Source organism: Lycium ferocissimum, chromosome 9 (genome assembly GCF_029784015.1).
Source record: "Lycium ferocissimum isolate CSIRO_LF1 chromosome 9, AGI_CSIRO_Lferr_CH_V1, whole genome shotgun sequence".
NCBI classification, from domain to species: domain Eukaryota; kingdom Viridiplantae; phylum Streptophyta; class Magnoliopsida; order Solanales; family Solanaceae; genus Lycium; species Lycium ferocissimum.
The window spans coordinates 26280758-26352846 of NC_081350.1; the positions used below are offsets into that span (position 1 = coordinate 26280758).

Below are 72089 nucleotides of genomic sequence, written 5' to 3' on the forward strand. Positions count from 1 at the left end.
CCACAGCTTATTCCAATTTAAAATGGACTAATTTATACTTCTATATAAACCAACACAACTTTTGGAAAAAGGAAAAAAAACACACTTTACTTCGAAAACCCGAGATATAATCACATATAAAATGAACCAAAATCAACATATTGTACATTTTAATGGTGGCCACGGGAAAACACACATGAACATGCCCATCTTTAACCAAATCCATCCTAATATTGCAAATTTGCAAATTACTCATGAAATTCGATATCAAAAGAGACATAGATTTTAGGGGCTCTTTACGGTGCTCTAAGTAGAGAAAATGATGATTTGCGAAGAGAATTACGATTTGTAAGGCGAGAGTTATTCCGACACCTTTGGCCAAATTGACGATGGGGCAATTTGGAATGGGTACACATGAAATTAGAACTGATGATGGTAGTTTGGTACTTATGAAGTTAGGATTTTATGTTTTGTGGACATATATATATTTAAATGTATGTTAATGAAGTGTAAGTTTCTTTAGGTTTGTAGAATTTTACTTTAATGGCTTCTAAACAGAAGTATTGCCTTATAAAACATACTTGTTCGAAGTTTATTCGAGGAACTTTGCATGTAACGGCATACTACACTACTTTGTAAATTGTACTTTTGCCTCCTCCGGCATAAGTACTTTTTGTTTTGCTTAACATAATGCAGTAACTGTTTTTGGTTAAATAAAAAAAAATAAAAAATGAAAACCTCCTCTACCTTCATCCAATTTAAATCAAATATACAATGCTTATTCAATTAGAGGATTGATGAATGGACTAATTTATATTCTATATAAACCGAACTTTTGCCTTCTCGTGCATACTTGTTATGAAATTGGTTCGTAACATTCTTGGGTAACGGCATACTATACTCTTTTGTAAATTGAACTTTTGCCTCCTCCGGCATAAGCACTTTTTGTTTTGCTGATGATAATGCAGTAACTGTTTTTGGTTAAAAAAAAATAAAAAAAATGAAAACTTCCTCTACCTTCATCCAATTTAAATCAAATGCCTGTGATTATTCCAATTAGAGGATTGACGCACTTTGGACTAATTTATACTTCTATATAAACGAGAATTTTTGCCTTCTTCGGCATACTTGTTATGAAATTGGTTGAGAACATTCCGTAGCAGCATACTCTACTCTTTTGTAAATTGAACTTTTGCCTCCTCCGGCATAAGCACTTTTTGTTTTGATGATAATGCGAATCGTTTTTGGTTAAAGAAAAAAAAAAAATGAAAACCCTCCTCTACCTTCATCCAATTTAAATCAAATGCACCGCTTGATTATTCCAATTAGAGGGATTGACGCATTCGGACTAATTTATACTTCTATATAAACCGTAACTTTTACCTTCTCCGGCATACTTGTTATGAAATTGGTTGAACATTTCGTAATGGCATACCTACTCTTTTTGTAAATTGAACTTTTGCCTCCTCCGGCATACTTGTTCTAAATTAGTACACGGTTGCCTTAATTCAAGTTTAAATCGATAAACATTGCACGATTTAAATTGAATTTACTATAATTACAATTTCAAGTAAAAAAGCATTGTATACTAATTTAATTAAGGTATAAAGTAATTAAAATCAAAACAAAGCAATAAATCAATCAATTCTATTTCTTGATTAATTTTATCATGCGCGGTGTTCAATACGAAATTCGTATGTCATCGTTTCTTAATAATCGTGTCGTAAAAGATGATTTTTTTCAAATATTAACAATCTAAACTCAATAAAATCGTTAAATTGAGTTGAATTAAGATTTGTACCTTTTCTCGATGTTGTAGCAGCAAAATCAATTGAGAAATCTGGCTTGAAACAACGATTTGAATAATGTGAAAAATTGCGAATGAAGTTGGGCTGGGTTAACGATATGAAAGAAGGGAAGGATTTGAGAATAACGATATTTGTTTTTATATGTAACGGTTAGGGGTAGTAATGTCTTTTTACTATGTTGCTTTTGCTCGGAAGGGCAATAATTAAAGACCACCATTTTGAGGGGCAAAATCTAAAGACCAGCCCAAAAGAGGGGCATTCGCGCCAATTGCCTTTTCCACGAGTCATTCGCACAAACACCTCTATTTCGGGGTGATCTTTAATTTTTTCTTCCTCAAATTTATGGGCTTTAAATTTTGTCCTTAAGCATTTTTGGTGCAATATAATTTAGATTTCACTGACATTTTAATGAGAATGTATCATAATATGCACACAAATTATGCTAAAAAAGGAAAAACTCTCAACACTCAAATAACTTAATTCCTATGAAATTTAAGCTGAGCAAAGCAAAAGTTAGTTTCTAAAAATAAAAATATTACATAAATTATATCGAGGTACGGCCCAACAATTAAATACCATATAATTGAAATTAGGTAAAATTACCACACACACACACACACACACACACACACACACACACACATATATATATATATATATATATATATATATATATATATATATATATATACATGTTAAGGAGAAATATTTACGAAACGTGACGATAGTTTTCTTTATTTACAAAACATAATGATATATTACGAAACATGACGGATTTTCATATATCTTTTTTTTAAAAAATTAAAATTTATTTTTTTATTTTAATTTTTTTAAAATAATTTATATATATTTTTTTTAATTTTTTTTTTTTTTTTTGCTCAAAGGCTTAAAAAATTACCTCAATTTTTTGTGTGTGAAAGCTGTATGAAACATGTATGAAATGTGTATATGTGAGCGAAATTTTTAATATAATTTTCATACACAAAAATTGTGAGCAAAAACTTTAAGCCTTGAACGTTGTATGAAAGTTGTTACAATATTGTTGTAGTTGTATTAATTTTCCAGAAACCTAATATGAACTTTATATATGAAAAATGTGAATGAAATTCTAAGTTTTGAGTGAGATATACACATTTCATACCATTCTCATGCATAAAAATTTGAGCATAGTGTTTAATCCTTGATCGAGATATACACATTTCATACTTTCTTCATACATAAAATTTGAGCGAACTTTTTAAGCCTTGAGCAAGATATACACATTTTATACACAAAAATTTGAGCGATTATTTTAAGTCTTGAATGTTATATCAAAGTTGTATACGATGTTGTTGTAGTTGTATTAATTTTACAGAAGTCTAACATGAACTTTATATATGAAAATATGAGCGAAATTTTAAGCGATATACACATTTCATACATAAATTTTTGAGCCAAAAAAATATCTAATTTTTTTTTATATATTTTTAAAAAAGCATATTTTGTATAAAATTTGTAATATTATATTTTATAAAATATTTCATAAATATATTTCCTTAATATGTATATATACATTTGCCCCTTGGAATTAAAATTAAAGACCAAAAAGGCCTCGAAGGTTGGCTTAAAGCCCATAGCCATTTTTGACTCTGCGACTCTGGATCTGTAACTCCGATCAGTGCACATATATATACGTACGAATTCCTTCATATATCTATAGATTATTAATTATCAGCGGTAGTGAAAAATCAAGGGTGGTGGGCAATGGCATTGGCACCGGGACTATCTCGGAAGCTAAAGAAAGTTCTAGAAACTCGAACAGACAGCCCGGATCTACTAGCGTCGTTGAATACTCTCTCTGAATTCTACACAGAAAACACACCGCATTCTCGCCGCAACCTCCGATCCACTATTGAAAAGCGTTCTCTTTCTATCAATCATGAGTTCCTTCTTTCCTCCACTGCTGCTCAAAAGGTACTGTAATTATTTCAGTTCACGTTTCGCTTCTGGAGATTCAACATACATGAATTGCAAACTTAAATGTATTTTTCGTATAATCTTGAACAGACTTTTAAACTTAAGATTTTAAAATATTGAATTAATCTAATTCAATTTAGTTTTTAAGATTAGTCAAATTGACTCTCGAGAAGCGAAATGTGACAAAGTAAAAGTGAATGGAGGGAGTGATTCTCAGGTCAATTAACTTTCTTTTTTTTTTTTTTTGAATGGATTTTGTTAGTCATTGGATCGAGTTGAAGAAGAAGTCAATGAGATCGTTGAATGCTGTGACAAGTAAGGAATTACTAATCCTCCATTTCAATTTGTTTATCTGGTTTTGACTTGGCACGGAGTTTAAGAAAGTAAAGTAGACTTTTGAATCTTGTGGCCTTAAACTAAAACTAAACATATATGGAATGTATCGAAATGCCCTTTAATCTTGTGGTCTTAAACATGTCATGTGGAAAGTTGGAATTAAAGAGTTGCCAAAAAAGGAAAGAGACATTCTTTTTTAAACGGACTAAAAAGGAAAGTAAGACAAACAAATTGAAACATAAAGAGTACTAAGTATTACTCTAACATCTTTTGGGGTCTTCCGATTAATATATTTGAAATGAAAAGTTTAGTTGTTAAAAGGTCACCGGTGATAAGTGAAACTAGTTACTTGGAAAATAAGGAATGCAGCATGCTACAACTTGTTAAATTACTAGGATAGTTTAAAATGTATTTTCACTATTGGCATATTAGTTAAATCCATTTGGATTTGGCATAACACATAGATAGACACTTTAACTTGGCCTCAACTGGAAACTAAACACTCCAACTTTGAGAATGCACATCTAGACACCTCAACTCGTCCCCACTGTCTTGTGGACACACCGACTCTGACGTGGCACATAAATTTTAGAGGTGTTTAGATGATCATTTTGCAAGTTGGAGTGTTCAACTGACACAGTGGAGACGAGTTCAGGTGTCTAGATGTGCAGTCTCAAAGTTGGAGTGTTCAACTGACAGTTGAGACCAAGGTAAGGTGTATATCTATGTATTATGCCTTGAAATAAAAAGTTTAAACTTTTACACATATGTAAGCTAATTTTTAAACTATCTGGTTACCGATGATAAGTGAAACTAATTACTTGGAAAATAAGGAATGCGACATGCTACAAACGGGTTAAATTAATAGGATAGTGTAAAATGTGTTTGCAGTGTTGCCGGATATAAGTTAAATCCATTTGGATTTTATTGACTTGAGAATGTTACTTACGTGTTAGTAGTCTTGACTTAAAATTTTATTTTCCTTCTCGTTTTTTTTATATGTTGAGAACGAAATGTGGCTTTTTTCTTTTCCCTTGCTGTATATATGATGTACCAGCACTAACGCACCGGATCCCATCAGAACTCCGAAGTTAAGCGTGCTTGGGCGAGAGTAGTACTAGGATGGGTGACCCCCTGGGAAGTCCTCGTGTTGCATCCCTCCTTTCTATTGAGCCGAGGGTCTTTCGGAAACAGCCATCCTACCTTGGTAGGAGTAAGGTCTGCGTACACTCTACCCTCCCCAGACCCCACGTTGTGGGATTTCACTGGGTTGTTGTTGTATATATGATGTACGGAAGAAGTGGAGGGATTGTGATGCTCTTTAAGAGAGGAAAATTTGGTGCCTGATATTTCATGTTCTTTCTCTGTAAAAGATTTGATCATTTAAGCATGTGTTGTGTAAAGGGGTGACATTAGTGAGAGGATAGTAATCCATGTTTATTGTATGTTGAACATTTTATCTGACATATGTCAGATTTGTATGGAAGTGATCCCAAAGAAACTATTCATCACCAAAGTACATGTTATCAAATGGATAGAGAGGAGGGGGATACCTTTAGTTGGTTCGTGCTAATTGCCTAATTGGATAAGTAAAAATTAATGTGATTGAAAAGAATCCTACTAAGTACTAACTGGGTGCTCTGTAGTTAGCAACTTATCCAAAAGAATCCTCCGTTGTTCAACCTTTTCTCTCTTGAGCATTTTTCCTTACAAGCATGTCTTCCTATCTTGCCAGAGGGAAGCTTCCCAAGTACCAATTGTATGATAAATGCAATCAATAATTCATGTATTGAGTTTCCCCTCTTTTCCAGCTAAACAGTTACTTATACCAGTATCTTGGGTTTTGCTCCCACCTGGCTATTATCTCTCATAGTTGGTATTATAAGGACTTAATTCTGTATTACATTCCCTTGCTGTTACATCAATTAAAAAGTAGTAGTTGTACTGACATGTCTTCTTGTAATGCTTGCATTTTGCAGAATTGCACTGGCTTTAAGCAGTTGCAATGCCACGACAGGCGATATTATCAGTACCACAGAACGGCTGAAACAGGAGTTTGAAGTTACTACACAGAGGCAAGAAATTGTGTCATGCTTTCTTCGTGATTATCAGCTATCCCCGGAAGAGGTTTAAGTCATTCCTTTTGAGTTGAAGCCTATATCACTCACATAATAATTGTTTTTGTTGTGTTATTAACATACTGATTTTCAACTTTTATGTTGATGCAGATTAATGCCCTAAGGGAAGAAGACCTGGATGAGAATTTTTTTAAGGCACTTGCTCATGTTCAGGAAATCCATGCCAACTGCAAAGTGCTTCTCAGGACACACCACCAAGTAAACTTCTCTCTTTGTCTCTTTATAGAGTGTGAGATGATCTGATCCAGACTAAATGTAGTTTGATCCAGCTTGTGGTATGGTAAATGAAGGATCCTTATATTGATTGATGAATTAAGAATTGGTTATTTACTCATGGAATAATGGGACTCGATGCAGGACGTATATTGAGATTCATTTTGATTCTCTAATCCCACTAATTATAACAGAGTAACCAATTGCAACAACAACTATGCCTCAGTTAGAAAGAAGTTGGGTTGGCTATATGAATCCTCACTAACCATGTTTCGCCATTTAAATTCATCTCAGGACGGATTAACCAATTACACTGATATATACCAAACAAAGAAACATATTAACCAATTGCTCATGCAATATCTGCTCATCTGTTCTAGAAACTTTTTATTATCTAATGTCATGCTTTTCCTATTACTTAAAAGTTGTATCCATCTAAAGATGTGTTAGTTTATAGAAGTAAGTCCAACTTATATATATGTGATAACTTTTTTGCAAAAAATTAGGTATGACAATTTTGCTGACAAAAAAAAGAGGCACCTTATACAAGAGCTATATAGATCATTGAAATCTTAAAGTTAAATTGTTTTTTAACAAATCACTGCCAATTGTCAATACAAGTTGAACTACATGAGCGATCCAAGGACATATGGAAAACTTCACAATTAACTGAATTGGACACAGAGCATTTTTTCCTTTCAATAGCCCTTACAACAACAACATACCCAGTGTAATCCTACAAGTGGGGTCTGGGGAGGGTAGAGTGTACGCAGAGTCGCAGACCTTACCTCTACCTTGGGAGTTAGAGAGGCTATTTTCGAAAGACCCCCGGCTCAAGAAAAAACATGACAAAAAGGGTCAGATAAGAGTTAACGGAAATAAAGAAGCCATGGCAAAATACCATAGATAAGCATTGTGAAGAAAAGTAACAGTAACTGCAGCAAACTAATACGATAAACGAAGTAAGAGACGGCAGATAGTAACAGATTATCGAAGGACATAAAACTACAAAGATAATACTATGCCTACTAGTATGGAAGGGTACACGAGACAATGCTCTACTTCCTACTAACCTTCTACCCTAATCCGCGTCCTCCACAACCTCCTATCTAAGGTCATGTCCTTGGTAAGCTGCAGCTGCGCCATTTCCTGTCTAATTACCTCTCCCCAATACTTCTTCGGCCTACCTCTACCTCTCCTGTAACCATCCATAGCCAATCTCTCACACCTCCGCACTGGGGCCTCCGTGCGTTTCCTCTGCAAGAGCCCTTACATGATAAGTAAATGAAAAGAGTTCATTCATCTAGTTTCAGTTATATTTTCCTAATGATAGCCTAGCTTTTTTCAAATGTTAGTATCATATCCAAGGCAAGGACAAACATGATTTATTTATTCTTGCTTAATTGACTCGAATACTCTTGGCAGCGTGCTGGTTTGGAGCTCATGGATATGATGGCCATGTATCAAGAAGGAGCATATGAACGCCTTTGCAGGTTACTCTTCTCTGTCTCAGTGGACTCTTGAACTTAGGACATTTCATATCATATTACTGTTATAGTATCCTCTCATTTAAGTGCCTATCAAAAAATGTAACTTCCGTGCTGATCTCTGGAACGTAAAACACTATAGCTGTCTGGTGGAATTCATATTGTGTGGCAGGGTATTCAGATACCCATTTTGAACAATTTGTTACTAGTATGATCTACTTTTTTCAATCTGCTAGTTGTGACTGGAACATCTATCCTTGGCCTCTTGCAACAATACCCATCCATGGTCACAAACAAGTCTACAAATTAGTCCTTTCTTTGTTTATGCGTACCTCTGTTTTGTCATGGTGACTGATGTCTGGGTTATTGTGATTTAGTTCAGATTGGTCCTTCTACTATTAGTACGTCATATGATTTGTCTACTTTGTTATATGGATACTTGAAAGTGCTTAAACAAGTGGTGCAGTAGTCATCTGAGCCTTCCTCTATGTTTGACGTTATGCTGGTTTTTCTTTCTAGGTGGGTTCAGACAGAGTGTAGGAGACTTGGTGACGTTGATAACCCTGAAGTTGGCGAACTTCTGAGAACAGCAGTCAGGTGTCTCAAAGAAAGACCAGTGCTTTTTAAATATTGTGCAGAAGAGGTAACTAACTTAACTAAAGGCTAGAATACAACAACAAGATAAAAGCTAGAATAATAATTAAAAAAACTACGCAATGACATGCATTTCATGTTCATGCAATCTGAAATATTAGGTGGCAAACATGAGGCACAATGCATTGTTTAGAAGATTTATAAGTGCTCTTACACGTGGAGGACCTGGTGGACTTCCCAGGCCGATTGAAGTGCATGCCCACGATCCTTTAAGATACGTTGGTGACATGCTGGGATGGTTGCATCAGGTGATAGATATAACGTAGTGTTTAAGTTATTCGTATTGTGAAGTAAAAAAGGGTCTTTTGCACATTGGCTTGCTGCATCTGATTTTGTACATGTTTTTGTTTTATGACAGGCATTAGCATCTGAAAGAGAGCTTGTCCTTGCATTGCTTGATCCCGATGCATCAGATACTAGACGAACTAGTCATAACCACTCCAAAGGCGTAGATAGCGAGTCTGGGAAGACAGAATCTGACTTGACTTTTGTTCTAGACAGGATTTTTGAAGGAGTTTGCCGCCCTTTTAAAGTTAGAGTGGAACAAGTTTTGCACTCTCAACCTAATCTTATTATTTCTTACAAGCTTAGCAATACACTGGAGTTCTATTTCTATACAGTGAGTTGAAATCTGCTGCTAGTGAACCCAATTTTCTTGCACTCCTCCTTTTTAAGTTGTCCTTGCCCTCAACTGTTTTTCCAATGCAGATATCGGATTTGCTGGGGATAGAAACATCTTTATGTAATACCTTAGTGGTTCTCAAGGAAGCAGCCCAGAAAACATTTTTTGACATACTAAAGAGTCGAGGCGAGAAGCTTTTGAGGTATCCTCCATTGGTAGCTGTTGATCTTTCTCCACCACCAGCTTTAAGGGAAGGAGTTTCAGTGCTGCTTGAAATTATTCAAACACATGATAGCATGATGTTCCCTGCATCAGGACAGAAGCCTGACTTTGATCCAGTTATATCTGCTTTGCTAGACCCTATTATTCAGGTTAGTGTCCATCAAGTTACTTAAAATAAATGATTACTTGAAAAAATAAAAATAAATGAGTACTAGTTTGCTACTTATGTATTAGTTCCTGGTTTCTTGTGTTAACTAAGTGAATACTGCTGTCTTAATTTGGTTGGTCCATTTAATAGGAAAGACACGTGAGGATTCTGCTTCCAAGTTTACACTTTAGCCCTCATGTGGAGTTCCTATGTGCTTTCTTTGAAGTGTTACACGTTATTAGAATTTTTCATACTGTGTGTGCCAGAGTCAACTTTTCTCAGGAAATGCTTGGTCCATTCGAAAAGAAAACAATATATGGTATTGTTAATCTTATATTGATGGTATTATCCTTGAATGAGCATAGATTGTTATATCATCAAATTCTCTGTGCTTAAATACCTAGACATATGATACATCTTTGTTGTTTCCAACATTTTAAGCATTTTTCTAATGGAGACCTTGAGTTATATAGGCCAACTGTTCTGACCTAAGGGGATTTCTGGAGTACTGGAGAATCAGCTTTGCTTGAAGTCGGTAGTATTAGTTTGCGGTTACTCTTGTTTCTGGTATCCGAGTAGATTAGTCAAAACATGGTTGGCAAGTAGTTCTCTCTGACCCAAAAGAAGTCTAGTTTGTTGTGTGAAGTGGCAGAGAATCCGTGAAAAAGATTCATAAATATCGAAGATACGGGAAAACAATTTTTTTTAAAAAAAAAAAAAAAAAGAGAAGGAAATCTTGATACAGGAATTTCACTCTAATAGGTCAGTTGTTGAATAATTAGTACTAATCTTATGTATTCTATTTATCTTTTGAAAAAAAGAAGAAGAAAAAACATCTAGATTCTATTAGTTTAACCCTAACAGTGCAGGACTAGTTTATTGCAAGATGACATTCAGATGTCCTACAATATCCATAGATATCTGTGAAATGTGGAACACCCCTGACAATGTGACTTCTAACAATTGACACCGGCTGTTTATGATTCTCTTTCTTTCTGGGAGGATATTGTTTTTCTAAAAAAAGAAATAAAGAATTGCACTCAAAGGGTGTGGCCTAATGGTCAATGAAGTGGATTTAGAACCATGACGTCTCACGTTAAAATCTCAGTGGAGGAAAAAACACTAGGTGATTTCTCCCCGTTTGTCCAATCCTTGGTGGACAAAGTTACTTGGTGCCTTTGGTGGTGGGAGGTAGCAAGTACCCCGTGGATTTAATTGAGGTACGAGTAAGCTGGCCCGGACACCACAATTATATAAAAAGTTGCTAACAAGAATTTAGAGAAACAGAGGTTACTTATTCACATTTGATGGCCTGCCTTTCATTAAAGTAAGAGTAAATATTAAATCATGTTTAGTACATGTCAACCTCGGTTGATGTTGATCACAAGAATGAATATGTTCTCTGCCGAATTCTTAGCTATTCTTTGTTTATCTGTGCAGCAAAGAGGAATAGGTTGGGGAATGTTAATTAGTTGGTTTATTTGAAAAACTGAAGTGCATTAGCTATATACATCAGAAAAACTAGAGTGCGCTATTGATTTCATTCTCCTGTTTGAGTGACATTTCAGAATTTAAGATTGTTTGATTTGGGGTTCTTGACGTGTGACAGACTGAAAACGCATGATTGCTGATTTACTGCAGTATTGCCACACCAGACTTGTTATGCTTTTTTATGTTTACTATTTATGTCATGCTTTCTCTTGAGCCGAGGGTCTTTCGGAAATAGCCTCTCTACCTCCCAAGGTAGGGGTATGGTCTGCGTACACTCTACCAATCTACCCTCCCCGGATCCCACTTGTGGGATTACACTGGGTATGTTATTGTTGTTGTCATTGTATGTTTACTATTTATCTTCCATGCAGATGTGTGAGCAAGCAGCAGAGGCGCACAAGTCAAAAGGTTCCATACACTCCTCAAGAAGGAATAGAGTTACTTCTGATCCAATTCAACACCGCAGGTCATCTGTGGATGCTCTTTTGGATGGCAACAGTTCAGGACCTTTACCGCAGGTACTTTTGGTCTTGTTTCCCTTCAATGCCAAAGTCGAATGGGCCTCGTGTTGTAATCTTGGCTGATGAATTTCGTTCCCGTTCCCTCTCCTTCACTAAAAGATAAGAACCGAAACAGACAGGAAAAATAAGACACCATGGAGTCATCCCACCATCTGACATAGTCCAAGCTGTGTTTGGGACATTTTATTTAACAATATCATTTTTTCAAGAGTGATTTTCTGGACCACTTTAGATTAGGTGCATATATCACCGTGGATCTATGTGCTAGACTATTGACTGAAATCTTGATTATGCATTTACTCCATGTGCAGGGTCATGAGTATACTGTCAATTGATAATGGTGGTATAACATAGTACTAGGAGACGGTTGCATTATGCCTGCTATCCCTAGCGTTGACCTTGTGTTTTGTTTTATGCAGACCAGTGAAACTCCGGCCAAAATTTTCATAATTAACTGCTTATGCGCAATCCAGCAACCACTTTTAGGACATGAAGTTGCAAGCGGCTATGTGAAGAAGCTAGGTGTGATGATAGACAATCACATAAATGCTCTCGTGGAAAAAGAAGTTGAGGCTATTCTAAGAAGATGTGGTTTATTAAATAAGATGTCACATTTCCGCAAGTCATTAGAAATTAATGAATCTGGCAACTCCATAGCTAGGACACCATTAGCAGAAGAAGAGGATACATCTCCGGTTTTTGTTGCCGAGAGTTTGAAAACTTTATTTGGGCTCATTCTGGGCAGTGAAACTGCCATTCCTGAATTTGAGCAGATGCAAGTTCCAAGATTGCGATCAGAAACTAGTGTTCAGGTAGCTAGGTCGCTTGCCGAAGCTTATGAGCTTATTTACAGGGCTATCATGGACCCTGAGAATGGCTACCCGGATCCAAAGTCATTGGCTAGACATCCACCTGATCAGATAAGAACAATTTTGGGGATTTGATAGCGAGTTATACGTGTAATCTGTAATACATCGTTATTGTGTCAAAAGTATGTCTGATATTTGTTCTCTCTTCTATTTCCTTTTCAAATTTTGGTTCATATTTTCTTTCTTCTTTTGTTGTTAGAAAACAATGTCGGCATTAAACTTTTTATACTTGTATGCGTAAAAAAAACTACAACCATGTGAGTTTGGTGACCTGTAACTGACTCTAAGCCAGATAAACAAGGCTGATGCACACCGTAGAAGATAATCAAACTATTTGAGTCTTCTAAAAATTGATAGAATTATTGATTGCAACTGTAACTGCGGTCTAGTTGATTGATATATGCTGTCATCACTAACGATGCATCAGTAACATAATTGCATTTCTTTGGGGAAAAAAAAAGAGAAACATGACTATCTCCCATCCGACAGACGTGCGTATGATCGCGTCTACTTAGCATTAATGATGAAATTCTGGATCAAGATGCTTTATGGGAGAAACGTTTGGTGATCTGAATTCCCTTTTTTTTCTTTTTTTTTTCCTTCCCAACATACAGTAAGGGAGTTGAGAGAAACTCTCTTATTATACAATGCATACTTTTCATTTCTTGTTTAAAAACTAGGTGTTGTAGTCATAATAATTGACGGTCAAGTTTGACATTTAGAAAATTTTGTTGATGATTAGCCCATTTTGGTCATTGAATTTAAGTGAACGGGGTTCTTCTATCTATTCAAAATGTGGATGAGGTATTGTCTCCCAAACCAAAAACTTAATGAATTATTGGAATTTATTTTTCATTTTATATGATTCTTTTTATTCATTTGGTAGAAGAAAACAATTCCAAAAATGTACTCTCTGTTGTAAATATGATAATGTGGATGTCCACAACTTCTAGGAGTTAATTCACCATTATGTGTAGTTATACCACACCTCCACTACTCCCTCATTCATCTCCCACAACCACATATTCTTCTCACCTTCTCAAGGGGTTAATGCCATATTCAAGACAATCTTGTAACCCCCTCTCTATGGAGTAGTATAAATAGAGGGATGATATGTGATGTACAAGACACTTGAAAAGAAAGAAGAAAGTCATCTTTACATTGTTTTATTCTATATTGTTTCTCTTATTCTAATATTTTATATTGTTACTTTGAGCTAGTTTTACAACACGTTATCAGCACGAGTCTCTAACTCCACTATCGCCGTTCCAAGTTGAGTGTACTCTTTCATCTGGTATGCGTTTTGACCATCCTTCTAATATGTGCTATATATATAAAACAAAAGTCTCGTTTAGCCCGTTTCCAATTTGATGCAAATATTTCCTATTTCTATGCATTATACTAGTTAATCTTTGGGTGATCAAATATGATGTATACCATTATTTTTATTAATGTCCAGCATATTCAAATCAACTAGTTATCCATCATAGTATGACATCTGGAAGACCTCACGGCTGGTGCTCTTCCAAGTCGTCCTTATTTTAATTCTTGCATATAGTATATATGTTAGAATAGGCATAATTATTATGCTACTGTTTTGTTGAAAAAAAATTAATTACTATTGTTGTTTTGTGGAAAATACGTACTCTTTTGTGTGAAAAAAAGGATACTGTTTTGTGAGAGAAAAAAAGTATTCTTCTGTGAAAAAAAAAATACTCCTTTTGTGAAAAATGTACTGTTTTTTTGTTTTGTTTGTGGAAATAAAGATGTTGTTTTGAAATTACGTTATTTTATTATTTCTAACACTAATATTTTTATGATAGTTTTGATCATCATGTCCAATTTGTCGAAGCTTGAGTTTGTGGCACTTGATATCTCCTGAAAGAATTACCTATCATAGATACTTGATGCTGAAATTCACCTAGACGCCAAAGGTCTTGGTGCCACTATTACTCGAGGATAATACAAAGATCGAGTCGGGACAAAGCGAAGGCAATGATTTTCCTTCGTCATCATCCGGATGAAGGATTGAAGGTTGAATACACGATGTGCTGAAAGATCCACTTGAATTGTGGGTGGTTTGAAGGAAAGGTATGACCACATTAAGGTAATAAAGTGTTGCCAGGGCTCGTTATGAGTGGATTCACTTACGGTTACAGGATTTTAAAACTGTATGTGATTATAACTCTGCTGTCTATAGAATTACTTCCCAATGGAAATTATGTGGAGATAAAATAACTGACGAGGATATGTTGGAAAAGACTCTTACGACTTTTCATGCCTCCAATTTGGTATTACAACAACAGTACCGTGAAAGGGGTTTTAAAAGCATGCTGATTTGATATCATGTCTTCTTGTGGTTGAGCAGCATAATACCCTTTTATTGAAAAATCATGAAGCCCGTCCCACTGGAACTGCTTCATTCCCGGAAGCGAATGTGGTACACATGGCCCAGCTGAAAGAAGACAAAATAATCGAGGCCATAATAATGAGCGTGGCCGTGGCAGGGGCAAGGGACGATATAATAATCGTCGTGATTGGTCACCATAAAAGGGAGAACAATATGGGTTATCAAGGCAATCCTTCAAGGAACAACTGTCATCGTTGTGGTTTGAAAGGTCACTGGAAAAATGAATGTCGGGCGCCTGAACATTTTGCCAGGCTTTATCAAAATTCCTTCAAAAGAAAGGCAAATAGAGGTGGTGCCTCTTCTGCTAATGCCCGAGTGGAGTCACACATGACTTTAAAAAATGACGATGAGGCAGGGCCTTCACGAAAATATGATGATAATGTTGAAGCTAATTTGGCTTTGAAAGATGACGATTTTGATGGGCTTGATGATATTACTCATTTGGAAGTTGAAGACTTCTTTGGAGATCAAAATTGAGAGTTGATCGTTTCACTGGGGAATGTGTTATGTTGTTATTTTTATTTATGTGTTTTAAGTTGTCCTTATGTTGTTTTATTTTCGAGAAGTACTTAAGTTCTCTATGTTGTTTTATTTTCAAGGATTAGTACTTAAGTTTTCTATTGTTAGTTTCCGTATTTCTTACAATGTATTTTTATTTTTATGAAGATAAATAAAATTCCCCAGTCTTCAATTGGATCCAAGATGAGTAATGGAGATATATGCCTTTTGGATAGTGCTACAACTCACACTATATTAGGAGAAAAGAAATATTTCTCTCATTTGGTTATGAAAAAGGCCTGTGGTAATACAATATCTGGTAGTGCAAAATTAATTGAGGGCTCTGGAAAAGCGACCTTATTACTACCTAGAGGAACAATATTTGCCATTAATAATGCATCGTATCGACAAGTCTCGAAGAAACTTATTAAGTTTCAAGGTTATTCGCCAGAATGGCTATCATGTTGAGACTGCCAATGAAGGAAAGGTTGAGTACCTTTATATTGTTACAATGAAAGCTGGGGAAAAGTTTGTGCATGAAAAATTACCCGCACTTTCTTCCGGGTTGTACCATACAAGTATTGGTGCGGTTGAAACAAATGTTATAGTAAACAAAAGGTTTAATAGTTCTAATGATTTTATCATTTGGCATGACCGGGCCATCCCGGTTCTAATATGATGCGCAAAATAATTAAGAATTCACATGGGCATACTTTGAAGAACCAAAAGATTCTTCAATTTAAGGAATTCTCTTGTGCTGCTTGTTCTCAAGGAAAATTGATTATTAAACCATCAGCAACTAAGGTTGGGATTGAATCCCCTGCATTTCTGGAACGTATGCAGGGTGATATATGTGGGCCAATTCACCCTCCATGTGGACCATTTAAATATTATATGGTCTTGATTGATGCATCTACAAGATGGTCACATGTGTGCTTATTATCAACTCGCAATATGACTTTTGCGAGATTGTTGGCTCAAATAATAAGGTTAAGAGCACAATTTCCAGATAATGCGATAAAGAAAATTCGTCTTGATAATGCGGTGAGTTTACATCTCAGGCCTTTAATGATTATTGTATGGCCACTGGAATAATAGTTGAACATCCGGTTGCTCATGTTCATACTCAAAATGGTCTAGCAGAATCAATGATTAAACGCCTACAATTGATAGCTAGACCATTGCTAATGAGGACAAAACTTCCTGTTTCGGTATGGGGACATGCTATTTTGCATGCAGCAGCACTTGTGCGCATAAGGCCAACCAGTTATCATGAATTCTCCCCATTACAATTGGCTTTTGGTCAGGAGCCAAATATTTCCCATCTTCGAATTTTTGGATGTGCGTTATTTGTTCCAATTGCTCCACCACAACGCACAAATGGGTCCCCAAAGAAGGTTGGGGATATATGTTGGGTATGAATCTCCTTCAATTTTAAAATATTTAGAACCGATGACTGGAGATTTATTTACAGCAAGATTTGTTGATTGTCATTTTGATGAATCAGTATACCCAACATTAGGGGGAGAACATAAGCAATTGGAAAAGGAGATAGATTGAAATGCATTATCATTATCTCATTTAGATCCTCGAACAAATCAATGTGAGCAAGAGGGTCAAAAGATGATTTATTTGCAAAATGTCACAAATCAACTGCCAGATGCATTTACTAACCTTTCAAGAGTTACTAAATCTCATATTCTAGCTGCAAATACTCCAGTTCGAGTTAATGTCTCGGTAGGACAAACGGTTAATGCAAATGAGTCCAGGCCACGTCTGAAACGTGGTAGACCAATCGGTTCCAAGGATAAAAATCCTCGAAAAAGAAAAGAAATAAATGATCAAGATGATCATCATGTGAGGGAAATTACTCAAGAAAATCCCCGAGACATAATAAATGATAAGCCCATAGAGGAGGTCCAGATACTTCAAAACAATGAGAGTGAAGAGATCTCAATAAGTTATGTCTCGACGGGGAAAAGGTGGAACCGAAATGATATTGTGGTCGACAATATTTTGCATATAATGTTGCTGTTGAAATAATGCAACAAGATGAGGATCTTGAGCCAAAATCTGTCGATGAATGTAGACAGAGAAATGATTGGCCAAAATGGAAGGATGCAATTCAAGCAGAATTGGCTTCAATGTGAAGTTTTCGGACCAGTACTATGAACACCTGAAGATGTCAAGCCAGTAGGGGTACAAATGGGTGTTTGTGCGAAAACGAAATGAAAAAGGTGAAGTCGTAAGATATAAAGCACGGATTTTCGCAAAGGCCTGGCATTGATTATGTGGAGACATATTCTCCTGTGGTGGATGCAATTACCTTCAGGTATCTAATAAATCTGGCAGTTCGTGAAAAGCTTTATATGCGACTGATGGATGCTGTCACAGCCTATTTATATGGCTCATTGGACCACAATATTTTTATGAAAATCCCTGAAGGATTCAAAGTGTTCAAGCATACAAAAGTTCGCGGGAAACTTGTTCAATAAAGCTTCGAAAATCTTTATATGGATTGAAACAATCAGGGCGGATGTGGTACAATCGTCTCAGTGAATATTTGCTAAAGGAAGGATATAAAAATGTTCCTATTTGTCCTTGTGTTTTTATAAGAAGGTCTGGGTCTGAATTTGTCATAATATCTGTGTATGTTGATGATTTGAATATCATTGGCACTCCCAAAGAGCTTTCAAAAGCTATAGAGTGCTTGAAGAAAGAATTTGAAATGAAAGATCTAGGTAAGACAAATTTTGTCTTGGCTTACAAATTGAGCATTTGACAAATGGAATATTTGTCCATCAATCGACATACACTGAAAAGGTTTTAAAGCGTTTTTAAATGGATAAATCACATCCGTTGAGTACCCCGATGGTTGTGAGATCGCTTGACATAAATAAAGATCCATTTCGACCTCAAGAAAATGATGAAGAGCTCATTGGCGATGAAACTCCATATCTCAGTGCAATTGGGGCACTAATGTTGTAACAGCCCAGGCCACCGCATGTAGAAATTGTCCGCTTTGGAGCCTCAGCCCCTCACGATTTTAAAACGCGTCTACAAGGGAGAGGTATCCAAGCACTTATAAAGCACTCTCCGTTCTCCTCCCCAACCGATGTAGGATTCGCCTAAACCGATGTGGGATTTGCCTAAGGCAAGCCTTACACTCCCCCCCCCTCGGGGACTCGGCGTCCGGGCCGAGGTTTGCCCCACCACCGGGTTTGCCCTACCACCGCCCGCACTCGCTTTTCTCGATACTAACCCGTAACGACCCGTGCCACCGCATGTAAAAATTGTCCGCTTTGGGAGCCTCGGCCCCTGCGGCTTTAAAACTAGTCTACAAGGGAGAGGTATCCAAGCACTTACAAAGCACTCTTTGTTCTCCTCCCCAACCGATGTGGGATTCGCCTAAACCGATGTGGGATTTTTCTAAGGCAAGCGTTACACTCTAAAACCGTGAGGGGCTGAGACTCCAAAGCGGACAATTTCTACATGCGGTGGCTTGGGCTGTTACAGATGTATCTAGCCAATAATACCCGACCCGATATATGTTTTGCAGTGAGTTTATTGGCAAGATTCAGCTCCTCCCCAACAAGAAGACATTGGAATGGTGTTAAGCATATATTCAGATATCTTCAGGGAACAATTGACATGGGATTATTTTATGCTTATGAATCCAAGTCAGATATGATCGGTTATGCAGATGCAGGATATTTGTCTGACCCACATAAAACCCGATCTCAAATAGGCTATTTATTTACATATGGAGGTACAGCTATATCATGGCGTTCAATGAAGCAAACAATAGCTGCCATTTCTTCAAATCATGCGGAGATAATAGCCATTCATGAAGCTAGTCGGGAGTGTGTTTGGTTGAGATCAATGACTCAACATGTTCGGTGAAATGTGTGGTTTTCTTTTGAAAAGGGATATTCCAACTATATTATACGAAGATAATACTGCATGTATTGCTCAATTGAAGGGAGGATACATTAAAGGAGACAGAACAAAAGACCTTTCACCAAAGTTCTTTTTTACTCATGATCTTGAAAAGAAAGGTGAGATAGATGTTCAACAAATTCGCTCGATTGATTATTTGGCGGATCTGTTCACTAAAGCATTACCAACCTCGACATTTGAGAAGCTGATATACAAGATTGGAATGCTCGTCTCCGAGAACTAAAGTGATCTTTTCATCAGGGGGAGAAAATACGCGCTGCACTCTTTTTTCCTTGGTCGAGGTTTTGTCCCATTGGGTTTTCCTGACAAGGTTTTTAACGAGGCAACAAATAATACGTAACGAGACACATTATCGGACATCCAAGGGGGAGTGTTGTAAATATGATAATGTGGATATCCATAACTTCTACGAGTTAATTCACCATTATGTGTAGTTATACCACACCTCCACTACTCCCTCATTCATCTCCCACAACCACATATTCTTCCCACCTTCTCAAGGGGTTAATGCCATATTCAAGACAATCTTGTAACCTCCTCTCTATGGAGTAGTATAAATAGAGGGATGATATGTGATGTACAAGACACTTGAAAAGAAAGAAGAAAGTTATCTTTACATTATTTTATTCTATATTGTTTCTCTTGTTCTAATATTTTATATTGTTACTTTGAGCTTGTTTTACAACACTCTCATTTCTTCTTCTTTGTTTTTTCACTTAAAAGTATTGTTCGTTCCTTATAGTCACCTTAATTAAATTTGAATTTCTCACTTTAGTTTGATTTGCTTTAGGCTTAGAAAGAAAGAAAAATAATTAAATCAGTTCCTATCTAATAAGTGTGGGTAGATTTTTTTTTTTTTTTTTTTGTGTGTGATCTTCAATTTGTAACACCATATTGTGTTTTATACTCCATGTATCTAAATTGTGATGGAGAGTTACTTGATACTTGTTATTATTGGCGGGAGATAGCAAATATTTCGTGAAATTGGTCGAAGTGCACACACTGACCAGACAACACACTGACCAGACAACACGATTTTTTTTTTTTTTTTTTTAACTCTTATTCGATATAGACCGAGACACATAATTAGTGTGCCTCACCTAACTAAAGTTTGTCTTATATTAAAATAGTGACTATCAGCACAGGCCCAATAATACCTTGTTAAATGTCATAAAGTTTCATCGGATATACTTTTAGGAGCTGCCATAGAATTTAATTCCCGTACTAAAGGTTCTGCGAATTTCAATAGTCTTCTTTTGCTTCTTCCTCCTTATTTTTTCTGCTTGTTTTGCAAATTTCCCTGTTTTCTTTTTGGGTCTCATTGATCAATCTCAGAATGATTCTTGATTCTTGAAAATTATAGGAAAGAACAAATTAAGGTTCTACAATTTATAGCTTCAAGAAAATACACCGAACAATGATATCTTTTACAATGTATCTTTGTATATAAAATTTTATGTTTATGCTGTTGTGATTTATACTATTAATCATGTGCTAAGATATTGTATTTCTTATAAAAAAAAGATTATACAATTTTAGTAAAAAATTAAATATATTTGTATACCTCTGTGTGTCATTTACTTATATAGTAGATGATGCTTTTCCCTCGTTTAAAAACAAAGCTCATCTAATTTATCATTTAAATATTCTAAATTGAAATTTGTAAAATATTCATTGAAAAGTATTTACTTTTAATATGTAAGCAGTGTAGGTTGAGTGCTTTCAAGCATTTTAGATTGATTTTCTACATAGATGAATTTCCCTTTACCTTTAAAAGATAAACACTGTAACAGTTTTGGCATAAATACTCATAGGCACCACAGTTTGGTAATCTTTTAGATCGTTAAATTTAAGCAGAAGAGTCCCAATTTATCTCAGATCGCCCATACTTGTGAATAACCAAGCAGTTGAGTTTTTCTTCAGTAATAATTTATTACTATTTAAATAAGATTGAGATGTCTACCTTTAAAAGAAGGAAAAACATGTATACATTAGAAGTGGTATGAGTTGAAATTTAAAAGCAAAAGAAGATGGCCCCACCAAAAACAAAGACATGTACAGAGATTAGAGAGAGAAGGTATAAGTATTGACATGGCTAGGGTTGTTCACAGTTTTGGTTAAAATCAAAACCAAACCGAATAAAAAAATTGACATTTGGTTTGGTTTGGTTTTAAATTTGAAAAACCGATAATATTTGGTTTGGTTATGGTTATAGTAAAAAATAACCGAATAAATAACCGAACCAAACCGATAATTATATACATAAAATTTATAATTATTTATATGTATAATATTAACTTTTCATAAATAATTAAAGATATTTTATACCTTTTAATTATTAATTTAATTTTCGTCTACTTATTTTTAAGGCCCATGTCTTAAAAGAATATGTCAAGTCAACAATCCAAGCCCAACTCTAATAAGTCGTAAGATAAGGGTAAAAAGTAAAAATCCTACTATCTCTTTTCATTTTACATTCACGCATGTCTTTCCTCATTATAAAAGAAAGTTCGCACTAGGCCGTAGTGAGGAAAAAAGAGCCTCATAAGAAATTTGAAGAATGTAGAGAGAATATTTGAATTATGTCACGCTAGTCATAAATTGAAAAACCGAACCAAACCGAACCAAACCGACAATAACCAAACCGGTGATTATTATTTTACTTGGTTTGGTTATGGTTTTAGACATTTAAAAACCGACTAAATTGGTTTGGTTATGGTTTTAACCAATAACCGACCCAAACCGAACCATGAACACCCTAGACATGGCTGGGCAAGTGAAGTATACGACTGGCAAACTAATTTACCCTCCTACCAAATTGTGACAAGCCAGCATGCGTGACTGTGGAACGTAGAGGTGAAGCACCCTATTAAATTGTGACAAGCAAGCATGCATGACAATGAGACAGGCAGCTGAAGCTTCTAATATAAAAGAAGAGAAGACATGCGTAAACTCTCTTCCTTTTAATCTTCGCCAAGTGAGGCGGCTTTGATTCTTTAGCACATTTACATGACTCATACTAGACAAGTGAGAGAAAATGATAACAATGAACCCTTATGTTTGACAAATTCAAAGTAGTCCTGTAAATATGTTTTGAGCATTTTGGTCCTTTAAATTGATAAAAAAATAAAAATAAAAAAAAATTAACATTTTTAGTCTTTGTTAAATATTTAATGAACCATGTCTATTAGATTTGACAAAAACAGTGGAAACAAAGATTTAACCAAAAGCACTAGGAAAGTCCAATAAAATTCTAGAAATCACAACACAAAAAAGATAATCAATCACAAAAAATAAATAACAATATAGCAGGAATTGCACCTTAAAAATCTGGATCAAACTTGAAAAATAGACAAAAATAGCAAAAAAAACAAATTCTACACTTCCAAAACGTGCGTTCATGCCAAAAGATTTTATAGTTCCTTTCAAATCTAATATATAAAGTTCTTTAAATATTTGACGCAGATAAAAAATGTCCACTCTTTAAAATCATTAAAAAAAAAAAAAAACTAAAACTACTCGGAGTATATTTAGGGGTCTTTTGGTGCATGGTATAAGCTGATATCCCAGCACTAATTTTTTATATCATGTTTGGTAGAAGCTGGGATAAATTTATACCTTGTACCAAACAAGGTATAAAATACATCCCAACTTAAAAGATTGGATATCCTTTCTTATTCCACTTATCCTGAGATTAATAATCCCAAGAGATGAGATAAATTAGTCCCGAAATTATAATTCTGAGATAATTTTGGCTACCGACCAAACGATCCCTTAAGGAATTACTTTTGAACTTACCCCAACATAAGGACCCTTTTTGTTATTTTTTTCTCATACAACTGACACACGCTGAAGAATTTTCCTCAGCCAACTAATTTTTCCATGTTTGGCCTTTCCAAATACATTTGTGAAAGATTATCCCAAAACTTTTGTCCAAAAGCAAAGCTTCCTCAGTTTTTTGAGATTCAAAAAAAAAAAAAAAACCTCAGTAGAACAACGTGAGATTCCTGCAACAACTCAACCCCTTTTGTCCAATTGTTGTATTCTTTAATTTTTATAATCAAGATTCACCACCTACCCATTATTACCCTTGGTGGACTATATGTATATAGGGTGGGTGGGTGAATGAAATGAACAAAATGGCATCACTAGGAAATGGGGGTGGTGAGGTATGGAGAGCTCATTGTGCAATGGCTTTGGTACAGCTTGTTAATGGTGGTTACCATGTGATTACCAAAGTGGCTCTTAATGTGGGCATGAATGAAATTGTGTTTTGTTTGTATAGAGACCTTCTTGCTATATGCATTCTTGCCCCTGTCGCCTATTTCCGTGAAAAGTTAGTTCTTTTATCTCTTTCCCCTTATCTTTATGTTTCTTGAATCTGCTATCCAAGTCTCTATCTGTGCAGAAAGAAAACACTGATTTAGGGTGTGTTTGGTATGACCGAAAATGTTTTCCAAGAAAATTATTTTCTCGGAAACTAAGTGATTTTCTTACTCATTTTCTTATGTTTGGTAGGCAAGTTCGAAAATGTCATTTTAAGAGTATTTGTATATATTTAAAGCAAAACACTATGAGATATTTGAATTCGGAGTGCAACTTCTGGTGGTGGGGTGTTAGGTAGGGGGTGGGTGGACTAGTGCGGGTTGGGATAGGGATGCGTTGGTGTGTTTCTATTGATCCAGGAAATGTTTTCCCTATAAAATTTTAAGGAAAACATTTTCCAAGATATTTAGTGCAACCATACTAGGGAAAATAGGAAAACATTTTCCGCCATACCAAACACGCCCTTAGCTACATTCAGCCACTTTGTTGAATTGATGTACATATAAAGCATGAATTTTTGTGAGCTGTATGAGATTTACTAGCAGATGGAAAGAATTGCTACCATATTTAGACAGTGAAAACTTAATTGCTTCTCTCTGTGTAGGATTCCTTTTTCCTTTTTTGTGGTCAAATAGCAGGAATATAGTTACAATGTTTAACTATGCAGAAACAGGCACTCTCTAGCATACAGTGTTAGAGAGAATACCAATATTTAACACAAACCCCTAATCTGATGACATTTGAACTTATCTCACAACCACCATCAGAATCACTCTGCCAAGTCTTCTTTATGGAATTCAATGTAGAGGTAGTTTTTGCATAAGTTCGGGCATAAATCACCTACTCTTGCACTGCAAGGTATCAACTCTCTTATGTGGGAGATTTTGAAATGTTTCGTATTACAGTGGACGATGCTAGGGATAGTGAAAGAGGCATTATTCGACTGGTTCTTTATAGGGAGGAGAAGACAGAGGGCGTATGATGTGGCTCCATTAGCACCCATGTGGGTCCTGTGCAAGGAAAGAAATATGAGAGCCTTCGAGGGGATAGGGAATGGCCTTTTATATTAGAAGAATAACCTATTATTCCCTAGTATCTTTTTGGTGCATCCCTGAAACTTCAGTTTATAAAAGACTTAGGAGACATTTTTCTGAACCGGAAAGTCTAAAACATCACGGAACAAAAGAATTGGTGACTTTTATACAAAATCATATTGTTTTGTAGATTCTCTACCTTTCTTTTTGTTGATAAAGTTGTGGATTCTCTACCTTTCGATGTACTGCTTGTAAACTGAAGATTTTAACTTTGATGGAATAGTTTGCAAGTAGTCATCAATAGTTTTTGGCAAAGTAATACTAAGAGAAAGAAAGCTGGGGAGAGAGATGGATCAAAAATATTAAAGGTTGGCCGCAAAAAAAGGAAGCTCGCTGACAAATTTTTCCGACTAACTCTGTTATTGCTGTCCGGTTTTATGATTGAAAGGTGATGCTGTTCTTCTTCAGAAGAGGATTGGGTGTGGGTGCTTATGGCAGTGGGTAATTAAGCATTTGATAATACAAAGAAATTGCCGCCTAATAATGTCCATCGCAAGTATAACAACCAATCAAAACTTCCAAGGAAAAAGACTTCCTTGCGGGACCAGAACTTTTAGTATGAAAGTTGTAATCTTTGGGTAACCAAATCTTGGGTAATTGGAAATAGCTGAAAAGATATATAAGTATACGATTGATTGCTAAAAGAAGTCCTTGGTTGGTTCCCTTTATTACTTTATAAAAGAATGTCCTTGGTGAATATTTGTGTAGAAAATAATGCATACCAAATATATAAAGGCCATAATGGACATGTTCGAGGGAGTGGTCACAAGTGTGAGTAGCAGAAGGCAATAAAATTGAGTTTCCATAAGGCCATAAGTATAACTATTGGTTTACAACAAGGATTTGCCTTGAGAAGCTACTTGCTTACCCTAGTTATGGATTAGTTATCAATAATAGACAAGATGAAAATAATACATACTCTCTGCAGATGATATTTTGTTAATTGACGAAATTCATAAGGCATCAACCCAAGTTATTAAATCAAGGAGAAGCAATCTAGTGAATAAGAGTTTTAGGGATAAGTAATAGTAAGACATAACATGACTACAAATTTAACCCCTTCAGAAGAATGAAGTGAAGTAAGATTCTATGGCATTATGTTGTCTAAATGCATACACTTGACATAAGAAGGTTTAGATTCTCAAGAAAATGACAAGATAAATGAAGATGTAATGCATAAAATTGAAATATGAGAGTGGAAATGGGGGAGTGTTGCAGGAGTGTAATGCGATAGGAAAGGGCCGAACAAAGTAAAAGACAAGTTCTTTAGAAGAATTGTGAGATCAACAATCTTTTATGAGAATGATTGTTGGATCTAAGGCTTTACATATCCATGATGGATGTAGTAGAAATATAGATGTTGAGCTGCATGTGTGATCATATAAATTGACAAAATTAGAAATGACCACATTAGACAAAGTATGCAAGTAGCGCATTTTGAGAGATAGATTTTCTTGACCATAGACCTCGAAATGTACTAGTAGGTGCGACATTCCACTGTAGTAATTGAATGTTTTAAAAGTGGATATTATAGACCTAAAAACAAATGGAGGGAATTTACCTTAAAAACCTTACATTTTCTTGGAAACAATGTGGATTTAACTAAGAATAGAACACGATGAAAGTGTAGAATCCATATAGGCAATACCAACTAGTTGAGATTGAGGTTTATTTATTTTTGTTACATTTATATTAAGTCTAGCGTTTGATAATGAATCTTATAATTTGATTACATATTGTGTGCCACTGTCCGTATATGAATAACTAGGAGATTTAAAAAACCTTTAGCTTTAGAGAATCCAACCTTTAGCTTTAGAGAATCCTTACTTTTTTTAAGAATCAATTTGTTTTCCAGTATTTGAATGGAATGGGCTCGAATAGAGAGAGACGGACAGAGGTTCATGTAGCAGATCCCAATTATTTTATGAGTAGTTGATTGATTGAAATATTTATTTTATTGACTACTTGGTAGTCCAGAATAATCCAAGCAAAGACTATAAATGATTTTTTTGCTATTCTCCAATTGGAGATTTGAGGGTTAAACCTTGATATAGTTGGGCTCTAATTAGATACCATTAGAACCATGTCTATCTTTCTAATGATGATGTGTGATCTGGTTTCGTGATGATGTGTGGGTTGAGTTTGTCAAAAAAAAAAGGGGCAGTAGTATCGACAAGTGGTATAGTAATGCCAACCAAGGGTCTTACAGTATGTTGTATGTTTTCACTCTGTTAGTACATCACTGTATGGCAGTTCGCTTGACAAACACAACAATTTTTTCCCTCATTCGTTCATCATATGATATCATTGGTATACACGCTATGTATATGGTATATATATGCATTTTTTTTTTATAATTTCTTTCAAAAAGTTAGTTACAATATTTGGAATTATATGAGCATCACTCACGAATGTACATTCTATGTTTCTCCGTATATAGGAGGTCGAGGCTTCCTCTGAATAAACGGCTTCTACTGTCATTCTTCATTCTAGGATTAACTGGGTAAGTTTTGATGTCCTAAACATTTATATTTGGATTGTTTTGTTAATTTCCTTATTTTGTTATACTTGATAAAAGTCTATTCCTGAAAATGCTTTTTCCTCTCTCTTGGTACTGAGACAGTATTTTCGGTAACCAACTGCTGTTCCTTGTTGGTCTTGGCTACACAAACCCGACTTATGCTGCTGCTTTGCAACCTGCAATACCAGTCTTTACGTTCATACTTGCTGTACTTATGGGGTCAGTAAATATTCAACAACCTTCATCTCTCGATTTTGTATCTGTCTCCATCATTCCCTTGCATGTCCTGGGTGTTGAGTGAATCTTGTGTTGCTTAACTCTTTGAGCTGTATAAAATCATAGTTCTATCAAGTACCAAATGTTGTATTCTTAATACCAAAATTGTTTTGTGCTTTAAATTGGAGCAATCACAAGTACTTTACTTGTGCATAGAATGAGAATAATTACAATCGATTGTAGAATCTATATCCTCCAAATTCATACAATACAACCCGAGATAAATCTCAGTGACTATCTTGGAGAATTGGACCTTCTTAGAACTAAATTGCAGAAACACTTCTAAAAAGGGGATAAAAAATGACACAATAAAGATGAGACAGATAGAAGAGGGAATTCATTGAATTTCAGGAAAAAAAAAGATGCCAACTGGTGTCGTTTCAGATTGCCCGCCCCTTTTTAGAAAAATGAATTACATTTCAAATCCCCAATGACCTTCCAGCTAGATTAAGGACCAACTAACTACAGAATTCCCAACCCAATCTCCCCCGCCCCCTCAAACAGCACCTAGGGATGTCAATGTGGCAGAGTGGGGGCGGTAGGGCAGGGCAGAGGAACATTTAAGCGGGGCGAGGTAAAACTCAGTGGGGCAGAGCAATTTGGGTACAATAGAATATGATCAAACTGGGGAAAATGTTCGGGGCAGACTTTCAGGGCCATGAAGAAGAGGCTTTGGAATTATTGTTACAAGTTGATAGTGCTAGACAAGCTAGGAAAATGGAGACTGAGATGGGGAGTAAGAGAGCAAAATTCAAAGGTGCACAAGAACTGAAAAATCTTGTGACCTTTGATGTTAAATTCAAGAGCAATGGGAATAGGAGCAAGGGTAGGAACATCTTAACTAGTTCTTGATGCAATTCAAACTTGTGTCATGGAATGTAAGGGGTTTGAACGACAGGGACAAAAGAAGGATGATTAATAGTTTGGTGACAGACTGGAATGCAGATATTATTTGTTTCCAGGAAACAAAGCTGGAGGGGGACATATCAGGGTTGGTAATGCAGATATGGGGAGGTAGATGGGTTAAATATGCTTGTTTGGAGGCTAGTGGAACAAGAGGAGGGATAATGATGATGTGGGATAGTAGAATTTGGAAGGGAGAGATTCTGGAAATGGGTGCTTATACCCTGACCTGCAAGTTTGAGGCACAACTTCAGAATTTTTCTTGTCATATTACAGGGGTTTATGCACCTAATAGCTACATTGAAAGAAGGCTAGTGTGGGAGGAGATTGGCTCAGTCAGGGGATTGATGGATGGACCTTGGACAGTATGTGGAGATTTTAATGTCACTAGGTTCATCTCAGAAAAAAGGAATTGTGCCAGAAGAACAAGGGGCATGAGGGAATTTTCAGACCTTATTGAAGACATGAAGCTAGTTGATCTTCAATTAGAAGATGCTAAGTTCACATGGTTTAAAGGGGACAATCAAGAAATAGCATCTATAATTGACAGAATTTTGCTCTCTGAAGAGTGGGATGACAGTTTCAACAACTTGAAACAAATTCCTCTCCAGAGATTAGTATCAGATCATATTCCATTGGCTTTACAAGGTGGATCTTGGAACAGAAACAAGAATTACTTCAAATTTGAAAATTGGTGGTTAGGTACTGAAGGCTTTTCTGACAGAATCAAGGAATGGTGGAACTCTTTTAATTTCAGAGGAAGACCTGATTTCATATTAGCTTTTAAGCTAAAAGCTCTTAAAATTAAGCTAAAGGGGTGGAGTAGAAGTGAGCAAGGAAACTTGGGTGCACAAAGAAGATCCTTGTTAAGCAAAATAGCAGAACTGGATGCAGTTCTTGAAGAAAGGAGGATGACAGAAGATGAGACAGTTAGAAAGGCAACATTGCTGATGGAGTATGAAGAGCTGATTAAAAATGAAGAGATATCATGGAGACAAAAATCAAGATCTCTATGGTTAAAGGAAGGTGATAGAAATACGAAGTTCTTTCACAAGATGGCAAATGCACATAAAAGATACAACAATATTGATCAACTGCTTGTTCAAGGGGAAATAACACAGGATCCAGCCAGGATTGAAGAAGAAATTGTTGGTTATTATCAAAAGCTATTTTCAGAAACAACACAATGGAGACCTACTTGTCATTTTACTAACTGCCCAGTGTTGTCAGAGGAGGAGAAGGAGTCACTGCAAGGAAACTTTGAGGAAAGTGAAGTGCTGAAATGTTTAAAATTATGTGCAACTGATAAAGCACCTGGTCCAGATGGCTTCACCATGAGATTCTTCATCAAATGCTGGGAGGTGGTGAAGAAAGATATTATGAATACACTGCAAAGTTTTCATGAACAAGGAATGTTTGAAAGAAGTTTCAATGCCACATTCATAGCTCTTATACCAAAGAAGAAAGGGGCTAAAGAAATGAGGGATTTCAGGCCAATTAGCTTGATTGGCAGCATTTACAAGATTCTATCTAAAATTCTCACTGAAAGATTGAAAAGAGTGATGGATAAACTGGTAGACTCCCAACAAGTGGCCTTCATCAAAGGAAGACAAATCATGGATGCTGTTTTAATAGCCAATGAAGTAGTAGATTCCAGAATGAAGCAAAAGAAGCCTGGAATTTTATGCAAACTTGATATTGAGAAAGCATATGACCATGTTAATTGGGGATATCTTCTGAGGTTATTGGAGTGTATGGGTTTTGGGCAAAAGTGGATACATTGGATCAAATACTGTATTTCAACAGTAAGCTTTTCAGTACTGATAAATGGGTCACCAGCAGGTTTTTTCAAAACTCAAAGAGGACTCAGGCAGGGAGATCCACTTTCACTTTTCTGTTTCTGTTAGCTATGGAGGGTCTCAACAAAATGGTTAAAACTGCAAATTTCAATGGATGGATAAGAGGTTTTGATGTTGCAAAAGCTGGTAGGGAGAATATGGAGATTACTCACCTACAATATGCAGATGATACTCTCATATTTTGTGATGCAGAAGAAGAACAACTTAAAATCCTAAGGGTAATTCTGGTTTTATTTGAAGGATTTTACAGTTTACATATCAATTGGAGGAAAAGTTTCTTATACCCGATCAATGAAGTGCCAAATATGGAGTTGTTGAATGCTATCTTAGGTGATGAAATTGGTGATCTACCAACCACTTATCTTGGAATGCCTTTAGGAGCAAAGTCTAAATCCACAAGAATTTGGAACAGTGTGGTTGAGAAATGTGAGAAAAAACTGGCAAGATGGAAGACTCAATATCTATCCTTGGGCGGTAGATTGACACTCATTAACTCTGTTCTTGATGCTCTACCAACATACATGATGTCTTTGTTCCCTATCCTAACAAGGATTATCAAAAGGTTGGATAGCATAAGGAGGAACTTTCTGTGGCAAGGGAACAAAGAAAGGAAAGGATATCATCTGGTGAAGTGGAAAGCTTTGTTAGTAGGGAAGAAATATGGAGGCTTAGGGATCAAGAATCTGAAAGTTCATAGTAAAGCACTTAGAATGAAATGGTTATGGAAGTACAATAATGATAATGAGAATCAACTTCTGTGGGGGCAGGTCATCAGAGCTAAGTATGAAGAGGAGGATAATTGGATGACAAAAGTGGTTACTACACCATATGGAGTAAGTTTATGGAGATCCATCAGAGCATTGTGGGATGAATTCAAGCTGAATACCAAGATAAAAGTGGGTAATGGGGTGAAGACTGATTTCTGGAAGGATGTTTGGCATGAGGCAGGAAAGATGGCATCACTTTTCCCAGACATATATAATCTTGTATTGCACCAGCAAAGGAGTATAGCAGATCATTGGACCCCTCAAGGATGGAGCTTTAATTTCAGGGGGCATTTAAATGACTGGGAAATTCCAAGGGTAGCTGAATTTTTTAGTACAATAGAGCAGTTTAGTGGACTGGAGACAGGGAAAGATGTGTTATGGTGGCAGGACAATAGCAAGGGAATCTTCAAGGTAAAGTTAGCTTACAGATGGATGAATCAGGACAGTCAACAACCCAACAACTGGCCATGGAAACAAATTTGGAAAACAAAATTCCACATAAAGTAGCATGCTTTATATGGTTACTAGCTAAGGAGGCAGTGTTGACACAAGAAAATTTGATGAGAAAAGGGTTGCCACTATGTTCCAGGTGCTTTTTTTGTGGTGATGATGCAGAGACAGTTAACCATCTATTCCTACATTGCAAGGTAACAGGACAACTACGGCGATTATTCTTAAATCTTAAGGGTATATCTTGGACTATGCCTGGAAGGATTACAGAGGCACTTCACAGCTGGGAGGAAGCAGGGTTGCAAGCAAAGAATAGAGGTAGATGGAGAATTGTCTCTGCAAGCATTTGGTGGACAATCTGGAAGGAGAGGAACTCTAGGTGTTTTGAAAATGTAGAAAATAGTATGCAGAAAATCAAGATGAATTGTATTATGTTATTATGTTTTGGGTGTAATCAGGTCTATTCCAATGATACAGTCTCCATCATTGATGTATTAGATTCAATGTAGGAGTAGGATCTCAGAAAGTAGGAATACCTTTGTAAATATGGTTCAGTACAACCTATGTACTGTTTTGATCAGGATGAAATATAGATACAGTTACCAATTTTTTTTTTAAAAAAAGAGCAATATCGAAGAAAAGGTTTCTTTTTTGATAAAAAGTTTGCATTGCGGAGCGGGCTAGTCCATGTTTTATCCCAACTACACTTTTGAGTTCCCAAACTTTCGTCATGTTAACCTTCCTTCTAAATCGTTTTTCTTTTCTTGGTTTCAGTGATATTGAGGTTAATGTGTTAGAATATAAGCAGATGCTTTGTTATTATAAGTTTGAGCTTCATAGGAATCTAGTTCAAAAAAAAAAAAAAAGGTTTCGACATGTGTAGATTAATTGAACTTTTTCGTTTCTCAAAAGCTATAATTATTCCCTGTAACTGGGCAACTCTTAAATGGATCCTGAAAGGTGAAATTGGTTTCTGTGTTGCTATTTTAGATACATTTAAGGGGGGGATGCTGTTTGAAAAAAAAAAAAAAAACGTAGGTGCACTTCTTTCCTTTAATTTTTTTAGCAGTGTATGATTTAAACTGTAATTTTATGATCAATCATAGAGTACATGGTGTTATTCAATTGTCAAGGTTACACTGAAGGTGGATCACAGAGAACATAGTGCTGTTGCAGATTTTAGTGGAAATGAGATGGGCATCTATGATGTGGAGAAACTTTTATGCCTTAATTTAGTTGAAATGTGGGCGAGTGCCCCTTGGTATCAAAAAAATTTAATGGAAATGCAAGGGAGGGGTATTTAAGTCATCAAGGTCTTCATCACAGGAAGAAACATGGGCTAGTCCATTGTGTTTTTCTAGTATTGTCACATAACTTACCCGTTGCAGTTGTTGACATACTCAACATCATTCATATTGTAATGCTTATGTGTTATTTATGCAGTACAGAAACCGCGAAGCTTCTTACTGTGGAAGGTCAGGCAAAGGTTGGAGGTACCATTGTTTGTGTTTCTGGGGCGATTTTGATGGCTGTATTCCGTGGTCCAGCGGTGTTTGGAGAAGGCACATCAGACTTCACAGCACAAATTGAGATAAGTGCTAAGGGTCAACCAGATCCTGCTGGACTGCTAATGTCTAGTCTTCTGGAGTTGGGATTTGATAATTGGCACCTCGGCGTCTTATGCTTAATAGGAAACTGTATGTGCATGGCAGCATACTTAGCTATTCAGGTAACTAGATAATCAGATCTACTTGATTGGAATAAATAGCAGTGTTCTCAATGATTAAACTGAAAGGCTATGCACATATATAAATTATATATGTATCTAGTCATCCCTTAAAAAGCTCGCCTCGTCCTTGTAAGTAGGACCTTTCGCGATGGACCTCCTTCTCTAATAAATGCTCATGAAGGTGATTTTGGCATGCTTTGGTTGAGTGGTCTATGATGCACTAGCATTTGCGGGGGGCCTTTGAAATTGTGAAATTTGGTATTGAGTGAATAGCTACAATTGATTAAAACCTGATAAAAAAAAGTTTAATGTACTAACAATCTTTGAAAAGAAAAATATTGCTATGTAAAATACAGATGTAACTTACCTTATAAATTTATTAAATGTAACTTAATTATGTCTAATACCCCTTCCATTTTCTTTCTTGTCTTGTCTAGCGATTTAATTTTCGCTCCTACTGTGTTCTTAGGAAAGGCTGGTAAAGGTTTGTTGATTCATCTTGATTGTTTATTTGTTTGCTTTTGTACAATCTCAACTATTGTCTAGTGTGTTTCTTTCTTTCTTTTTCTATTTTTTTCTTTTATTGGGGGTGAAGAGGTTGCTTAAATTTGAATTGCCTTTCAGAATCTGTTTGCTTACAGGAACAACTCTTATGTCCTAAATTGAAAAAATGGAATAATAATGCCCTTTACCCTTTCCTTGTTAAATGTGATCACGTTCAGTCCCAATATATTCTCTCATACTTGGTTTCTGCTCTTGCGAAGTTTGATCTATCACTTGCTATTCATCTGAAAGAGATCAATTTGCTCATCTTACAACTATGTTGGACACCTTTTACTTAATCTTAGGCATATTAAGTTTTGATTATGTAACAATAATCCAGATTATATAAATTAGTGATCATTTGATTATTGGTTTAGGATGATGACTTTACTGCACAATGCTAGGTACCAATTCCAGTCAACAGACTGCATATTAAAAGACTGATTTTTTCTTTGTGAAATAATCCATACCCAATAATCCAAATAAAACATATTGATAATTTTTTTTTTCTTTGAAATAATCCATAGAAACAATCTGGTTTTGGTTGGTAGTGTGAGCTCCAGTCAGGATTGGTAAAAACACTTTATTCTGCGATATCTGTGACGTTTTAGATCTTGGGCTAGCTTAAAGCGTAGTCCGGAAAATCCTTGAGTTTGTCAGTGTATGTGTTTGCATTATTATCAAATATATGCAGAGTTGAGTGGATTATGAAATTTTTGCAGGTTCCAGTTTTGGCAAAATACCAGACAAGCTTATCGTTGACTGCATATTCATACCTTTTTGGTGTTCTATTAATGATAGGGACGTCAATCTTTGTGACTAATGGATCAACGGACTGGTTTTTGACACGATCTGAAGTCGTCGCTGTGTGCTATGCTGTAAGATTCTCTTAAGTCCCAATCTTCATTTTCGCTGATGCGTGAAATGAGATTGTATTTATCTTTGATCGAAGTCTCAAAATGATCTGTCTCACATAAGAAAGAAATCTGAGACAATGATATACAAAAAATTCAAGAAATATGATACCAGGTATAATTTGCTTTTGAATCAACTATTGAATTGTGGTTGAAATCAGGATTATGTAAACCGTGCTCTCTCGAACAACTTAATTTTTCACATAAGGTGGTCAAATAATTTAACATGGTATTAAAGCCAGACCTATCCCTATTAACGTCATCCTTTTTTAGAAGGGGAAATGGTCAAATTTGCTTTCGAACTATGTGAAATGATCCAAAATTGCTCCTGAACTTTGAAGAACAGTGTCAATGATTTTCATACTTCCTTCCCCTGTGTTGCTATTTCAATTTGCAAATCATCAATGCGTCATATATTAAAGTTAGGTGCTGAATGTTTCATAGTGGATTCTCATTCATCTATCGGTAACATCTCATCCCATATGGTTAGTATGTAGATGGACAAAGTTTTTAGTTGGGTTGAAATGAAAATAGTTTTTGTCATAATGGTTATTGTCTTTCAGGGAATTGGTGCATCAGCGCTGAACTATGGACTTATGACATGGTGCAATAAGGTTCTTGGCCCTGCTTTAGTTTCTCTATACAATCCGCTTCAACCTGCTGCAGCAGCAATTTTGTCTAGTTTTTTTCTTGGGAGCGCTATTTATATGGGAAGGTTAGTGCTCTAATTTATTTTGAATGTACATCATTGATCATACTCCTAAAATGAAATCTGCATTTATGACATTCTCCTGCTGGAAAATTGCTATGTTTCCTTCGTTGACTTGCTTTCTTTCGGAGATTGGTTCTTGCAAAACTATAAAATTATTCCACTTGCTGAGCTCATATGATCTTTACTTTCCCGTCCATCTTTTAGTTGTTCGTCGTTAGCCTTTATTCTAAGATATATCCGCGCTTGGTGATTGCAGCATTTTGGGAGGACTTCTCATTATAGCTGGGCTTTATGTAGTAACTTGGGCATCTTACAGAGAGAAACAGGCAGTCATGGGAACTGTTCCTCATGCTCCTCGGATTACGGATCCCTTAATCCCATATCAGAAAGGACACATTTTCTCTGTTCCTTCTTCCTCAATGCCAAAGATCATTGACTAGATATTGCTACAGATATCATTTTGCATGTCCTTTTCTTTATTTCCTTCATGTTAATATATTGTGCAATTCACTGCTAAAAAAAGGGCAACCATGTACTGCAGTTATATCAAGGTTTGTTTTTCCAAGAGGAATAAACTTTCTCCTCAAGTCACCAAATTCCACCAAAACAAATTTGATTTTCACATTTTTTTGTGGTGAATCAATGCAATACTCAGGCCATACGAAATATCTTCAATGGGATTAGAAGTATGAAAGTGAACTCCATCTAAGGGTGATTATTGTTGTTTTACTGGAACTTTTCAAACCAGAGCATTATAGTTTGTCGTCATCATTTATAATCCCTCACAGGAGAATCTGAGCTGGATCCTTCCATTGGTACGAAGAGACATCATCATGAAATTAAACCAAACAAACAAGTAAAACATATAGTTGCAAGCTCTGGTAGGCAGTTGCACATTTAAATATACTCATGGTCCTTTCACTATCACTTGATTATAGAGTTGGAGCCCTCTCTCTGAAGCCTCTTGATGCGATGATAACATGGCTAGTATTCAAGGCTAGTCTATCAATTTGAGTCGCATATGATTTATCAGTTGATCAACTGACATCCAAAATATGAATCTCTCTTGCTAAGAGCAATTAAAGACTGCAAGAAGTATAGAGGGTACTGAGAGCATGTTTTCACTCATGGTAGTAGAAAAACCATAGGTTTAAAAAGGGCGGTCCGGTGCACTAAGCTCCCGTGCGACATTTTCTACAAGAGGCTATTCCCACGGCTCGAATTCTGGCAGCAACTTTACCAGTTACACGAAGGCTCTCCTTCTGAAAAAGCCATAGGTTTGTGAAAGAAAAATATATGACTTGAAACAACAGGAAATAAGAGCAGTAATACATTGTGCATATTAAATTAATTGTTTTTTACGGAAAAGGGTAAAAAATTCCTCTAACGTATTGAAAATGACTCACAAATGTCCTTCATTAATCTTTTGGTCCGAAAACACCCTCTACATATTTTTGGGGGCTCAAATGCCCTTCATTATTACGTTGTTATTTTCACTCGCGTAAATAGATATTGAAGTTTTGATTATCATTAATAAAATTAATTTTTCTTAATTTGCCTCTTTTATTTATCATAGAACGTCAATAACTTATATACTCAAATAGTATTCTCACTTTTCCCCTTCTAGAATATAATATTTTTTTTTATAAGTAAATTTATTACATAGATTTAAAAAGTTTCATGATTTTAAAAGACAAAATTGATTATGTAAGAGTAAACTAGGTATCTAGAAAAGTCAACGGACATATGAGGGGAAAAATGTCTATTATACAAAGTGGAGAGGTAAGTTTGATTTTCAGAGCAAAGTTCAGAGGTATAAATGATCTTACTCATTCAAAAATTCGCAAACTCTCTTCCCTTTTCTCTTCACCAAGTGAGGCGACTCTGATTATTTAGCACATTTACTAGACTCATACACAAGTGAGACAAATGACAAAAATAGTCCCTTTTATTTGATTATAGGTTTAAAGTAGTCCTTTAAATGTGTTTTTGGGTAGTTTTTATTATTTTAAATTTGTCAAAATCAACACTTTCGATTTTTATAAAATATTTAATGAATTTTACCTTTTGGATTTAACGAAAATTGTAAAAATGTTTTACTAGAAGCACTAGGAAAACCTCGTCAAATCATAAAAACCCGCAAACACAATATAAAAAATAGACAAAATTGCATATTAAAAAATCGTACCAGACTTTAGAAATAGATAAAAAATATAAGGGAAACTGTACTTTCAAAATGTGAGTTCCCGTCCTTTATTCTTTTTAATAATTTCTGTCAAATCTAATGGACAAGATGCGTTATATATTTAGCGAAGGTGAAAAAGTTTATCTTTAACAAATTTAAAAGACCAAAACTGCTCGAAGTATATTTAGGGATTACTTTTAAACTTATCACCAAAGAATTACTTTTGAAAACTTCACTCTAAACATAAGGGATCATCATTTCTGTTATTTTCTCAGACAAGTCAACACGCTGTAGAATTTTCTTAAGATTCATAAAAAGGCAACTCTATAAAGCTCCATCAACAAATTTGCCTACAGTAAAGAAACAAGTACATTTTTGTATGTGGCAAAGCTTAAAATCACAAATTGGTGAAAGACATTCCAATTTTTGTTGTCCAAAATCTTCCTCAATGTTTTGTGACAAAAAAACCCAAAGACAGAAACTCAGTTAAACAGTGAGGTTCCTACACAACAACTACACCCCTTTTGTCTTGTTGCATTATTTAGTTATTATAATCAAAATTCACCCTTACCCACCACCACCAGCTAATCATTATTATGGTTGGTGACTATATATAAAGGGGTTGGGTGGGTGTGGAGTTGATGAAATGAACAAAATGGCACTAGGAAATGGAGGTGAGGTATGGAAAGCTCATTGTGCTATGGCTTTGGTACAACTTGTATATGGTGGTTACCATGTGATTACCAAAGTGGCACTCAATGTGGGCATGAATGAAATTGTCTTCTGTTTGTATAGAGACCTTCTTGCTATATCCATTCTTGCCCCAATTGCCTATTTCCGTGAAAAGTTAGTTCTTTTATCTCTTTCCTTATATCCCCTTTTAGTTATATTCTGCCACTTCTTAGATAGACAATTGAATTGATATTCTATATAAAGCATGAATTTTTATGAGCTGTGTGCATGTACTGTTTATGTTTTTCTTGAATTTGTCATCCAAGTAGTGTAGTCTCTGTATCTATGCGGAAAGAATACACAGACTTAGAACCCGTTTGGATTAACTGATTGATAAGCAGTTACATGTTTGGATAAAAGTGTTGAAGTTGTTAATAAGCAGTTGATGTGTTTCGTAAGAAAATGTACGATAGACTGTTCTTTTGTTAGAATGACTCAAATGCCCTTAATTTTTTTGCAAAAACTTATAAATTTTAAAGGATCCTTGTGAAGAAAATGCGGAACGACAGATACAAAGTGAAGAGGAAGTTAGGAGTTTTATTGGAAAGATATTTTGAGAAATTGAAAAAATATTAAGGATAAGATAGAAAATACTTGGTCAAATCAAAAGTGCAAAAACTATTAAGGATAAGATAGAAAATACTTGGTCAAACCAAAAGTGATTATAAGCTGAAAAATCATAAGTTGGGGATGACCAGTTTATGGCTTTTAACTGATTTGACTTATAAGCGCTTGGCTTATAAGTACTTTGGTGTTTTACCAAATGTGTAGATGAGCTAAAAAATGCTTATAAGCCAGTTTGACCAACTTATAAGCTTAGCCAAACACACTCTTACTTACACTCACCCACTTTGTAGATAGACAGTTGAATTGATGTACATGTAAATCATGAATTTTTAGGAGTTGTAGGCATGTACCGGCAGATGGAAAATTTTTGTTGCCATATTCAGATAGTGATAACTTAAAAGCCCCTACCTCTACAGTTTTTTTTTTTTTTTTTTTTTTTTTTGTCAAACAGCAGAATTATTTACAATATTTAACTATGCGGAAATAGGCCTCTCTAGCATACTCTGGCACGGAGAATACCAACATTTAACACAAACCCATACTTTCATGACATTGGAACCTGTCTTACCGCCACCATCATAATCACTTTGCCAAGTTTCATAGGCTTCTTTTTGGAAATTCAATGTAGAAGTAGTTAACCTTGGCTTAACATTAGACGCGTCCGATAAACACCAAGCAACATGGAACTCAGTGATTATGAAAAGTAGCAGGTTGGCAGAAGAAATACTTTTCGAAAAGGGGGGTTAAGGATGGAAGGAGATTCAGTTTTTGAGATCATGGGTACAGCAAAAGCCTCGTAAAAGAAGATAGTACAACAAATCTCGAGAGTGCAGTAGAGGGGAATTCGTTGGAACCTAAGGTTTAAAAGAAACCTTTGGAATAGCTCAGGTGATGGTGTTAAGCAAAAGAGATGGTACGCAAAAGAGATGGTACCAGCTTATATCTGGTGGACATTATGGAAAGAAAGGAATGGAAGATGTTTGAAGATAGAAGTAGCTGAGTACAAATGCTTAAAATGAGCTGTGTTTTGTTATTTCATTTTTGGTGTAAAGAAAAGTATGCAAATGAAGCGGAATCAATTATGGATGTCATAAGCTCCTGTGAGATTAACAGTTTTGTTTTCCCCTGTAAATATGGTTTCCAGCATTTCCTTTGTGTTAATTTTACCCTTTTTAGAAAAAAAGTGGGTCACGCTGCTAAGAGTACGTTGTGTGTTTTCAGTCTATCACTGTATCACTGTATGGCAGTGTGATTGACAAACATAACAAATTCTCCCCCTCATTCGTTCATTTTGTGTGTGTGTATATACATATATCCTTATTGTTTTCTATAAGTTCTTTCAAAAAGTTAATTACAATAGTTGGATATTAAATGAGCAACAACAACAACATACCCATTGAAATCCCATAGGTGGGGTCTGGGGAGAGTAGAGTGTACGCAGACCTCACCCCTACCTTGTGGAGGGAGAGAGGCTGTTTCCAAAAGACATTTGGAATTATATGCACATCACTTACATATGTAAATTTTATGTTTCTCTATGTATAGGAGGTCGAGGCTTCCTCTGAATAAACGGCTTCTACTGCCCTTCTTCATTCTAGGATTAACTGGGTAAGTTTTGATGTCCTAAACATTTATATTTGGATTGTTTTGGTAATTTCCTTATTTTGTTATACTTGATAAAAGTCTATTCCTGAAAATGCTTTTTCCTCTCTCTTGGTACTGAGACAGTATTTTCGGTAACCAACTGTTGTTCCTTGTTGGTCTTGGCTACACAAATCCGACTTACGCTGCTGCTTTGCAACCTGCAATACCAGTATTTACGTTCATACTTGCTGTACTTATGGGGTCAGTAAACATTCAACCCCCTTCATCTCTCGATTTTGTATCTGTCTCCATCACTCCCATTTCTTGCATGTCCTGGGTGTCGAGTGAATCTTGTTCTGCTTAACTTTGTGAACTGTGAAAGATCATAGTTTTATCAAGTATCAAATGTTGTATTTTTTTTAATACCAAAATTGTTTTGTGCTTTAAATTGGAGCAATCACAAGTATTTTATTTTTGTGCATAGAATGAGAGTTATTGCGATCAATTTGAGAATGTATATCCTCCAAATTGATACAATACAACCCGAGATTCATAGTAAATCTGAGACAGGGAGAAGCGGAATTCATCGAATTTCAGAAAAAGAATTATCTCTAACGACCTTCTAGCTAGATTAAGGACTGACCAACTAAAGAATTCCCAACCCAATACCCCCCACCCACCCCACCCCAAATACCACCTAGGGATGTCAGTCTGCCAGAGTGGGGGCGGTAGGGCACGGGAGGGGAGGGGAATACTTAAGCAGGGAAGAGCGGGGCGAGGTAGAACTTACGGGGACAGAGCAATATCTAAGAAAAGGTTTCTTTTAGAAATAGTTGCATTTTGAAATGGGCTAGTCCGTGTTTTATCCCAGCTACACTTTGAGTTCCCAAAATTTTGTCATCTTAACCTTCCTTCTAGATCGTTTTTTTGTTTTGTTTTTGTTTCAGAGATGTTGAGGTTGATGTGTTAGAACAAGCAGATGCTTTGCTATTATAAGTTTTGAGCTTCAATGGAATCTAGTCACAAAAAAAGATATTGGTTTCTACATGTCTAGATTAATTGAATTTTTCAGTTTTCAAAAGCTATAATTATTCCCTGTAAGGCTGTAACTGGGCAATGCTTAATGGATCCCAAAAAGGTAAACTTTCGGGAAATTGGGTTTATGTGGTGCTGTTTTAGAAACATTTAAAGGGGTGATTTTGTTTGGCAAGAAAACTTAGGTGCTCTTTTTTCCTTTAATATTTTATAGCAGTCTATGAGTTAAACTGGAATTTTATGATCAATCATTCAGTACATGGTGTTGTTCAATTGTCAAGGTAACACTGAAGTGGATCACATAGAACATGGTGCTCTTGCAGAATATTTTAGTGGAAAGGAGATGGGCATCTATAATGTGAAAAAAAAATTATGCCTTAATTTAGTTGAAATGCGAGACTAGATGGGTAGATCCATTACGCCTCGAGTTTTAAAACCTGGCGTCACTGGCCCTCGGGAATTTCTTTGTATAAAAAAAATATTAATGGAAATGCAAGAGATGGGCTTTTGAAAAGAATATTTGATGTGACATGCTCAACATTATTCGTATGTGTTATATATGCAGTACAGAAACAGTGAAGCTTCTTAATGTGGAAGGTCAGGCAAAGGTTGGAGGTACCATTGTTTGTGTTTCTGGGGCGATTTTAATGGCTGTATTCCGTGGTCCGGTGGTGTTTGGAGACGGCACATCAGACTTCACAGCACAAATTGAGATAAGTGCTAAGGGTCAACCAGAGCCTGCTGGATGGCTAATGTCTAGTTTTCTGGAGTTGGGATTTGATAATTGGCACCTCGGCGTCTTATGCTTAATTGGAAACTGTATGTGCATGGCAGCATACTTCGCTCTTCAGGTGACTAGATAATCATTTCAATTGTTAATTCACATCGACTTGATTGGAATAAATAGCAAACCGTTCTCAATGATTAAACTGAAAGGCTATGCACATGTATAAATTATATAATATGTATCGAGTCATCCCTTAAAAAGTTCACTCCCGATCTTCCTTGTATATAGGACCTTTCACAATGGACCTCGTTCTCTAATAAATGCTCGTGAAGGTGATTTTGGCATGCTTTGGTTGAGTGGTCTGTGATGCACTACTGGGGCTTTGAAATTGTTAAATTGGTATTGGGTGAATTTTATATTTGATTAAAACCTGATAATTTTTTTTAATGTAATAACAATCTTTGAAAAGGAAAATATTTCTATTTAAAATATAATGTAACTTACCTTATAAAAAAAAAAAATTAGTAACTTCATTATGTCCCTTCCATCATTTTCTTTCTTGTCTTCTTCTCTAGCAATTTAATTTTTGCTCCTATTGTGTTCTTAGGAAAGGCTGGTAATTATTTGTTGATTCATCTTGATTTTTGACTGGTTTGCTTTTTTACATTCGCAACTATTGTCTAGTGGATTTCTTTCTTCATTCTATATTTTCTTCTTCTGTTGGGGGTGAAGATGAAGAAGAGGTTGCTTAAATTTGAAATGCCTTTTAGTATCACTGTTTGCTTAGAAGAACAACTCTTATGTCCTAAATTGATAATGAAACCTCTATATCTAGATGGCCTTTCCATAGGAAAGTAAATAGTCATAGCACAATTAAGCATGATTTAGTCTAGACCAACAACAACAACAACAACAACAACAACAAGCCCAGTATAATCCCACCATGTGGGGTCTGGGGAGGGTAGAGTGTACGCAGACCTAACCCCCACCTTGAAAGGTAGGGCGGCTGTTTCCGAAAGACCCTCGCTCAAGAGAGGAAAACAAGAGAAAACAAGACAAAAGGTCAGATAGGGCCAAGCATATCGAAAACAATATGAAAACAAGGAATAACAAAAGCGAGAAAGTCATGGTAGAATAGTCCGGAAAGAAAGGAGCATTAACTACTATAGATAAATAAGATAATCAAAGTACAACGGCCCAACAAATATAAGCAGCAATCAAATGCAGAAATCAAATGGGAATAAACGAATGAGCAAAACTACAACTACTATGGTGAAAGGATAAGCCACCTAGCCTTCTATCATAATTTGAGTCCTCCACAACCTCCTATCTAAGGTCATGTCCTCGGTGAGCTGAAACTGTGCCATATCCTGTCTAATCACCTCTCCTCAATACTTATTCGGCCTCCCTTTACCTCTCCCGAAACCGTCCATAGCCAACCTCTCACACCTCCGCACCGGGAGCATCCGTGTCTCTGCTCTTCACATGCCCAAACTATCTCAGCCTCGCTTCCCACATCTTGTCCTCCACCGATGCCACTCCCACCTTGTCCCGGATATCTTCATTCCTAATTCTATCCCTCCTAGTGTGCCCACACATCCACCGCAGCATTCGCATTTCCGCGACTTTCATCTTCTGAACGTGAAAGTTCTTGACTGGCCAACACTCCGCCCCATACAATAAAGTCGGTCTAACCACCACTTTGTAGAACTTGCCTTTAAGTTTTGGTGGCACTTTCTTATGATTTAGTCTAGACCAAGAGGGGAAAAAACTCGTTAACTTGTTCATACTTTTACATAGTGCATCCATCATGCCACTATGTTGGATACCTTTTACTTAATCTTAGGTATGTTATGGTTTGATCATGTAAAAGTAATCCATGTTATACAAATTAGTGATCGATTGATAATTGATCAAGAAATATGACTTAATGAACAATAACTAGATACCAATTCCAGTTAACAGCATTTATGCATTAAAAGACTGATTATTTTTGTATAGAAACAATCTGGTTTTGGTTGGTAGCGTGGCCTCCAGTCAGGATTGGTACAAACAGTTTATTCTGAGATATCTGTGACGTTTTAGATCTTGGGCTAGCTTGAAGCATTGTCCGGAAAATCCTTGTGTTTGTCATTTTATGTGTTTGTATTATTATGAAATGTATGCAGAGTTGAGTGAATTATGAAATTTTTGCAGGCTTCAGTTTTGAAAAAATACCCGGCAAGCTTATCATTGACAGCATGTTCATACCTTTTTGGTGTTCTATTAATGATAGGGACGTCATTCTTTGTGACTAATGGATCAACGGACTGGTATTTGACACGATCTGAAGTCGTCGCTGTGTGCTATGCTGTAAGTTTCTCTTAAGTCCCTATCTTCATTTTCCCTGATGCATGAAATGAGATTATATTTATCTTGATTGAAGTTTCAACATGATCTGTCTCACATAAAAAAGAAATCTGAGACAATGATACAAAAATTCAAGCAATGTGATACCATGTATAATTTGCTTTTAATTATTAAAATTGTGGTTGATATCATAATTAAGTCAACCATGCTGTCTCGAACAACTTTACTTATTACATGAGGGGGTCAAATAATTTAACACGGTATTAAAGCCTGACCTATCCCTATAACGTGGCCCTTTTTTCAAGGGGAAATGGTCAAATTGTCTGTCGAACTACGCAAAATGATCCAGATTTACCACTGACTCTGAAGAACAGTGTCAATGATCTTCATACTTCCTTCCCCTATGTTGCTATTTCAATTTGGAATCATCAATGCATAATGTATTAAAGTTAGTTTAATGTTTCATAGTGGATCCTCATTCATCTGTCTATAACATTTCATCCATATGGTTAGTATTGTAGTTTAACTAAGTTTTTAGTTGAGTTGAAAAAAAAAACAGTTTTATTCTTAATGTTTAATCTCTTTCAGGGGATTCTTGCATCAGCCCTGAACTATGGACTTATGACATGGTCCAATAAGGTTCTTGGCCCTGCTTTAGTTGCTTTGTATATGCCGCTTCAACCTGCTGCATCAGCAATTTTGTCTAGTGTTTTTCTCGGCAGCGCTATTTATCTGGGAAGGTTAGTGCTCTGATTTATTCTGAATGTACATCATTCTCCTAAGATAAAATCCCCTTTTATATCCGTGTATGTTCTCCATTCTTGGTTTTATACTCATTTTGGCACAATGAGGACCAAAAAGGTGTGAGGGTGATGCGAAGCCCTCCTGCTAGAGATTTTCCATGTTTCCTTTTTGACTTGCTTTCTTTTGGAGATTGGTTCTTGTGAAACTATGAATTATTCTACTGGCTGAGCTCATACGATCTTTTCTTTCCAGTCCATCTTCTAGTTGTTCGTCGTTAGCCTTTATTCTAAGATATCTCCCCGCTTTGTGATTGCAGCATTTTGGGAGGACTTCTCATTATAGCTGGGCTTTATTTAGTAACTTGGGCATCTTACAGTGAGAGGCAGGCTGTCATGGGAACTGTTCCTCATGCTCCTCGGATTACGGATCCCTTAATCCCATGTCAGATAGGACACACATTCTCTGTTCCTTCTTCCTCAATGCCAAAGATCTGTCATTAGATATTGCTACCGATATCATTTGCATGTATGTCCTTTTCTTCATCTTCTTCATGATGGTATGTATAGTTCACTCCTAAAAAGAACGATAAATATGTATTGCAGTTCTATCAAGTTTCTTTTTCTTTCCCAAAAAGGAAACTCTTCCTGCAGAAGTATATTCAGGAACTCAAGGGAAAAATCTCGCTCCAATCTTTTTACAAAGTCACCAACCTTAGGAGCAATTACACATTATTTATTTTGATTCAATCCAAAGAAGCAGAATAATGAACAAATGAGCCTTCCAAATAGACATCAAAAGACTAACATGGGGCTTATTAAGGTAAGCTCAATAAATCCAAAGACCATCTGCAATTATAAGCCCTTCTTTTATGATTTATGTAATATAATGATAGCAAGGATTAGACAGCACATACATTCACATTCCCACAGCTTAACTTATTAAGGGGAACATTTATAAAGACCAGTGGGACTATAATATAAGAGAGCAAGTTAATTCATATAGTGTTGACTGCCTATGGGCTATGAGTACCAGCTTATAAGTCCCAACTTAAAAAAGAAAAGAAAAATGAGAGGTCCTATTCAGGGATCCTTACAACAGTCGTCTATCGCAAAAGGTAAGAGGTCCCAAGCTTTGATATTACTGAGAAACAGCAGGAACTGGAGCGGGGAATAAAGTGCTTCTAGAGTAACCCTAATATCTATCTTCATTGTCTAGTTGTGTGATCGCATTTCAATACAGAAGCTAACAACACAAGCATCCCAACAATAAAGAATAAGCACCCACACAAGCATACTGGCAACTCTTGATACTCATTTCAGGAACCAAAAAGAAGTTTATTTCCTTCGATCACCTTGCAACATAGTAAGCTTCAATGTGTCTCAATCTTTTCTAATACAAAAAAGAATGAGAAATTATACTAATACTGTTTTTACATCTTAACCAAGTTGCACTTCTCGTGGGTCTTGTGTTTGTCCTCTGTGTCGATCTAAACATAAAATATATAGGATAACCATGAACCATACGACCATGTACTTGAATCCAGATAAGAAATACTTCTGAATAAACGATAAATAGTAGCTTGTATGTCAATAAATCTGGGAAAAATGGTTGTTTGCAACATCGTAAGCTGTACTCCATAATATGACTGCAATATTTGGGCAGATGAGTAATGCTAACTTATAAATAGTCATTGAAGTACTCAATTTTTTTCTAAAGTGACAAAGTTTTCAAGAGGCAGTTAGTCAGTTCCCTTTTCTGTCAATTAGACATTGTATCCAATATATTGGATGTACCCGAAGGGGCTATCTATAAGACATCATAACTTTTTCTGTCGATTAGACAGAGCTCTCAACAGAAACTCAAGCACATTTTGTTTCCTGAGATGATACGGATTTCAGAGAAAATTTGATAGGCTATTTCTCATCCCAAACAATAAGAAAATGGCAGTCTATATTCTAAGAGTATCAACCAAATTTAGACATATAAGGCCAAAGGATTTCACTTTTAAAGGTAATCAAACCTACATCACAAACCCAAAGAACTTGAATCACCAAAAAAGTGGTACTTTGCCCCTCCAATTTCTTTTCCGTTTCTAATCCTACACATGCATTTTCTTTCTTAAAGTGTGGCCATTTACATTAGAGCTCACTACTTAGAACCTAGCACACTACTATTATATATGATTCATTAACTATGGCCTTGTTACATGACCTTGCCACTCTAAAGAGTATTAGTGATATTTACATTTTGTCATTTATAGGTATGATATAAATTATGTTATCCTGGGCCAGGATTATGATTAAAAAAAAAAAAATGAAGAAAGGGGCAGAACCTTACAGATGCTTTAAATACAGATCAGTTGCGAACAAACATAAACAAATGCCCGGTAAAAAGATGAACGACATTAAGCCATGCAAAAAGTGGGTAATTACAAGCAACACTATTTATCGATTAATTCACCAGCGGAGTAGAGGTTGGCCATCTTGAACTACGGTTGACTGATTAAGCTGCTGGTAGAAATACAACAATCTTTTACATATCAACCTAGGTAGCGAAGACAGACACGAGCAAACCAAATGTATGGTTACTACATTGAGTGGGAAAGAAGTATTAAAACTTTCTTTGCACAGATCTACTTCAACTGTTACATTTACACATCATTACAGCAAACGATGCTCTGCTTCTCACTTGGGACTGAATGCCTGAAATATAAACAGAAACAACTTCAGTAACTCGAATTGCTGATAGAATTTTCAGTTTCAAGTAAGTGATGCCGTCCACTATCTTTCAGATCTTCACACTTATACAATTATAAATATTATAAATGCACATTTCTTTCGCTTGCATACTAGTAATTAAATGATTATCAAGGATGCATCAAAACAACATACGCATGTCATATTTGGTCCACATTTTTTAAAATAAATGAGCTTTTAGTTTTCGAAAACATGTATATTAAAAATTAAAACAAGAACACAAATACTATCGTCCCAATTCCAAGCAGGTTGTAATCGACTACATGAATCTTCGCTGGCCATGTTGCTACATTTAAGCCCATTTGATTCCAATATTAAAGTAATTAATTTCTCCGTATGTGTCTAAAACAACAACATTTCTATAACAAAATAAACAATCAGAAGGTTGAGCTTTCTTTTAAATTAAACAAATTACTTGGACAATAGCTCACAAATTCTGACCCTAATCATTTTCATAAGTTTTTTTAAATTTTTTTATTTTTTTATTTCCGATTATGCTATTTCTTCAAAATGTAAAACTAGTATTTACTTTATTTGACTTTTTTCTTGTATTTCTATGCAGTTAACTTACTGTAATTGTTCAGAGTTATTGTTAGAAATTTTCATAAAATGGAAACATATTTAATAATGTGTCGTTTTGATGGAAACTTTTAAAGTATAATTAGACAAAACTAAATCAATTCTAGTTTTCTACTTTAGGAGAACATAGTGCTAACATAAAAATGAGTATATATTTTCAAAAGACAAATTATTTTCCAAAAAAAAAAAAAATTAAATAACGAACAGTGTGAATTAGAAATGAGGTTGTACTTACAGCAAAAATAGTGGCGTGACCAGGATCAGCAAGGTGAGCAAAGAGGTTGTCAATTGGGCCAGTTCCAGTGTAAATGTGTTGGAACCATGCACCCATGACAGCCAACATGGCGAGTCTTCCGTTCTTGATCTCCTTTGTCCTCAACTCCTTGATCTTTTCAGGGGAACCAGAACCCCAACCCAAGGGGTCAAACCACAAGCCACCTGGATAACCGACGTCTGTCCCTGTGAGCTTGTTGTTAGGGAAGATGGGGTCTGTGTTTACACATCCAGGCTTGATGATATCTGCCCACCTTCTTCCCTCAGCCCAACCTATAAGTACCAACTCGATGACGAATAGAGTGGTTGTGTCTGTGAAGTATTCTTGTTCCCCAGCGGTGTACCATGAAGGTGTGTTAAGGATTCCGATTTTTGTGAGGAATTCCGGGATGAAAATTCCTGCAGCTCCCAACATTGCCCATCTGCAGTGTACAATTTCTGCCTGCACGTTCCATTTCAAGCTCTCTGGGTCCGATGCTGTGGGATATATCCACAATAATGATAATTAATGATAGATATTCTATATATGTCTTGGACAAGAAACAAATTAATCATAAATTCGCATACATACAGAGGCCAAGAGGATCGAAACCGAAATCTCCAGGAAGGCTGCAAGGTGAAGATTAAAGTAATACTGTATCAGTATATTGAGTACAAGTTAGTTAGATTAAAGTGATAGTAGGTAGATCATGACTGACCTGCCATCAAGCCATTCAGGAGGGGTGCTGCCAGGGAACCAGAGTGGTCTGTCAGGGTCCGCAGCAACACACACTGTCACAGCTCGTGGCGATCCGGCTGGTGCAGCGTATTTGCTCACTCTCAGTCTTCTCCCTCCAAGGAATGAAGCTTTTGTTGCTCCTATAATTGATCCATTTCTCTGGGAACTGCAGCAATCACAATTGAACTTGAACATCCTTTTCATGCTAAAACTATTTACCCTATTAGAATGCTATAGTGCTATTCTTTTTCGTGTTTGGATGCTTGTCACCTATTGTATTGTATAACATAATGCTTGTTTTGATTGTTGCTTAAATTTTATTGTATTGTATCGTTAAATCCATCGTTATGTAACGATGAAAATTCTCATTTTGTTTGATCGCGTCGTTACCTTTTTTTTTCTTCTCTAGTTTTGCCTTCCCTTATTATGAGATAATCCTATTTTATCCTCTACTGTACCTTTTTATAATAGCTCTACCCGGTACCTTACTTTTCTAGTAGGTTATTCTCCAAATTGCTGATGTGTGATATTATGTAACGACGGGCAATGATACAGTCTATCCAAAGTAAAACGATATAATATGATACATTATGAAACGATATGTAACAACTAACAACCATACAAAGAAAGTGGCTTCTTTATTGTGTTGGTCTATTTAAATTATTTTGGTGGGTGGAGGAAGTTGAAGAGAACTTACCTTGGGGAAGAAAAAGCAACAGCAGCGATGGTGGATGAAGCACAGGCAGAGGCCATGTCGGCAAATTCTTCACTCTTTCTTGTCTGCAGTAGTGTGTGATTAAGGGAGATCAGTGAGATTGTGGTATTTTATGATGAGAGGTGAGGGGGCTTATCTTTATGGATAGAAGGGGTCAATCTGTGATTGGTTGCTTGAATTGCCATGTGGCAACCACAATCCAATATCTACCCTCACTACCTTAACTTCTTTCAGCTTACTTGGAATAATCTGGTTCTAGTGGTAGCCTAGGTGGCTGGTCCTTAATGTATGAAAAATTTACTATGTGTGAGATAAGCCACGAAATACTTGTGTGAGAGACTCATTATGTGTCAAGTGGAGTGTGGACCCTTAGGGGTTGTTTGGTTTGGACATGCAGATAAGAATTTGATACACAGCTTACGCATAAATTTATTTCTTTGGATGTTGATTTGTTATATTAAAAGTTAATAAATATTATATATACTTTTTAAAATTAAACTTTTTTTTATAGTTAAAATTGAAACAATTTTTTACGAAATATTAAAATATTATAGTAAAATGTATAAAAATTTTGTTTAGAAAAGGAAAGTATTTAAGTGGGGAGTGATAAGGGTAATATTGTCATTTCAACTTTTTATTCATGTATTAGTTATTCCATCTTCTACCCCCATAAAATAATACATGTATTCTCTGGTATTAGTTGAGTTTCTAAATTAGAAACCAAACGTCGTACTAATTTTTACGAATAACTTACTTCCTAACTAGCTACCGAAAATTTTATCACGTATGCGTTTATAAATATCTACCTTATAAGATTAATTAAAATTTTAACGCTTACTGTTTTGAAAGGTTCCTTTATTGATCAACAAATCAAAAGAAAATAAGTTTGTCGAAAATTTGAAAAAAGTTGACAGAATTTTGGGTCAACTTTATGGGTATATCTCCTAGATATTGAAAAGTGTTTCAAAATAAAATTTTTAGCTAGTTTCCAACGCAACAAACCGCCATTGATATGACAAAATATTGTGTAGTACTTTATCCAACTATAAAGGGGCTAAAACCCCATTTTTTTCACCAAAATCAGATCCAAAGGCTCAACAACATATTGGTCATTTTGGTCATAAAAAGTCGAGGGTATTGAGTGACTTTCATAGGCTCTAGTGGTGCATATGTGACTATAGTGAATTTGGCGTGGATTCAAGGTGAACAGTGGAGACATCATCGTCTTAGTAAGAATAAGGTATGAATCCTTCCTTATTAATGGTTTAGGTTTATTTACGGAAATAAAGCGATTAAGTGATGGTATGCAGATTTCATGGAAATCGGATAAAAATCATATGAGACTTTGTGATATTTTGATATCGATGATGATACGGTCGATGCTATTGTATTGTTGCTGCTGTTGGTATTGTGATTTCGGGCTAGGGATATTTCTAAACCACTTGTGGAAACTATTTGAAGGCTTAAGACAAGCCTCCGTGAAGATCTAATAATAGTATAAATCTTCTTGATTGTGCATCTTACAAGAGTAGAAGTTGTTGACTAATAGATATGCTTTAAGGTATGTAAGGTTTTCCCTTTCTTTCATTTTGGCATGATCCTATGATATGAACGAACAAACGAGGCTAGATTCCAAACTCTTAGAAGTACTAGAGTACTTCGTCTTTGATGTTCCTTCTGTTCACGAGTTTTGAGATTTCATGTTTTAATTATGTTAGCTCAAGTAAATGTTCATCGAGGTAGAATGACATCATATTATTCAGAGTCATATTATTTTATTTTACAGGTAGTGCACTTATTTTCATTTCTCAATATGTGTGTGTGTGTGTGTATATATATATATATATATATATATATATATATATATATATATATATATATATATATATATATACATACATAAATATCACAACATGACTATGTTACGACGTTGATATATCTATAAGACACATCGGACGGGGTGAAGATGTGGACCGTACGTGGCGTTCCTATTAATTTTTATGTATATATATGATATGGTTTTCTAAAGAAAGCATGCATACCGTACGCCCCTCGAGGCATTTCGTATTTACGAAGAGTCATAACGTGTTAATTGATTTTCATGTTCGCATAATTTTCATGATTTTATGTGCATATTTTTATTTTTTGACATTATCCGTACCGACTCCTTATTTCTTGGGGGATCGCGCTCATGCCCGCAGTACGATGATAAAACGTGTCCGCGGCTCGTAGTGGGAACTATGGTTTGGCGAAACACGGACTTCCGGTGCACGCATGTGACCGAGTGAATCACATGGCTTGCCGAATCATCATCGTGCATAACATGAACTTAATACAACGTGAATGCATGATGCCTTTATAAAACGTAGTAAGTCATAATACTTAATAAAAATACTTGTTTAAACATGAGTGTGGAAATAACATGAATGAGCCAAAATGGCTATACGACTCCGAATGTCTCCATAACATAATCGACCCGTCACAGTCTATGAAACCTCTATCATGAGTCTGATCGGAAAACATACTTATCGGGACAAGGCCTCAAAGATACCTTAGATGCATCACTAATTGTAAAAACAAAGAGTTGACTCGCGAATGAGACGGGCTCACCTCTCTCCTATCCCGTAACCGCATCTACATTAAGAAATATAGGGACGCTAAGCACATTGAATGTACTGGTATGTAAGACTCGAATGGAATAAATATGGCACATGAAATAACATTAAGAGTGAAACCGAAACTGAAACCTGGTCATAAACATGAATACATATAGATATAACATGAGTAAAATCATTTTAAGTAGGGAGAGCATTTCATAAACCGACAACATGATATCACCACGTGGATACGTGGAGTCTATATTGAGCCCCCATACCCTTTATGCGGTGGTAACGTGTCGATGGATTGTTGTTGTTGAATTGTTGAGCGATCTTTGTCCCATGGTGGCTACGTTGGATATCCGAGCCTTCTCAACTTGTGCAACTCCCAAAAACACGAACATGATAGTTCTAAGAAGCCCATGATTTTCATGAAATAACTTGTAGATAACTTGTAATCATGATTTCACGAAATAATTTGTAATATGGTTTCATGAAATAACTTGTAGGCATGTTCTGACATGATATAACATAAACATGATTTCTTATCAAATAGCTTGTAAAACATGGGTTTGAACAATATAGTTACATGATATACTTGCATGAAAATGTGTAAATAGAGTGTTTTCTTGAAAATAACATGATAATTTATCTAGGCATGGAATACAAAGTAATGGATTACATACCGATTCTCAATAATCATATGGAGTTATTAAGAACACAATGATAGAATAATAGCAATTCATACATTATAATCACGGACATTGGGGCCCTGGAGCACATTAAGAAACCATATAAAGATTCAAAGGATTAAGAGGCGTGGGAAGAACAATGATGTTTACGTAGATAGCAAACCCGACATTTTTTCAAAACTTGAATTAAAGACTTGAACTTTGAAGATTTCCAAAATCTTGAATCTTTGAGACGGGTTTCTTGAAAACTAGGTTAGGAATGATGATTTCTTGTTTAGATTACAAGGATATATATTAAAATTGACTTGGAATGATTAGAATAGGCTTACCTTTGGTATGTCTTGAAGATTGGGAGAGAAGATTAGGGCTTGAGAGAGACTTCTTTGGTTCTTTCAACTCCTGTAAAATTTTTTAAAACCGGGAATGAATATCGAAGTTGGCTCTTAAAATGTCGTGTTCGGTGCGCGGTCGCGCAGCCGGAGGCCCACTTCACACAAGTGACATCCGGTGCGCGATATGGCATCGCGCAACGTCCAAGAAAATAGTCATAACTTATAATAAAATGTTTAGCTCCATACGTGGTTGGAAAGGTATTTATCTGAGTTTCATGTTTTGAGTTTTCTCAAATTCCTAACACAAATACCGAAACCGGTTAAAATGAAGGACTAGAACTTCACTTTTGGTTTAAACCGTTTATATCCGAGTTCATTCCGAATGGATTCGTATAGCAAATATCACCTTTATACTAGATAAATACAATATACTCGCATTTACGGGATGCCGCCGCGCTCCACTTGATCCCAGTTGTAGTTTATTTTTGGTATGCCATTTTGTGATATTTATGCACGTATGCGGGTCTCCGTCCGTCCTTGGACTGATGCTCCAAGAGAAGCTAGACTTGATATACCAAGATGTAAATGTTGGCTTGCATTGTTATTTTCTGTATATATATATATATATATATGATTGATAGAAAGATATGAGTTAGCATAAATGAGTCTTACGGGCCACCCCTTATCAGAACTAGTAGGGGTGTTGGGTCAAGAAGTGCCGTGCGCGGATGGGTCGTGACACCAACTAGCTACCAAATGTTGTATAAGTACGCAGAAATTAATACATGAATAAGGTGTCTCTTTACTAACTACCAAACGTGGTATAAGTTAATACATGAATAACTTGCCTCTTATCCAACTATCAAACGACCTCTTAATGTTTTGACAATTTCTCCTCCCTTTTATTTTTTTTTAAACAAAAAAGGGAAAGGGCCAAATATATCCCTTAACTATTTAAAATGGGTCAACTTTATACTCTGTTATGTTTATGGGTCACGAGGGTCTATCAGAAACAATCTTTCTTCCTCCCAAGTTAAGATAAGGTATGCATGCACTCTACTCTCCCCCAGACCCACTTATGAAATTATATTGGGTATGTTGTTGTCATTGTTGTTGTTGTTACGTTGATGGCTCAAAAATATCCGTACCGTTACCTTTTTTGCTAAAAATTGCCCCTCTAACTATCCAATTGCTCAAAAATACTCTTTCTAGCTATCAATGGTTACTCCACAACAAGGGAAAATGAGCCAATTTTGTCCTAGAACATACGAAAAATTCAATTATGATAATATTTTTTTATTTCTGTTTTTTAATCTCATTTAGACCATATAAAGAAAGGACACTGATAATTTTTTCAATTCCCCATTTTCTCCGGTAATTTTTACCTTTCATATTTATTTTCAACCTTACATTATATATAAGATCAACAGATATATCTGCAAGCCAACGTAACATTAAAATAGAAAATTAAAATATGACTGAGTGAGGTTACTTAACATGCGCGCGCTTATCTAGCCTCCATGAAGGACTAGAACTTAAATATACAGAAAATTAAATATACAAATAATTGTGACTAGACAAAAGTCCAAACTTGATATATCAGCAACGGAAAAGGGCCTAAAATACCCTTGAACTATTAGATTTGGTGCAAAAATATCTCCCATCCACCTTTGGGGCCTAAAATACCCCTGACGCTAACCTTTGAGGCCTAAAATATCCTAATTTTAACGGACCCATTTCATTTATTACGTGACACCCTTTGATTGGTTAGTCATATAATTAACTAAATCTAATTAATTCCCAACCCATTTAACCGGGTCCACCAACTAAACCTTGACTTGCACCAAATAAATCCCTAACAAACTTCTAGCCACTTCATAGCGACACAATCGTAATAATGGTGGTTTTTTATTCTCTCAGTCCCAATATAAGTGTGTTATTTTTCTTTTAATACCGAATAAATAACGTTTTAGTAAAGTTGACAATTTAAACATTTTCGACAAGATACGTGTTCGAAAAGCTACCAAATAAAACGCTTAAATTGGGATGGAGGGATCAATTTTTAGTTTTCTTTTTGGCAGTGAAAAGGATTTTAGGGGTGCCCTGGTAAGTCTTTGGACTGTATAATTTGGTAGTGTTGCTTTCTTAAAATTAGAAAATTCATAATTATGATGAAATGTAAATAATCTATGAAAAAGAAGATCAAATGGGTGTTGCAAGGAATTTCAAATCTGATTTTTCCTTTTCGTGAAATTTGTGCACTTGAAGTTGAATTAAATTGAGGGAATATTGATTCTACTGAACAACAGAGTTGCATATACTTATAAATCTAAGGTGCTTGATGATATGCAAAAATATCATTAAGAATTATTTTGGTAGGTACGTGAAACTTTTGAGCTCGCTGCATTTAAAATTGTCACCACAGAAGATATACAGTAGGTAAACTTCAAGAAGAACAGATTTTCACTGTTTAAGTTGATGAAATTCGTCTCTAACGATGATTTCACGGTCTATTACACTATTATAATTATAGCAACTATAAAATAAATCATATCTTGTGTTTCGATTAGAAAATTACTACTCCTATACTTTATTTGGTAATAGTGATGTTTTAGACTACTGCTTTCTCGTGGAAAATTGCTTATTCTTTTCTATGTCGCTAGGCGCTAAATTCGAATATATATGCACATCTTCATGTTTAGATAGCTCCTACAGAAGTTGTGAGCGTCATTTTGTGGAAAAGGTCACTGTGAAACTAAGATGTGGTACGCGAGGTTCCATCATTAGTTGATGTTCTCTGATAAATTTAATTTATGAGTATTAATATTGAAATGGCCTTGAGGATGTTATATGCTAGCTACTTTTGCATCTAGAATTTACGTTCTCTAAAACTATAACCTTCTCTTACATACATAGTGTTCATATGAAATTACCCTGAGGACAGATTTTTTTCATATTGATAACCTGATCTGTTTAGTTCTTCTGATTTTATATATATAAACTATGGATTGGGCTCCTCTCCATTTTCTTTCTCTCCATTTTCTCCAAGTTCTACCTTAGAATGAGATTTTATTTAATTAATGACAAGATTTTTGACTAAAAATAAGGTCCTAACCATAGTTTATATAATTAATAACTTATCCATAAAAATATTAAAATATTTTCTCTCTCTTCCTATTTTAATATTCCATCTGTTTTATGACAACTCTTTAATGGTAATATTTTTAATATATAATATGAAATTACCCTGAGGACAGATTTTTTCATATTGATGAAAAAATAAGTGACCTGATCTGTAGAGAGAGTTCTTCTGATTTTATATATATAAACTATACAGTAATAAGTTAAAAACTGGAGGTTTTTCAGTATTTTGTCTGAGTCTCAATTTTTTGCACCATGGAGACCATAACTTTAGGAGATAAAAAGATAGGCGTGAAAACAAGTGTCCTAGAGGAGACGAAGACAACTTGTGTAATGCTTTGCTGCTATGATGATGATTTGAAGGAAGGTTCTACTATGAATCAACCAGGTTGGTATTTTAATTTTTTTCGTATTTCATATTTTCTATTGATTGAAATCTTTTTTCCGATGTTAGACAGTGATGTTAATGCTGGAAACAGGTTGTTCGGACTTGGTTTCACATCTAAAATTGTGTTTTAAAAAAAAAAAGGACAGGAAAGGGCTTTAAGTTTCCGCGACATGAGTCTTTGTACATTCGCTAAGTTTTCTAGGTGTTTCATGAGTATGTAGTGACATGTTCTACTCAATCATAAGCTGGGAGAGAAAGCTACTTCACTCAAATAAAGTAAATCGTCAGAAACAACTCATGCCCACTAATTATGCTTCTAAGTTTTGATTATGTAAAAGTGACCCAGATTATATAAATTAGTGGTCATTTGATAATTGGTTAAGGAGGATGACGTTACCGAACAATAGCTAGATTATACCAATCCAAGTTAACAGCGTTAGTGTATAAAAGTGATTATTTTGCAAATAATCCATACCCAATAGTCCAGAAAATAAACATACTGATTACTTTTGTGAAATAATTCATAGAAATAATCTGGTTTTGGTGGATAGCGCGGCCTCCAGTCAGGATTGGTGCAAACAGTTTCTTCTGAGATATCCGTGACACTTTAGATCTTGGGCTAGCCTGAAGCTTTGTCCGGAAAATCCTTGAGTTTGTCAGTGTATGTGTTTGTATTATTATGGAACTAGTTAATTTCTCTGCGCTTCACGCCGTCATAAAAGTAGAGACATTGTGTTGGGAGATTTGGAGTACTCTGAGGGGCGACGTGATTTTGGGTATTGTAGGAGTATAAAAGTAGAGGAGGTTAAGGGAGCTGTTCGTAGGATGCGTAGAGGAAGAGCGACCGGGCCTGACGAGATTCCTAGGGAGTTTTGGAAGAGTGCAGGCAGGGCAGGTTCGGACTGACTGACTGAGTTGTTTAATGTCATTTTTAAGACGACGAAGATGCTCGAGGAATGGAGGTGGAGTATGATAGTTCCTTTGTACAAGAACAAGGGCGACATTCAAAGTTGCAACAACTATAGAGGTATCAAACTGCTAAGTCACACTATGAAAGTGTGGGAAAGGGTGGTGGAGATGAGGGTGAGGAGAGGCGTGTCCATTTCAGAGAACCAGTTCGGATTCATGCCGGGGCGCTCGACTACAGAACCATTCATCTTGTGAGGAGACTGGTGGAGCAGTATAGGGAGAGGAAGAGAGACTTACACATGGTTTTCATCGACCTAGAAAAGGCTTACGATAAAGTGTCAAGAGAGGTTTTATGGAGATGCTTGGAGGTTAGAGGTGTACCTGTGGCGTACATTAGGACGATCAAGGACATGTATGAGGGAGCCAAGACCAGGGTTAGAACAGTGGGAGGAGACTCGGAACACTTCTCAGTAGAGATGGGGTTGCATCAGGGATCGGCTCTTAGCCCTATTTTATTTGCCTTGGTGATGGATGATTTGACGCGGCAAATTCAAGGTGAGGTGCCATGGTGCATGTTATTCGCGGATGACATAGTCCTGATTGACGAGACCCGCAACGGAGTGAATGCTAAGCTGGAGGTTTGGAGACAAACTCTGGAGTCTAAAGGGTTCAAGTTGAGTAGGACCAAGACAGAGTACATGGAGTGCAAGTTTAGTGACGAGACATATGAGGCTGGCGTGAAAGTGAGGCTGGGTACCCAGGCCATCCAAAAGAAAGGAAGTTTTAAGTATCTTGGGTCTATTGTACAAGGAGATGGGGATATTGACGATGATGTCACGCATCGTATTGGTGCAGGGTGGATGAAATGGAGGCTCGCTCGTAGAGCCTTTGTGTGATAGAAGGTGCCATCAAAGCTTAAAGGCAAGTTCTACAAAGTGGTAGCGAGACCGACTTTGTTGTACGGGCGAGTGTTGGGCGATCCAAGAACTCGCACGTCCAGAAGATGAAAGTTGCGGAAATGAGAATGTTGCGATGGATGTGTGGGCACACCAAGCGAGATAGGATTAGGAATGAAGATATCCGAGATAAGGTGGGAGTGGCATCGCGTGGAGACAAGATGCGAAAAGCGCTTGGCGAGATGGTTTGGGCATGTGAGGAGGAGAGACACATATGCCCCAGTGCGGACGTGTGAAAGGTTGGCTATGGACGGTTTCAGAAGAGGTAGAGGTAGGCCGAAAAAGTACTGGGGAGAGGTGCTTAGACAGGACATGGCGCAGTTCCAGCTTACCGAGGATATGACCTTAGATAGGAGGTTATGGAGGACTCAGATTAGGGTAGAAGGCTAGGAGGTAGTCCCACGTATCCCATCGTACTAGTAGTCACAGTTTTGATCTTCATTTTCTTGTCCTTTGATTCGTGCAACTATATATTGGTCCGTACCACAATTATTGTATTTATCTGTGGTAGCTACTATTTCTGTTTTCTCATCTTGCTTTATCATGGCTTTTTTTCGTTAGTTTCATTTTCGTATTGCTTTGAACTGATGTCGCTTATCCGACCTTTTCTCATCATGTTTTCTCTTGAACCGAGGGTCTTCCGGAAACAGCCTCTCTATCTTCCGAGATGGAGGTAAGGTTTGCGTACATTTTATCCTCCCCAGACCCCACAGTGTGGGATTTCACTGGGTATGTTGTTGTTGTTGTTGCTTCACGCCGTCATAAAAAGAAAATCAATGAATTTATTAAATGATCATTTTATAAATTAGTTGATATAGAGATAGAAGAAACATGACAAATACTTGAACTAATTTTCATTTATAAAAATCATGTCTTAAACTCTATGCTAATCAAATCTCTTTTTAAGTAAACTTAAAAGTAGTGTAACATAATATATAGAGAATACTCCTGAAAAAGCTTTTAAAATTATAGTAAAATACAACAAAATAGAGGGTCCGGAGCCAAAATGACCCCAAAAAAAAATTTTTTTTGAACCAAAATACCCAAAAAAAAAGAAGAAGAAGTTACGGAACTACCTTTAGCGCAGTAATTTACTGCGCTAAAGCACTTAAGGGACTGACTCAGATTAACTTCGCTATAGCGCTTGATAATTTATCGCGCTATAGTGTTCGTCTTCTTTTTTTTTTTTCCGGCCTACTTTGGTTGACTCTTCTTCCATTATACTTTTTAACGTACTTTGACCATAGATTAATCATGCTTCAGGACCCCGAAACTTCAATATTTTATATAAAACCCTACTTATTTTTGTGCGATTTATAAGGTAGGATCAATACATCAAGGATACACAAAAGTTCGGATGGCCGTTTTAGTGGTTGAAAAGTGCTCGAATGCCATTTTCGTTTGAAGGCTCGGTGTCATTAGCTTGAAGTTCTTTACGAATACTTAAACTTATTCATTAATAATTAATCAAAAGTTAGTCAAAATGGCAGCATACATACAAAAAAAAAAAAAAAAAAAAAAAAAAAAAACTTAATTAAATTGCATCATTCATAACCATGAGTAGATGAAAATACTTAAACTTGTTCATTAATAAGAAACCCAAACTTTTTAAAATACAATCATCAAAGTAAGAAAAAAAACTTAAAAGACATTTATCAATTAATGCCCTTGAGTTGATCTTCCGCCACCACCGCGAGATGTGCCACCACCACTAGATCTACCACCACGAGAGGTACTTCCACCGCGAGATGTAGTTTGACCACCATGCCGTAAGGGACACTTGCGCTTATCATGACCAACATAATTGCAAAACGAGCATTTTCGAGTGTATCTCCGGTGGAACATCCATTTCATTATGAATACGCGAGTATGCATTCTTTCTGAATTTACGGATAAATGCTTTATTTGCAACCATTGAAAATGGATCCGGTGGCCAATAACTCTCACTACCAAGTGGGTACAACCTTCCAGCATATGTTCTTGCATAATTTTCAACTGTATATTCGTCAGCCATGTACGGGGAGGCGTTTTTTCCCATTACGATAAAACACTTGAAGGCATGAGAACATGGCATGTGATATGATTGCCACTTGCCGCATGTGCATGTTCTTGGAATCTCACAAATTGTGTGTACGTTACCTCCCTTACCTTGGTGCACAATTGTTGTGAGTTCAAATATGCGCTCTGTAGAGTTGTACTCCATCCCGGTCGTAGCCGAGGCTTATATTTGTGGTACTCGAGCAGTTTTGACGCTTTGGCATCCATCTTAGACACGATCTTGCATGTGCTTTGGCCTCTTTTGATCTATTGACTAACGGCTCCACAACTGCTTAAATGTCATTCTCACCATTGCGGTGACGAGTAGTCCCCGTGCGGATTTCAACAAGCCATTGAATGACTGCATTTGTTTGTTGTCGGCATACCCCATCGCTTTTACCTTCATCGTGGTGTAATGTCCGTTTGTCTTTATCAATTGCATTCAACGGTGGAAGGCTTCCTCATTCGCCCGCCTAATAATGTCCATACGCAGTTAAACTTCTTCTCCGATGCTCTGTTGCAGCCGCCACATCCAATTGCAAAGTCTTGGGGTTCGATATGCCTTTCGGAAGTTTGCCTTCAAATGCCTTAAAAAATAACGATGGTAGGCAAAGGGTGGCTGTCACCCCTGCAAATTGAACATATTGTGCAATATGCCAATATTTCTTTCTGATATCACATATATTCCCATGCGATCCTTAATAAAGTGTTGCCTTAAGTAGTCCAAAAACATACCCCACGTACTAATGCTCTCATTAGCTGTAATTGCAAAAGCTAGAGGGAATATAGCTCCATTTGCATCCATTCCAACTGTTATTAGCAGCTTTATGTCATACTTCCCGTACACATATGTTCCATCTATTGATATTACAAGCCAACAATGAGCAAAACCATCAATGCATGGTTTGAATGCCCAAAACACAAAATCAAAAATATTACCGGGCTCACCAGGCTTCGATTTGAGCTTTCATTCAACAACAGTACCATGATTGAAGTGTTATAGAGCCGCCATGTATCTCGGAAACTTCTTGAAAGTGCCCTCCCAATTGCCGTAGACTATCTTATGTGCACGCCTATGCCCAAGATACGCCTTCCTCCTAGTAACAGTTTTGCTATATACTTTCGGAACAGCTGTAATACAATCTTTAATAGGGAACCAGAAAAAGTTGAAATATCAGCATATAACAACGAGGAACATTATATTAACACAAAAATAAAATAAACTTAGGCGAAGGGGATACCTTGGGTTTTTTTCAATGTCGCCAACTAATACACGCGCAATCAAATTAGTATCTAGATTGCAATGATCATCTAGGAGGTTACCCATATCACAAGTGTGCTTTGTGTAGAACTTTGAAATAGTCCACATCTTTTCAGCAGTTTCCTTACCACGGAGCATCCATTCGCAACCTTGATATTTTCGCTTGCAGACCAATCGCCAAAGTTTTCGTGTGGAATCATCAACTTTAAACTCCCTCATCCCCTGGATGCAATAAATCTTAAATGCCCTTTGCAATGATTTTTTTCGCCGAAAAATCATGCCTTTTTCAATATGAGCCTTTTCTTTTAAAAGATCCACTGGCTCTTTCCATAAACTTCGCCGAATATAATCATCATCCCTAGTAAAGACAAAGGCATCTGAGTGATCTTGAAGATGATCAAAATAGGGATCTGATCGGAATGCCACTGAATCGGGGTCAACTCTTGCTGTTGAAATTGGCTTTGCGGCTGAACCGAAGTCGACTCTTGCTGTTCAAATGGTTGATGTGAATTCAGTTCCTCCTGGTGTGTCGGACTGTTCATTATGTCTTGCACCAGTTCTACTTGATGTTGAGGATTAGTTCCAACCTCAATTTCATCGTCACTTTGCTCATCGTCACTTTCCTCCGCATTAGGTATTTCCTCACTACCGCTGGATGATGTCACTATATAATTCGGATAATCCGGACCATCCATAGTGCCTTTACCTATAATTTGGTGCAACCACCACATTCTCCCTACATAAGAAATTAGGTTATTTTAACTACTACACATCAAATAACACTATTAATGTTAAAAAAATAGACGTCTGGATAGTAATCAAGCGCACCGAAACTTGAGGAAGGACCATCGCTTTGAGTTGTTAGATAGGTGAGGATGTTCCAACTCGATTCATCCATCCCGATTGAGGAGACCGTCCGATATGATCCATATCGGGTGTATAACCCCTAAATAATATAATCGACATCATTAGTAGCATTCAAGTTTTATAATAATAATAATAATAATAATAATAATAATAATAATAATAATAATAATAATAATAATAATAATAATAATAATAATAATAATAATAATAATAATAATAATATTGTAAAAAATGAATATTTACTTTTGCCCATCAAATTGCCGACTTAAACTATCCAGGCATTTGGCTAGTCAAAATGCTTTCATAAGTACTCATGTCGGGGTAATTGTGTTGATAAGTAGGTTAAAACGAGTGACTTCGGCTTTGAATTATAGACGGGGCTTCGACGAGGAGCCACGGCCATGAATTCAAGTCGATTAATGGAGACCTTCTCTATATACATTTCAAGGACGTTTAAAGTTATGCATTGCCTATAATCATAAGGCGCCTTCAAATAATCAGTCAAAGAACCATCGTCTTGAATGTACCACTGTCCATAACTAGTTACACCTTGCGGCGTAAATGACATTGGATATTTTCCAATTATATTTAGATCAAAATCACTTCTACTAACTTGTAGTTTATTATACAAGGCTTGGAATAGTTTTGAGAATTTTAAGTCAAGTGGAAACTTCACATGGTATTTTGGGGGAGAATCATAGCGTAAATTATTTTCCTCAAATATAATTTGTCTGTCCCAGAATAAAGAAACTCTAATTTTTGGGACATCTGCCATATTTTGAATAATTTAGGAGGATATAAAATGCAAAAAGCGATGAAATTTAGAATTTGTGTTAAAAATTGGATGAAACTTAGAATTTTTTCCCTTATACGAACTCGGTATTAATAAGATTTGAAGTTTGAATATAGAACCAACGCATGCATGCAATTAGTGTGTCTTGCAGTGTTACGTCAAATCAAATTAAGTACGGAGTGTTGCATAACGCATGAATTAACTGCGGTATGTCAGGTCTTGGCAGAATAACGCGGTAAAATAATGCGTTATTCTATCACAACGCAGTAATTTACTGCGTTATACGGTCATAACGCAGAATTTTACTGCGCTATACCGCTGTAGTGTATTGTCACCTCAACTGTCAAACCGAAAAACGTCATAATTCGAATCCAACTTTAAGTATTATATAACGTAATTTGACGAATAATTGTTACCAACCACATAAAATTCCACACAAAATTAAGTTACTATGTCATTTTTTGATCAATTTAGAGATATTAGTCGTGTTATATCGTTCATTCCACCAAACATATTTGAAGCAATGGGTAGGACCTGGGAACTAGATGATGATGATTTTCATTACTCAAATAATCCTAACGACAGATTCAATCGAGAATACAATAATAAAATGAGAGAGGAGTGGGATTGACGTGTTAGGGAGCTGCAGCACTGGAGCACAAGTTAGCGTCAGTAGGGCTTAAACGCCCAAAAACGTGCTATGTCAATGCCTCGCGGAACTCCACAAGAGTTTAATTTTGCTCTTAATCGTTTTCGCGAAGAGAACAATCGGATGCAAATACGTTACTATAGGGTAGAATATGGTATACAAGGTAGCACAAGATTTAGATCCAAGTGGGATTGGATCGTGAAATGTCCAGATGAAGATTAATATTTTTCTTATAATAAGGTAAGTAGGTAGGGTCATAAAGACCCTCCACCCCCCCCCCTCCCGAGGGTACTTGGGGGTTGGGACTATATAAGCAGCTCTTTCTTTTGTTATTAGACCGCACCATATTCAATGTCGAGTAGTAGAAACTCGGCTTGGTCTTTACTCCTTCCAAAAGAACCAAATAGCGATGATGATGAGAGTTCAAATCATAGCGAGTTTTTCAAGCGATACCGGTGATTTCAAACTAGATGAGCTAAATCCCCACCTTCTTTATAAAGCGTAATGATGATTTCTGCAAAGTGTGAAATATTCGGATCCGCGGGAATATTATTCTTTGTTCTACGCCGAGAATGGTCACATCGAACTTGTCGAATCGAACGTCTTGTTCGTGACTTGAAAAATCTCAATGCTCCAATCCCGATAAAGTCTTACTCCTTAACCATGCCTCAAGTAGGTCCGGAAACTTGTGAGCTTTCCATGCAAAGGATTAGAAAAGAAAACAACAGAATGCTGGCAAGACGATGTAGATTTTACATGCTAAAGTTGGCCGAAAAACAAGTATCATCAACCGGTAGAGAACTAACTGCTACTCAAAAAAGATGTGTCTTAAGAAACCGCCAATATTTTTCTGAGGACGATATTGAGGACTTGTACTCTGATGATGATTAAGAATGTTGTGATTTTACTTTTAAGTTTAATTTATGATGATCTTGTTATTTTGAAGAATATTAGTATGTTAAGTATTTTCATCTACTCGAGGTTATGAATGATGCAATTTAATTAAGCCTTTTTTTTGTATGAATCTTTTGCCATTTTGACTAACTTTTGATTAATTATTAATGAACAAGTTTAAGTATTCATAAAGAACTTCAAGCTAATGACACCGAGCCTTCAAACAAAAATGGTGTTCGAGCACTTTTCAACCACTAAAACGGCCATCCGAAATTTTGTGTATCCTTGATGTATTGATCCTACCTTATTAATCGCACAAAAATAAGTAGGGTTCTATATAAAATATTGAAGTTTTGGGGTCCCGAAGCATGATTAATCTATGGACAAAGTACGTTAAAAAGTGTAATGGAAGAAGGGTTAACCAAAAGGTCCGAAAAAAAAAAAGACGGACACTATAGCGCAGTAAATTCTTGCGCCATAGTATTCTGAGCCGTCCCGTTAAGTGCTTTAGCGCGATAAATTCTTGTGCTAAAGGTAATTCGGTAACTTTTTTTTTTTTTTTTGTTGGGGTATTTTGGTTCAAAATGTTTTTTTTTTTTTGGGTCATTTTCGTTCCGGACTCCCAAATAGACAATTCTCAAGTTGTTCTTCACTCATCAAAATTTTCTGCAAACATAACCAAAAACATCAACAGTGAAACAAAGGAAATTACAAATTCTTGCCCTTTGCTCAAAATTGAATAGGGTCTTAAGGGGCCTACATGCAAACAACCTCTCCACCATCCAATTGAATTGAGAAGAAGTTAATTAATATAGAACACGTGGAAAAAAATGTTGTACATTAATTTTCGGCTAAACACTATCAAGGTGAAATAGGAAGCTTTTAGCCTTTCCTTGTGCTATTTTAAAGAAAAAACCCAATTAAACCAGAGCCATATTTTTTCAATCATGAATCTCAAAAACAATTTCCTTCTCTGGATATTTTTTTTCCACCATTTACTCTCACAAGTCATATCTCTCTTCCTTATGAATTTTAAGAGTAAACTCAGGAAAAATGATTGTGCTTACACATCCTCGAGGACCGGTGATGATTCCAGAAACAAAAACTATTGAACAAATCAGTAGCAACCGTCGACACAACACCATTTCTGCTTGATTCAAGCGTTAGTTCAATGTGCACCATGGAATGTGTCTTTAGAGCAGATATTCACTTTAAGTTGCACTCAAATAGATTGTAAAATCTCTCAACTGCTCTGTAGAATTTAGAGTGAATTAAAGAGTGAAGATGAATAGCCAAAAGATGAAGATTTTCAAGTGCTGGACTCTTTTCAGTGCTGAAATTTCTTAAATGTTGAAATTTTTATGTGCTGGGCTTCACCTAATCACTCTGAATCCGCTGATAAGAAAGAGAAAGGAAAAGATTTTCTTTAGATAAAGTGGATGCTCGTTCCTGGCCTCTTTGGCAGTAGCTAATCTGAATTTGCTCAAACTCTGTGGAAGGAATAACATTTATAATGAGTTAAAAATGAACAACAACACCTTTTCAAAGAATGGATGCATCCCATGAAAATAGATCACACCTTTTCACATTTAAAGAAAGATTCTTTGTACCAACATAACAAGCCACTTCATTATTATGGGTATTCAACAATATTCAACTGCCGTTGTTTTGACTAGGAAGCATTGTCTCACGTCATCCCACGCTTTACTAATTCTTATGTCATCCATGAGAATTAAGTACCTCTTGCCCTTTAAACATTTCTGCAGCATGTCTGCTAGCTCCGCCTCATATTTCATCCATTTTGATCGTAGAACGTAGAAGGCTTAGCAAGATTTCCTTTACATTGTGTTGTTGAAATACACTAGCCCAGGAACGAAAATCAAAATGAGAATGAATGTGTGCATCATTATTAACTTATTTTGCTAAGGTTGTCTTAGCTCTTACCTATGGCTCCCATCCCGACAATCGAGATGACTTTGGGTTCGCCAGACTAGCCTCTAGTTAGATCTTCTAACAACCTTTCCTGATAGCATCCACGGTAGCGTACATCCATTAAAGTTTGACGGGCTTAAATGTGAAATCAAAAAGATGCTTTATCGTCAAAAGAAGGTTCCCAAGAATAAGCTCAAGAACTATAGCGAGGAGTGATTTAAGATCACACGTATTTCATGATCCAAGTCAAGACGAAACAAAGTGAAGATTTAGGCCCAAGAAGCCCAAAGTTGAGCCCAAAGAGGGGCTGATTTGCACGCCCAAATTTGGTTGAAAGTCACGCCCAAACATGGGCTCTTTGGTTGACTTTTTCCTTTATTTCTTTAGGAACAAGTTTGACAATATTTTATATCTTTCTAGTTTAAGGTTTTCCTAGTTTTAGGATTTCCTAGTTTAATCTAATTAGGTTTTATTATTTAATTATTTCCATAAAAGTATATTCTAATCCCATTATTTGGGATAAGTTTCCTATATATAGGGGTGGATTTTGTTATTTTTATTAGACAAAATATTATTATTATTGAGAGTTTCTCTATTTTACACCTTTTGTGTGTGGCTACTTTGGATTATCTTGCAACCTTATAAGAGCGATTCTTTTAAGAGGTAAGATTAATTCGTACTTGATATCTTTGGTTCTTATTCGTAAATTAAAGAAGGTAATTAGTCTTATACTAATTATTGTCTCTAATTTCTTCGAAATAGGGGTCTAGATCACCTTTTGATATAAGTTCTTGAATTGACTCTATTAGTATCTTAATTAGTCTTAATCCACTAATTTTGAATACTAAGACCAATTAGAGATTCTTATCACTTAATCTTGAAATTTAGGGATTTTATTCTTGAATTTCGCCTATCTTTACATTCTTGTCTTTAATCTTCGTATTTTCGCTTCCGCATTATAATTTTGTTTTTGTTCAAGTAACCCGATTCTTATCATTTCCCTTTGTGCATCACGTCCAACCATATCGTTCTTAACATTCAGAACATCTTTGCTGAACTTGAAGAATCTTTAACCAAAGATCCCGTTGATGCTTGTTTACCTTTATCTTGAATCTTTCCAGACACGATCAATGTCCTCTGCTACTTGTTGCAGGCTGCGACGAAACCTCCAATGTGCCTTTTTTTTTTTCTGGCTTTTAGTTGTTGCCATTACAGTTTCTGTTAATCTCAGTTGAATTGTGTATTCTACAGCATTTGCAACTAATTTTACCTGTACTTCCAAATCTGTCATTTCCCTAGAAACATTACTTTTCTCAAGGCTCAATAGGTCAATGGTATTACAGATAACGTGATACACAGGTTTGCAAAAAAGGCAGGCATAAACTAAATAAGACAGGTAATTTATTAGTCCTCGCTATTCACCAGTTCTTAATAGCATTTGTGCTTTGATCTAGTAATTTATTAGTCTTCTCTTTGAAACTTAAATTGGTACCCTTGTTTATTCATTGAGTTTATTTCATGTTCAGGTCAGTTATGTTACTACACATGATTTTACACTTCGGGAGTATAATCTTTTAATCTATTACTCTTTGAATTTGGTTAAGATTAGGGAATACTCCTATTTAACAGCGCCTAGGAGGTAGACCTACCGGTTACTATAAAAAAACTATGTGTGAAAATCTCTTCAAACTTTTCACGCCCCGAACTATGGCCTGGCCGTAACACGACACTTGGTGTCTGACTGCATGTGACCAAGCAAACCACATGGCTTGCTGAATTAACATGGGACATATACATGAGCGGAATATAACATGAAACATGATGAGCCTTAACAAAAGATGAGAAGTCATAATATATTTAATAAAATACTTGTATAAAAAAAATGAATGCGGAAATATCATGAACTAAGCCAAGATGGCTACACAACTCTAAGTAATGACATAACTGACTGACTAGTCTATGAAACCTCTATCATGAATCTGAACTGTAAAACATACTTGCTGGGACAAGGCTCCCAGCATACTTTAACTTGCTAAACATGACATGAAAATAAATAAGGATAACACCCCAAATAAGATGGGGGCTCACGAACAAGCTGATACGAGCAAATCCTACTGAGCAGATGCGGCATCCTGTAAATCCTTACCTATATCGTGAAATGCAAGCCCCCGGACAATAGAAAAGGGATGTCAACACATTGAATGTACTAGTATGTAAAGCAACTGAATGAAATAAGCATGGTACATGAAATAACATGATAAGAGCTGAAACTGAAACTTAAATCTGGTCATGAGTATGAACATGAATACATATATATATAACATGAGTAAAAGTATCTGTGGGAGAGCATTAGTATAACCGACACGTAATCACCACGTTAACATGTGGCGTACCGATCTCTCGCTTGATCGGCTAAGCCATCTTGTACCTTCCTAGGTACAAGACATGAACATGACGACATGAATGGATCCATATCCCTCAATGTGGGAATATGAAGGAATCGTCCCATCAAGTGTAGCGATCCTTATCCTACGTTGGCATACGTAGTTTCTGTATATAACTTTCTCGTATCTGCGTGCAACTCCCCCGAAAACATGAACATGATACAGTTGACTGAGAAGCCCATGAATTTCGTAAAAAATATGACTTGTAGTATAACATGGACATCTTGTTTCACAATCATGGATAAAGGTTATATAAACGTGTAGACATGTAGGATATTCATAAAAGTAAGCATAATATTAAATGACTTGCATGTAGGAACCCATGGAATGCAATATATGGGTTTTCATGGATTATGGACGGATTCCCAATAGCCAAATGGAAGATTAGGAATACAACAACGGATATGTACATTTCAAACATGGTAAATCATGGTGCATGGACTTGGGGTTATCATGAACTTGGCTAAAAACCATAGTTTAGTGAACTCTTGCATAATCATGGCAGAACGTGGTGTGCTTGAGAACAAAGATGTTCCCACACGTAGATAGAACCCTACATACCTGGTAATGCTCCAAAACTTGTATCAATAATCTGAACTTGAAGGAGAATCCCTAGAGCTTTAGTCTTGAACCCTTTAAATGGGTTTTCTTGAAAACCCTAGGTTAGGAATGATGAACTCTCATTATATCACATGACTACATGTTAGAATTGACTTGAATGATTGGAATAGGCTTACCTTGATGTTTTGGATTGATGGGAGAAGAAAACCTTTATTCTAGGGCCTGGAGAATGTGAAAAGTGGGAAAAGAACTGAACATGACATATTTATACTTAATCGGAGTTTAAATTATACGGTCAACTTATACAATCCGTATAAAGTTATACGGCCCGTATAAACCGACCGTATTTAACAATAAATAAAATTCTTAAGCCTTGGGACTTCCCAAACGAGTTTCACTTTCGAAAATATGGTCGTATAACATTATACGGTCCGTATCGAAGCATTTCAAAAACTTGGCAGAGAACCGGGATTTTTCCACCTACTAAACACGGTCTGAAAGTACGGATCATATAATAATATACGATCCGTATAGATGGTCGTGAAAATGAGATTTATTTGAACGGCAACAACTTAAATTCCAACACTTCCCGTCTGATATTCTAAGTCTCAAATCATGAATCATAGCCTAGTTTAAAGGTACGAGGGTATTTACACTACTATCTATCCCATGCCATTTCATTTGATATAATTTTCCTTCACCCACAAAATTTTCGATACTTCTGTACTGCTCGAATGCAAATGGATGCTGTGATTCTACAACTATTGGATACGAAGTTCGCTTTGTTCGACTGAATCAATCAATCAACTATACATGAGCAACATTATAATATGCACAGTAAATTACCTTTTAAAGTCTCTTTTTCATGTTTGAGGCTCTCATCTGATAAATCACCTACAGATAATTCATTAGTGCATGGTGCCAAATTATACTTTGATAAGCCACTACAAGTGTTGTTTTGCTATAAGTTTAATCAAATGACAAAAGTAATTAAGGGCAACTAACCTTTCAATGTCTGATCATCAGCAATACAGCTGCAAAATCACTGCAAGACATATTTGAGAAAGGACAGAAATAAAATTTCAGTGGCTGAAATGAAATTTGCAGAAATTATCTTGAGAAAACAACCTGAATAGTCCCTTATTTTAATGGTAGGCTCATTTAGGTCCTCTATTTTATAATGCTGGACATAAATGGTCCTTTATCCTTGCAACAAGGGCACACTTTTGGTCCTGTTCAAAGAGAAAACACTTTTAACTAAAAGGA

General features: G+C 36.1%; 3 protein-coding genes, 2 long non-coding RNA genes and 1 pseudogene across 9 annotated transcripts in view; 3 read left to right on the forward strand and 3 right to left on the reverse strand.

Annotated features, from left to right (window-relative positions):
- The first annotated feature begins 3381 nt into the window (after positions 1 to 3381).
- Positions 3382 to 12708, forward strand: LOC132030039 (conserved oligomeric Golgi complex subunit 6). The gene is made up of 11 exons (XM_059419504.1): positions 3382 to 3740; positions 4006 to 4058; positions 6059 to 6206; positions 6308 to 6415; positions 7856 to 7923; positions 8437 to 8560; positions 8673 to 8819; positions 8930 to 9190; positions 9280 to 9564; positions 11426 to 11572; positions 11995 to 12708. Exons 1-11 carry the CDS (start codon positions 3531 to 3533, stop codon positions 12517 to 12519), a joined length of 2076 nt encoding a protein of 691 aa, XP_059275487.1. The 5' UTR covers positions 3382 to 3530; the 3' UTR covers positions 12520 to 12708.
- LOC132032200 (5S ribosomal RNA) lies at positions 5126 to 5238 on the forward strand (annotated as a pseudogene).
- A 10721-nt stretch (positions 12709 to 23429) lies between the features above and the next one.
- LOC132030040 (WAT1-related protein At4g19185-like) lies at positions 23430 to 48031 on the forward strand. Of its 5 annotated transcripts, none has more exons than XM_059419506.1 (7): positions 23430 to 23648; positions 27173 to 27235; positions 27356 to 27472; positions 32952 to 33237; positions 34503 to 34658; positions 35258 to 35409; positions 45646 to 48031. In XM_059419506.1, exons 1-7 carry the CDS (start codon positions 23443 to 23445, stop codon positions 45827 to 45829), a joined length of 1164 nt encoding a protein of 387 aa, XP_059275489.1. In that variant the 5' UTR covers positions 23430 to 23442; the 3' UTR covers positions 45830 to 48031. The 5 variants fall into 5 exon arrangements, with proteins under 5 accessions (XP_059275489.1, XP_059275488.1, XP_059275490.1 ...); XM_059419505.1 differs by lacking the exon at positions 45646 to 48031 and adding an exon at positions 35663 to 36028; XM_059419509.1 differs by lacking the exons at positions 23430 to 23648; positions 27173 to 27235; positions 27356 to 27472; ... (1 more) ...; positions 34503 to 34658; positions 35258 to 35409 and adding exons at positions 38220 to 38437; positions 40436 to 40498; positions 40619 to 40735; ... (1 more) ...; positions 44433 to 44588; positions 45174 to 45325.
- On the reverse strand, positions 47717 to 50512 carry LOC132030041 (chlorophyll a-b binding protein, chloroplastic). Its single transcript, XM_059419510.1, has 5 exons — positions 50353 to 50512; positions 49636 to 49821; positions 49509 to 49546; positions 48900 to 49414; positions 47717 to 48031 (listed from the first exon to the last, which is right to left on the reverse strand). The coding sequence occupies exons 1-5, from the start codon at positions 50406 to 50408 to the stop codon at positions 48014 to 48016; spliced, it is 813 nt and encodes a 270-aa protein (XP_059275493.1). The 5' UTR covers positions 50409 to 50512; the 3' UTR covers positions 47717 to 48013.
- Positions 50513 to 67381: 16869 nt separating this feature from the next.
- LOC132069350 (uncharacterized) overlaps positions 67382 to 72089 on the reverse strand; it is a 14633-nt gene continuing 9925 nt past the window's right edge. Inside the window, exon 2 of the long non-coding RNA XR_009417758.1 lies at positions 67382 to 67904. This is a non-coding gene — a long non-coding RNA (uncharacterized LOC132069350). The remainder of the gene's footprint in view (positions 67905 to 72089) is intronic.
- Positions 68821 to 72089, reverse strand: part of LOC132069349 (uncharacterized) — a 3828-nt gene continuing 559 nt past the window's right edge. The window contains exons 1-3 of the long non-coding RNA XR_009417757.1: positions 71829 to 72089; positions 71670 to 71717; positions 68821 to 70024 (exon numbers count right to left, since the gene is read on the reverse strand). The exon at positions 71829 to 72089 is cut by the window's right edge and continues 559 nt beyond it. This is a non-coding gene — a long non-coding RNA (uncharacterized LOC132069349). The remainder of the gene's footprint in view (positions 70025 to 71669; positions 71718 to 71828) is intronic.

Excerpts from the sequence above, each read along its gene's own strand:
- LOC132030039 (XM_059419504.1), top strand. The coding sequence starts at position 3,531 with ATGGCATTGGCACCGGGACTATCTCGGAAGCTAAAGAAAGTTCTAGAA. Across the intron at positions 4,059-6,058 it reads ATCGTTGAATGCTGTGACAA|AATTGCACTGGCTTTAAGCA; the intron begins GTAAGGAATTAC and ends TGCATTTTGCAG. Across the intron at positions 6,416-7,855 it reads TTCTCAGGACACACCACCAA|CGTGCTGGTTTGGAGCTCAT; the intron begins GTAAACTTCTCT and ends TACTCTTGGCAG.
- LOC132030040 (XM_059419506.1), top strand. The coding sequence starts at position 23,443 with ATGAACAAAATGGCATCACTAGGAAATGGGGGTGGTGAGGTATGGAGA. Across the intron at positions 33,238-34,502 it reads CAGCATACTTAGCTATTCAG|GTTCCAGTTTTGGCAAAATA; the intron begins GTAACTAGATAA and ends AAATTTTTGCAG. Across the intron at positions 35,410-45,645 it reads AGCGCTATTTATATGGGAAG|CATTTTGGGAGGACTTCTCA; the intron begins GTTAGTGCTCTA and ends TTGTGATTGCAG.
- LOC132030041 (XM_059419510.1), bottom strand. The coding sequence starts at position 50,408 with ATGGCCTCTGCCTGTGCTTCATCCACCATCGCTGCTGTTGCTTTTTCT. Across the intron at positions 49,822-50,352 it reads GTTGCTTTTTCTTCCCCAAG|TTCCCAGAGAAATGGATCAA; the intron begins GTAAGTTCTCTT and ends TGATTGCTGCAG. Across the intron at positions 49,547-49,635 it reads CCTGAATGGCTTGATGGCAG|CCTTCCTGGAGATTTCGGTT; the intron begins GTCAGTCATGAT and ends TTCACCTTGCAG.